At 49.2% G+C, this 70,290-nt stretch overlaps 4 protein-coding genes, 1 long non-coding RNA gene and 1 other non-coding gene across 6 annotated transcripts; 3 read left to right on the top strand and 3 right to left on the bottom strand.

The window, feature by feature from the left end:
• The first annotated feature begins 21,723 nt into the window (after positions 1 to 21,723).
• Positions 21,724 to 21,862, top strand: LOC120965702 (small nucleolar RNA Z247). The gene has a single exon (XR_005758729.1). It is a non-coding gene; the product is annotated as a small nucleolar RNA Z247 (small nucleolar RNA).
• A 30,489-nt stretch (positions 21,863 to 52,351) lies between these two features.
• On the bottom strand, positions 52,352 to 55,295 carry LOC141022126 (uncharacterized). The gene is made up of 7 exons (XM_073498106.1): positions 54,951 to 55,295; positions 54,721 to 54,864; positions 54,394 to 54,642; positions 54,248 to 54,312; positions 53,725 to 54,175; positions 53,213 to 53,489; positions 52,352 to 53,129 (listed from the first exon to the last, which is right to left on the bottom strand). The coding sequence occupies exons 2-7, from the start codon at positions 54,748 to 54,750 to the stop codon at positions 52,948 to 52,950; spliced, it is 1,254 nt and encodes a 417-aa protein (XP_073354207.1). The 5' UTR covers positions 54,751 to 54,864; positions 54,951 to 55,295; the 3' UTR covers positions 52,352 to 52,947.
• Positions 55,296 to 59,619: 4,324 nt separating this feature from the next.
• LOC109774818 (probable flavin-containing monooxygenase 1) lies at positions 59,620 to 62,820 on the top strand. Its single transcript, XM_020333594.4, has 5 exons — positions 59,620 to 60,220; positions 60,667 to 60,898; positions 60,983 to 61,158; positions 61,276 to 61,634; positions 62,151 to 62,820. The coding sequence occupies exons 1-5, from the start codon at positions 59,774 to 59,776 to the stop codon at positions 62,494 to 62,496; spliced, it is 1,560 nt and encodes a 519-aa protein (XP_020189183.1). The 5' UTR covers positions 59,620 to 59,773; the 3' UTR covers positions 62,497 to 62,820.
• Positions 62,821 to 64,062: 1,242 nt separating this feature from the next.
• On the top strand, positions 64,063 to 67,458 carry LOC109774817 (probable flavin-containing monooxygenase 1). The gene is made up of 5 exons (XM_020333592.4): positions 64,063 to 65,037; positions 65,465 to 65,696; positions 65,777 to 65,952; positions 66,065 to 66,423; positions 66,876 to 67,458. The coding sequence occupies exons 1-5, from the start codon at positions 64,588 to 64,590 to the stop codon at positions 67,219 to 67,221; spliced, it is 1,563 nt and encodes a 520-aa protein (XP_020189181.1). The 5' UTR covers positions 64,063 to 64,587; the 3' UTR covers positions 67,222 to 67,458.
• On the bottom strand, positions 65,982 to 68,650 carry LOC141022127 (uncharacterized). Its single transcript, XR_012183035.1, has 3 exons — positions 68,500 to 68,650; positions 68,205 to 68,390; positions 65,982 to 66,274 (listed from the first exon to the last, which is right to left on the bottom strand). It is a non-coding gene; the product is annotated as an uncharacterized lncRNA (long non-coding RNA).
• Positions 68,651 to 68,658: 8 nt separating this feature from the next.
• LOC109774819 (histone H4) lies at positions 68,659 to 69,173 on the bottom strand. Its single transcript, XM_020333595.4, has one exon. The coding sequence runs from the start codon at positions 69,093 to 69,095 to the stop codon at positions 68,784 to 68,786; it is 312 nt and encodes a 103-aa protein (XP_020189184.1). The 5' UTR covers positions 69,096 to 69,173; the 3' UTR covers positions 68,659 to 68,783.
• Between the last annotated feature and the right edge of the window lie 1,117 nt (positions 69,174 to 70,290).

The following is a 70,290-nucleotide window of genomic DNA, read 5'->3' as shown; positions in this document are numbered from 1 at the left end:
CCTTCGGCTTATAATTAAACCGGACGTTTCCTTTTATCATAGGCTGCCGACTTTCACCATGCCTCCCAAAGCTCCTAAAGCATCCATCACTTGCAATTGGATGAGGTCCAATGTCACCGATGAGACCTTAGCAGATTTTGTAAAGTCGGGTTACCTGCCCAAGAAGGACGTCATGTCCTACCGTGCCCCTGACCCGTCAGAGGAGAGACCACAGCCAAAGGACGGGGAGGTAGTGATTTTTGCGGATCACATGAGCCGGGGCTTCACACCGCCCGGCTCAAAGTTCTTCAGGGATGTACTGAATTTCTTTGACCTGCGGCCACAAGATATAGGACCCAACTCGGTGTCCAACATATGCAATTTCCAAGTGTTCTACGAGGTTTATCTTGGAGAAGAGCCCAGCCTGCTGCTCTTCAGAGAGCTCTTCTACCTGAACCGCCAGAACGAGTGCGCCAACGGGCCAAGTTTGGAACTTGGCGGAATCTCCATTCAGCGACGGAGAGACTGCCTCTTCCCTTACGCCGAGCCGCCGAGTCACCCAAAGGACTAGAACCATACGTGGTTCTATTGCCAAGACATGTCGCCGACTGACGAGAGCCCGCTGCCCGGCTTTCGCCCTTCACGTCTGGAACCAACTCACCCTCTGTCTGACAAGTTAACTCAGGCGGAGCGCCAACCTCTGCTCCCCACCATCAACAAGATCAAGGCTCTCCTGGGCAATGGTCTCAACGGAATTGATCTGGTCCGGGTCTGGATCTCGTGGCGGGTGATCCCCCTGAGCCGCCGCCCCGGCTTAATGTGTGAATACACAGGCCGGAAAGATGACCCCCTGCGACACAGCCGCAACGATCTTCCTGAAGACGTTGCTGAAGACATGACCAAGGCTCTTTTAAATGAGAGCTTGGCAGACTGCGGGAGGACCGGGTTAGCCCCCTTCTGCAAGACCAACCCAGCCCCAGCAGTAAGCCGCTGATCTGAACATCTTATTCTCTTCTATAGATAACTTTCATCTGATCCTTAAGAAATCGTCATTGTATTTTCAGGCTGATGATAAATTCTGGAAGGTCAAGTATGACCATGAGGCGGCCAAGAAGGCCAGGAAGGCGAACAAAGCCGCCAAGAGAGCCGCTCCCCGTAAGAAGGGAAGTAGGCCTACTGCTTCTGAGCTGCTGCAACTAAGCGACAGCTCCGAGTCAGAGGTAACCCCTGAACCTGTAAGCTCTTGTTGTATTTGTTGTTCCTTTCTGTCCACCTTATCAATACTGTTCATCAACAGGATGACACCAGAGCAAGTAACCCGGTGGTTGAAGAGGTAATGATACTTTCCTCCGACTCGGAGCCCTTGCCAAGGCTGAAAGTCCGAAGGGTAACCCGGAAAGTAAGATTTTCTCATCCTTTAGCTTATCAAGATCCTCAATTTCTTTTGAAGCAACAGACTCATGAGAGCCGGCGGCACACCCGGACCAACAAGGATGCTGACCTCTCCTCCGGCTTACCCGACGCATCGAGGAAACGCCGAACCGAGGTTATCTCCAACTTGTACCCTTTTCATCCTTTGGCGGGTGTTATACGTCAACCGCTCAATTCTTCTGATTCAACTATCAGGAAACCTCACCCTCCTCTGGTGACTCGATGCAATCAAGCCTGCCGGCCTTCAAGACCGTACCCGGGTAATGATGATCATCTCTTGTTGTGCTTATCTTTGCTCATACCTTTGTACTAACTTTTTTGTCTTTTCAGTGCCCAGGCAAAGCTCACCAAGAGGGCAAAAAAGAACAAGCCGGTCGAAGAGCCGGATTTGCCTGAACCGGAGGTAGCAGCTCAAGAACCGCCAGCTGCCTCTGCTCCCGAAGCCACCGCTTCAGCTGACAAGGCAACCGCAGAAGCTTCTGCTAACCCGGAGACCTCCGGCCCGGCTCAGCCGGTCAATGACCCGGACGTGGTAATCACCCGGACGGAGTTTGTTGAGCCGGGGAGACCTACTGCGCTGGCCAAGTGCTCCGCCAAGGAGGAGTTGCTACAGCACCGCCGGGTTAATCTGGACCTCACCGACTACGCCAATCTGAACATCGGAGAGATCGTCTCCGGCTATGTCAACCAAGTGCACAAGAGCCGGGATGTAGAGATCGGCATGGTGAACCAGATTCAGCAGAAGTCTGAGGTACTACTCCTCTTTCTCCTTGCTTACTGCATAGTTATCTTGTTATTCTTACCATACTCTAGCCCCCAAGTCTACGACTTATGATAGAATATGTTGTAGACTTAAGTTCCGGCTTACTCACTTGAACCGGCAATTTGTAAATAGAAACGTTCGATATGCATTAGCCCCCAAGTGCCAAGTGTCTTTGCTTGGAAAGTGCTTGGGACTTTAAAATTGCATAATAACTATTCATCCTATAACCCGGAAATTATGCAGGCTGCTTGCAAGAATTTTGAAGCTGACATCTCCGATCTGAAGACCCGCCTGAGGACGCAAGAAACTGAGACCCGGAACGCCAATGCCAAATTTGTGTCTAGTATTGCTGCGCAAGAAAAGCTGAAGACGGACTTTGACGCTGAACGGAAAGCCTGGGCCGAAGAGAAGGCTGCTCTGGTGAACCGGGCCGAACAGGCGGAAAAGGCTCTGTCAGAGAAGACCGCCGAACTCTCCGGCTTAAAGCGCCAAGTGTCCCAGATGGTTGCCGCAATCTTCGGTAAGTCATTCCACCGGCTTCCGTCCAGTTTATAATTTTTATGTCTCATAACCCATCATTACCGGCGGCTTATCTTACTCTGTTACACAGGTCCCAGAAGCGCCAACCTCAACCAAAGTGTGGTGACCAAGTTGAAGGCCGTGTACACCCTGGTGGAGCAACTGTACACCGGGTCACAGCGCGCCTTGGCTGTGGTGGCCCTATCCAATGAGGTGCCGACTCACCTGGTGGAAGTCCTTCGCCGGCTTGCCGTTCTTCCTCAACGTGTTCAAGAGCTGCGACGGGCCTCTGCAAGAGCCGGAGCCATAGCTGCTCTGAGCCGGGCCAAGGCGTTTCTTCCAGAACTAGACCCGGCGGACATTGCCCTTGGCTATCCCAGCTTGAAGGAAGACGGCACCGCCTTCGACCAAAAGGACTTCGCAGCCCGCGTGAAGATCATACACCCAGTGGCCACTCTGATCGGAAATGATACGGATCTGACCAAGTACCAGCCGGGTTACGATGCCGAGAATCAGAGGATCCCCACTCCGCGTTACGAAGCCATCAGCTTAGTCCCGCCGACTCGTAAGCACACCTTTGCCCCGGAAATTGACCCGGCCGGGTTAATTGACGAGGAAGCTCAATTTGAAGCTCTGAGCGGCATTGACTGGAAGTCGTCAACTTTCCAGGTCTTGGGAACAGCCGGAGGAGCGGAGAGGGATGAGCCGGAAACCTCAACCTAGCAAGCGTCGTAACTCTGTAGGCGGTTTATGTGAAACAATGCTTCACCCTTTTGGACTCAGTGAGTCTTGTAATAGAATAGGATCAACACTTTAACTGTGTCGTGCCATCGTGCACGTGTTGAATGCTGAATTCTATGAAAGTTGCTTCCTTATATGTCTCCGGGTCATAGTTGATCAGTCATGTTCCTTAAGCTTAAATAGTTGTCTTTAACTATCCCGCATAGAAAGACAAATCACAAGTCTCGAGGCGGCTTACCGCACGGAGAATCATAGTCTTATGCATATAACCCGGAATATGAATCACAAGAGACTGGTCCTCAATTATGTCCTTGATATAACCGTAACAACACACTTACCGGCCTGCAAGCACTCTTCCGGCTTAGATAACCCGGGCAATAAGGTTGGTACCTCAACTCCGGTTTACCAGTCTTAATAACGCCGATTGTATTCGACTAGCACTGTAAATCAAAGTTAAGCCAGCAGAGTGAGACCCTCCATGCATACTTGAAATAATCAGAAGAACTCGCTATAAATCAGAAAAACTTAGGGGCTTCCGGTTCGAATACGACCAGAGACCCGTCCCAAAGGGGTTATGCTAAGATTCGAATGCGATCATATAGCCCCCAGTGGGTGTGGCGATGCCAATCAAGAGGGTACCTATGTTTGAACAGGAAGCCCCCAAGTGACTACGGCTAGATTCGAATACGATCATAAGCCGGATCCTCCTTCAAGTTATCATGTGATCTTGCAATGAAAACAACACGTGCACATTTGGAGGAGAAAAAAGGACAGAGGTCCTGCTTTATTGCTTATCATAATATATACATGGCTTAGAGAAATATGTACATTATGAGAGCCGGTGGCTCAAGTGTAGTAAGGCCGAAGCTGAGCTATATTCCACGGCCGATGGGTCTCTTCCTCCGACTTACGTGAATCTTTGTGCTCCCGAATGTCAATGAGGTAATATGACCCGTTGTGCAAATTCTTGCTGACCACAAAGGGCCCTTCCCAAGGCGGGGATAGCTTGTGCGCATCTGTTTGATCTTGGATGAGCCGGAGCACCAGATCGCCTTCCTGGAAGACCCGGGATTTAACCCGGCGACTATGATAACGGCGCAGGTCTTGTTGGTAAATCGCTGAGCGAGCTGCTGCCACATCACGCTGTTCGTCTAACAAGTCAAGAGCGTCTTGGCGCGCCTGTTCATTATCCGCCTCAACATAAGCCGCCACTCGAGGCGAGTCATGACGGATGTCACTGGGGAGGACTGCTTCTGCCCCACAAACCATGAAGAAAGGCGTGAAACCTGTAGACCTGTTAGGAGTAGTGTTGATGCTCCATAACACGGAGGGCAACTCCTCCACCCAACAACCCGGCGTCCGTTGCAAAGGGACCAAAAGCCGGGGCTTGATACCCTTCAAGATCTCCTGATTAGCCCTCTCAGCTTGACCATTGGATTGAGGATGAGCCACTGATGAAACATCAAGTCGGATATGCTCTCGTTGACAAAACTCCTCCATGGCGCCTTTGGATAGATTGGTACCATTGTCAGTTATAATGCTGTGCGGAAAGCCAAAGCGAAAAATCACCTTTTTCATAAATTGAACCGCCGTGGCTGCATCACACTTGCTAACTGGTTCGGCTTCAACCCACTTTGTAAATTTGTCAACTGCCACCAAGAGGTGGGTCTTCTTATCCTTGGACCTTTTAAAAGGCCCAACCATATCAAGCCCCCAGACCGCAAAGGGCCAAGTAATTGGGATCATCCTCAGCTCCTGAGCCGGCACATGAGCCCGTCGCGAGAACCTTTGGCAACCATCACATTTACTGACCAAGTCCTCCGCATCAGCATGAGCCGTCAGCCAATAAAAACCATGACGAAAAGCCTTGGCCACAAGAGACTTTGAGCCGGCGTGATGGCCACAATCCCCTTCATGAATCTCACGCAAGATCTCTTGACCTTCCTTAGGGGAGACACAACGCTGGAACGCTCCCGTAACACTGCGGCGATGCAACTCACCATTGATAACAATCATTGACTTAGACCGCCGGGTTATTTGTCTGGCCAAAGTTTCATCCTCAGGCAAATCTCCCCGGGTCATGTAAGCCAGATAGGGCACTGTCCAGTCCGGTATGATGTGGAGAGCCGCCACCAGTCGTGCCTCCGGGTCAGGGACAGCCAAGTCTTCCTCTGTAGGCAACTTAACAGAAGGGTTATGCAGGATGTCCAGGAAAATATTAGGCGGCACCGGTTTTCGCTGAGAGCCCAGCCGGCTTAAAGCATCAGCCGCCTCGTTCTTCCTGCGATCGATGTGCTCTACTTGGTAACCCTGAAAGTGCCCAGCAATGGCATCAACTTCGCGGCGATAAGCCGCCATGAGAGGGTCCTTGGAGTCCCACTTTCCTGATACTTGTTGAGCCACCAAGTCTGAGTCGCCAAAGCACCTTACCCGGCTCAAGCTCATCTCCTTAGCCATCCGAAGACCGTGGAGCAAGGCCTCATACTCAGCTGCGTTGTTGGTACAAGGAAACATCAATTGTAGCACATAATGGAACTTATCACCCTTAGGGGAAGCCAATACGACTCCAGCCCCCGAGCCCTCCAACTGCCTGGACCCATCAAAGTGAATAGTCCAATATGTATTATCCGGCTTTTGTTCGGGCACTTGTAGCTCTGTCCAATCATTGATGAAATCCACCAAAGCCTGAGATTTAACAGCAGTGCGTGGCACATACTTCAGACCATGAGGTCCGAGCTCTATAGCCCACTTAGCCACTCTCCCTGTGGCCTCCCTGTTCTGAATGATATCCCCAAGGGGGGCAGAACTGACCACAGTGATGGGGTGACCCTGGAAATAATGCTTAAGCTTCCGGCTTGCCATGAACACACCGTAAACAAGCTTCTGCCAATGCGGATACCGCTGCTTGGACTCAATGAGTACTTCGCTGACATAATAAACCGGCCGCTGAACCGGATGCTCCTTACCCTCTTCCTTGCGCTCCACCACCACGGCCACACTGACGGCTCGTGTGTTAGCAGCCACATACAGCAATAAAGGCTCCTTGTCAACCGGAGCAGCAAGGACTGGGGGCTCGGCTAGCTGTCTCTTCAAATCCTCAAAAGCCGTGTTGGCTGCATCATTCCAGACAAAGTCATCAGTTTTCTTCATCAACTGATATAATGGCATAGCCTTCTCCCCCAAACGGCTTATAAAACGGCTTAAAGCAGCAATGCGACCCGCCAGGCGCTGGACGTCATTTATACACGCCGGCTTAGCCAGGGAGGTGATGGCCTTGATCTTCTCCGGGTTAGCTTCAATGCCTCTGTCAGAAACCAAGAAACCCAAGAGTTTGCCTGCAGGAACACCAAAAACACACTTGGCCGGGTTAAGCATCATCTTGTAGACCCGGAGATTATCAAAGGTTTCCCTCAGATCATCTATCAGGGTTTCCTCCTTCCTGGATTTAACCACAATATCATCCACATAAGCATGAACATTGCGCCCAATCTGGTTATGAAGACAGTTCTGCACGCAACGCTGATAAGTCGCCTGTGCACTCTTGAGTCCAAAGGGCATGGACACATAGCAGAAGGCTCCAAAGGGAGTGATGAACGCCGTCTTCTCCTGGTCCTTAACTGCTATTTCAATCTGATGATATCCGGAATAAGCATCCAAGAAACTTAAGCGCTCACAACCTGCCGTAGCATCAATAATTTGATCAATACGGGGAAGGGCAAAAGGATCAGCCGGACACGCCTTGTTTAAGTCCGTGTAGTCCACACACATCCGCCAAGTGCCGTTCTTCTTGAGCACGAGCATCGGGTTAGCTAACCACTCTGGGTGAAAAACTTCAACAATAAATCCGGCCTCCAAGAGCCGGGCCACCTCTTCACCAATAGCTTTTCGTCTTTCTTCATTAAACCGCCGAAGGAATTGCCTGACCGGCTTAAACTTCGGATCAACATTGAGAGTGTGCTCAGCGAGTTCTCTAGGTACACCTGGCATGTCAGAAGGTTTCCATGCAAAAATGTCCCTATTCTCACGGATGAACTCGATGAGCGCGCTTTCCTATTTTGGATCCAGATTGGCACTGATGCTAAACTGCTGAGATGAGTCACCTGGAACGAAATCAACAAGTTTAGTCTCATCAGCCGACTTAAATTTCGTTGCCGGCTCATGCTCCGTAGTTGGCTTTTTCAGAGAGGTCATATCTGTTGGGTCAACATTGTCTTTGTAAAATTTTAACTCCTCTGTTGCACAAACAGATTCTGCATAAGCCGCATCGCCTTCCTCACACTCCAAGGCCACCTTCCGGCTGCCATGAACCGTAATGGTCCCATTGAGACCCGGCATCTTGAGCTGTAAATACACGTAACACGGCCGTGCCATGAACTTGGCGTAAGCCGGCCGCCCAAATATGGCATGATACGGGCTTCTTATCTTGACCACCTCAAAGGTCAATTTTTCCACCCTGTAGTTGTGCTCGTCTCCAAAGGCCACTTCCAACTCGATCTTGCCGACTGGATAAGCCGACTTACCAGGTACTACACCATGGAAAATAGTGTTTGACTGGCTGAGGTTCTTATCAACCAACCCCATACGACGGAAAGTCTCATAATAGAGGATGTTGATGCTGCTGCCTCGATCCATGAGCACCTTAGTGAACTTATATCCTCTCACTTGAGGAGCCACCACCAAAGCCAAATGACCCGGGTTATCTACCCGGGGAGGGTGATCCTCCCTACTCCACACTATGGTCTGCTCAGACCATCGTAAATAGCGTGGGACCGCCGGCTCAACAGCATTCACAGCCCTCTTATGAAGCTTCTGATCTCGCTTGCACAGACTGGTGGTAAACACATGATACTGTCCGCCGCTAAGCTGCTTTGGATTGGTCTGATAACCCCCTGCTGCTGTTGATGACCCTGGCCAGACTGTTGATTAAAGCCCCCTTGACTGTTCTGAGGATTGGAATTTGAACCACCGCCCGGGCCATGAAAGCCGCCGGCGCCTGAACCGCCGCCCGGGCCACTGTTGCCGTTAAAAGCGTTGGAATTCTTAAAGGCCTTCATGATTGCACAATCCTTCCACAGATGGGTAGCTGGCTTCTCTCTAGAGCCATGCCTCGGACAGGGCTCATTCACCAGCTGTTCCAGCGTCGGGCCTGACCCGCCGGCTCGGGGAGGGGGCCTCCCCTTGCGTCTCTGGCTATTGCCCTGTGAGCTGGCGTTGGCCACGAACTCTAGGCTGCCGTCGGCCTTACGCTTGCCACCTCCTTGGTTCCCCGGGTTATGCTGAGGACCCTTGCCATTGCCGTTCTTCTTTCCCTTCCCTGTCCTTTCGTCGTCCGAAGCGGGGTCCTTGGTACCATCAGAATCGGCGTACTTGATGAGAGCCGCCATCAGCGTACCCATATCATTGCAGTCGCGCTTAAGCCGCCCGAGTTTCATCTTCAGGGGCAGAAAACGACAATTTTGCTCCAACATCAAGACTGCAGAGCCGGCATCCATCTTATCCGATGAATGTATGATCTCTTTAACCCGGTGAACCCAATGTGTCATAGATTCACCCTCCTGCTGTTTACAGTTAGTCAAATCCACTATTGACATAGACTGCCTACAGGTGTCTTTGAAGTTTTGTATGAACCGGGCCTTCAGCTCAGCCCAAGATCCAATGGAATTTGGCATTAGCCCTTTCAACCAAGTGCAGGCAGTCCCATCTAACATCATGGTGAAGTACTTGGCCATTGCCGCTTCACTGACTTCCAGCAGTTCCATGGCCATCTCGTAACTCTCGATCCAGGCTGCGGGTTGTAAATCAGCCGTGTAATTAGGCACCTTCCTAGGGCCTTTGAAGTCCTTGGGTAGACGCTCATTGCAGAGAGCTGGCACTAAACAAGGGACACGTCCAGCCCTGGTAGGGATACCCACGTCGACGGAAGTCGTCGGATAAGCCGGGGGAGTCTGGTAAGCCATCAACTGAGGCACCTGCTCCGCCTCTTGCCGCGCTCTGTCTTGGTATGCTGCGTGAAAGGCTCCGTTATGAGCCGGGCCATGGCCAGAGGGCGGGTCATGGCGTCGAACATTACTTGAGCCGGTCGCTGAGACCATGTGTCTGCTATAACTCGGGCTCCGGCCTGGACGAGGGGTCGAGTGGATCCTGTCCCGGTTGTAAGAGTACGCCTCTTGCTGTGCCAGCGCTGTCTGAAGGAGTTCCCTGACCCGGCGGGTTTCAATAGACGTTGGCGAGTCGCCGTCAATTGGGAGGGCCGCCAGCCGTGCTGCTGCGGCGACCATGTTCTCCAGCGGGTTAGCATAATGACCCGGTGGTATTGGCACGTACTGAGGCGAGGCAGGATTCACCCGGGGAGGCCCCATCACTTGTGGTTGAACAGGGGTCCCCGACCCGGGCACTATGATCCCTGGCGGGTTACTAGACCCTGCACCTGGCGTGTTGAAGAGGTTTCGAGGATCGTAAACCGGAGGGAGTCGAGATTGGGCTTTTTGATGCCTCCTTCTCATGACCTCATTGGACGCGTTTTGATCCATCGTGAGCCGGAAGGACTGCGCCTGAATCAACTGGGTTTGGGCGTCGAGAGCCGCCCTCTCCGCAGCCATCCTGATCCCTTCCGCTGCCAGATCCTCTTTGGCTTTCACTAGATCTAACTTTAACTGCGCCACCTCCGCGTCATGCTGAGCTTGATCCATCGGGTCAACCGCGGCGGTCAACAAGGCCGTCATCTTGTCCGTGAGATCCATCAGCACCTGAGCCGGCGAGGGCACCGGGTTTCCTGCCCCAGCAGCAGGGTTCTGAACAGGCTGCGCACCGGCCATGAAGATTCCGACCCGGCTCGGCGGCTCAAACGGGTCCGGAATACTGTCACCATCGGAACAACCCATTAGCCTGCCATCTTGAAGCTGATACAACGAGTTCGACTCATCTGTGGATGATTCGCCGTCAGAGCCGGCGGCTGTCTCATCACCAGATCCAGATCCACCAGAGAGCCCTCCATGGACACATCCCACGAAAGCATGCTTCAAAGTAGGCAGGGCCCGGGCGGGTCGTGCGCGCTGAGCCGTCTCGATGAGATCGGCGCAGAGATCCGGCTCAGGGCCCGGCTCACCAATCTTGCCAATGAAAACATGGATTCCGCCGAAGGGGACCCGGTACCCGTACTCAATTGAGCCGGCGTCGGGGCCCCAGTTTGCATCGTCGATGTAGAGCTTGCCGCGACGACTCTTGGTCATCCGGCCCACAGCGTATCCCTTGAGCCCTTCGAAGCTGCCCTTCAAGAACTCAAATCCACCGTGCGCTGGCCCCACGGTGGGCGCCAACTGTCGTGGAATTGTCACGGCAGATGTCCTCAAGCTAGGACTTAGTCGTGGAGCCATCGCCGCAGGGAAGCTTGAAGGGGTTAACGGGACAAGGAACACGAGGGTTTATACTGGTTCGGCCCCTTACGATGAAGGTAAAGGCCTACGTCCAGTTGATGTGGTATTGATTAGGGTTTCGATGACCAGGGAGCTTAACTGCTATGCCTGGCTCTCGATGAGATCTTTCTTCCCCCTAAACCGCTGTCGAGTCGTCCCTTTATATAGGGAGGCTGACGCCCAGCAGCTCTTAGAGTCCCGGCCGGCTCATAAGAGTGTCCGGCTCGGACTCTCAACTATTCTTGCCTTACACTACAAGTTCTACCATAATGATGATTGTAACTACGGGCCTTAAGCCATATCCGGGTCTTAAGCCCATCTTTGGCCCACCGTCTTCAAGCTTGGCGCCGGGCTTCTGGCGATGACCATTATGAGTAACCCGGCCCCTCCTGGCGGGTGACTCTAAGGTCTATATCCTCAACAATCCTTTTTCTTTGTTCTCAGCATTTAACTTGCCAGCCTGTTTGAAAACCCAACAGTCTCTATTGGTATGATTGGCTTGTTTGTCTGGGGTGCCATGTATCTGGCACGGACGATCGAGTATGCGGTCCAGGCTGGATGGTCCCTCATTGTTCCTTTTGTAGGGCTTCATCCGCTGGCCGGACTTGGAGCCGCTGAATCCGGCGTTAACCGTGGTGTCATCGGTATTACCGCCATTGCTTCGGTGTTTGTGTCTATTGCGCCGGAGCTTGCCGGTGCTGTTCTTGGACTCGGAGGGGCCTGCCTCGCTGGCTGTGTTTTTGCTACGAGCCAGCCAGCTGTCCTCACCCGCGCAAAAGAGGGTCATGAGTGATGTGAGGGCTGCAATGGATTTCGGCCTTTCTTGGTCGAGGTGGCGGGCGAGCCATTCGTCACAGATGCTGTGCTTGAAGGCTGCTAGGGCTTTGGCGTCCGGACAGTCAACGATCTGGTTCTTTTTGGTTAGGAACCTAGTCCAGAATTTTCTGGCTGATTCTCCGGGTTGTTGGACTATATGACTTAAGTCATCGGCGTCTGGTGGCCGGACATAAGTACCTTGGAAGTTGTCAAGAAAAGCTTCTTCCAAGTCCTCCCAGCTGCCGATGGAATTTTCAGACAGGCTATTTAGCCGGTGTCTAGCTAGCCCTTTTAATTTTAGTGGGAGGTATTTGATGGCGTGGAGATCGTCTCCTCGGGCCATATGGATGTGGAGAATAAAATCTTCGATCCACACTGCGGGATTGGTTGTTCCGTCGTATGATTCAATATTGACGGGCTTGAACCCCTCGGGGAATTCGTGATCTAGTACTTCATCTGTGAAATAGAGAGGGTGTGCGGCGCCTCTATATCGGGCCGCGTCACGGCGCACCTCCGATGAAGTCCGTCTGTGGTTATCGGCCCGGGCGTGACTAGGTTTGTCACGTCTGAATAGGTAGCCGTCATCCCGAGTCGGGAAGCGTCCTCGCGATCCGTAGATTGATATAGTGTGTCCTGCTCTACTGTCCAGATCCTGCCAAAGTTCGTATGTATGGTCCCGAGCTGTTTTGTCTCTGTTTTTACGAGGCGGTGGGGCGGGCTGTTGTTCGGCCTGAGTTGCCGTTTTATCCCGACCGCGTGGTGGTCGGTCCGCCGCACTATCCCGACCACGTGGTGGTCGTTCCGCATCGCGTGAGGGAGGTATGGGCTTCGGGTAACTCTTGGTTGGGCGCTTGAGGCCGTATTCTTCGGCTGCCAGGACGTCGGTCCATCTGTCAATGAGTAGGTCTTGATCTGCTTGAAGCTGCTGCTGCTTTTTCTTCAGGCTTTTTGCCGTAGCTATTAGCTGGCGCTTGAAGCGCTCCTGCTCGAGGGGTGCCTCAGGCACGATGAAATCCTTGCTGCCGAGGCTCTCTTCATCCTCGGAGAGTGGATGATAACTATAATCATCCGGGTCACTGGGCATGGCCTGTTTATCAGGGTTAACGTGCCCGTTGCCTTGCTCTTCCTGTTCGGATGCAGCTCCGACAGGGTCTTCGTTGTTTTCGGCGTCATCCGGAGTGCTATTTTCTCCGGTGCCAGTGTTGCCATCTTTTGAGCGGCGTGGCTTAGAGCGGCGTTTAGGGCGCCGGCGCTTGGACTGTGTCTCAGAAGGTTTATTCGCGACTGGATCTTCTTTGTCCTCGTCGCTAGCTTTTTTAGGTGTGTCGACCATGTACACATCATACGAAGAGGTGGCCGTCCAGCGTGCAGTGAATGGCGGGTCTTGGCCTTGCTCCTTGTCGGCATCGTCGTCCATACCGTCGATGCCTTCGGAGCCATAATCAAGCACGTCGATTAAGTCATCGACAGTGGCTATGAAGTGGGTGGCGGGTGTGAAGTAAAATTCCCCATCATCAGCCTCTAGCTCGAACCGAACATAGTTCGGCTGTGAGTCCTTCTCCAAGGATAAATTCTTTAAAGATCTTAGGACATCACCCAAAGGCGAGTGCTGGAAGATGTGTGCGGCGCTGAATTCAGAAATTGATAACCGATCCAACTCGGTGTCTGCAGGCGTGCATGGTTCGGAGTTTATAGCCGGAGACAAGTCTGGAGTTCCGTTGACGCAAATATTGCAGGGTGTCGAGTCCGTGTGCGGCTCCAACACCGCGGACTCTGTGGCCTCGGATGGCACGATCTGCTCCGGTTCTAAGGCCGTTGCAGCGACAGGAACCATCTCCTGGATGTGATCCGATGACAGATTTAGGTCATGTTCATTGGGGCGAGGGGGAGCGATCGCCGCGATCTCAAATCCGTCGAAGATCAAGTCTCCATGGACGTCCGCGATGTAATTTAAGCTTCCGAATCTGACCTGATGGCCAAGGGCGTAGCTATCGATATGCTCCAGATGGCCAAGCGAATTGGCCCGCAGTATGAAGCCGCCGAACATAAAGATCTATCCGGGGAGGAAGGTTTCTCCTTGGACAACGTCACTATAGACGATTGAAGGGGCCATCGAACCTTTCGTCGACGGCACAGTGGAACTCTCAATGAAAGCACCAATGTCGGTGTCAAAACTGGCGGATCTCAGGTAGGGGATCCCAAACTGTGCGTCTAGGATCGATGGTAACAGGAGACGGGGGACACGATGTTTACCCAGGTTCGGACCCTCTCTATGAAGGTAATACCCTACTTCCTTCTTGATTGATCTTGATGAATATGAGTATTACAAGAGTTGATCTACCACGAGATCGTAATGGCTAAACCCTAGGAGTCGAGCCTGTATGACTATGCTAATGAATATATATCATCCGGACTACGCCCTCCAGTTTATATAGACACCGGAGGGATCTAGGGTTACATAGAGTCGGTTACATAAGAAGGAATCTTCACAGTTGATCGCCAAGCTTGCCTTCCACGCCAAGGAGAGTCCAATCCGGACACGGGTACAGTCTTCGGCCTTCATGTCTTCACGGCCCATCAGTCCGGCCCATGGATAACAGGCCGGACGCCCGAGGACCCCTTAGTCCAGGACTCCCTCAGCCATCTTTAAGCTTGATGAGAAAATTGAGCACCTCCAAGCCCAGATCTATGACCTGCAAAACCAAAACTGTGAGTATGAATACAGATTTAAGAGGATGAGTTTGGCTGCAGATCTGAGGATCCCGGAGACTCGTTCATCTTTCTATGATGGTGAGCCTATGCCTTGGAAGATGGATGACAAACCTACTTCATCAACAACTCCATCATCACCACCTCCGTAGAAAGAGACATAAATACATGGGTATGTGCACTCCCCTTGGCAACTGCCAAGCTCGGCGGAGGTACCCCCGGTATCGTATCACCATCACACCTTTACTTTTATCGTTTTTCTTAGTTTGATCCTTTTGGTTATATCTTGATCAACTAGAATAAAGTTTTTAGTATGATCTAGCTTTGAGTTTTGTTTTGATCTCTATCTATGTAATCGAGTCCGTGAGTTATATATAATAAAGAGTAGTTTTGAGTTGTGGGCTTTGCTTTCTTGCTATGATCTTGAGGGAATTAAATAAAAGAAAGGAATAAAAAGAAATAAAAAGATCATATAATGATCTTATGGAGAGTAATGACTTCACATATAAAGAGTATGACGAATAAAAGTTATTGAGAGTTGACAAACATAGTTTTGGTCATTGTTACAATTAATAGGAAGTAATAAAGAAAGAGAGGTTTCACATATAAATATACTATTGTAACACCCCGGATGTAATTTTCCATATTTGTAACTCCAACTCTTGCCATTTTCGGCTATGTGTTATGATATTCCCTCCGTGGTTGGGTTTCGTTTTTGTTTTGCATTTTGTTCATGTCATGCATTTCATATCATGTCATCATGTGCATCTCATTTGCATACGTGTTCGTCTCATGCATCCGAGCATTTTCCCCGTTGTCCGTTTTGCCATCCGACACTCCCACGTGCACCGGTGCACTCCTCTTGTTTCTTTTCGTGAGCGGGTATTGAACGTTCTTGGAATGGACCGAGTCTTGTCAAGTGGCCTTGGTATACCACCGGTAGACTACCTGTCAAGTTTCGTGCCATTTGGAGGTCGTTTGGTGCTCCAACGGTTAACCGGGTAACCGCAAAGTCCTTTTGTGTGTTGCAGCAAACCCCCCCTCTAAACAGCCCAAAACCCCTCAAAGTCTCTTCCATGCTCTAGGTCGTTCGATCACGATCGTGTGGGCGAAAACCGTGACTCATTTGGACTCTCCTAGCTCCCTATGCCTATAAAAACACCCTCCCCGTCCAAATCCCGGATCAAACCCTAGCAAAAATCACCCCGCCGCCACCGGACGTGTCCACTCCGGGCGGACGCTTCGCCGCCGCCGCGCCCGACCAACGGGACGCCGACACGTGGCGCCCCGCGCCCACATCGCCGCCGGCCCGCCGGGGCCCGTGCGGGGCCCTCCCGGCCCGCTCCTCCCGCGCCTCGCCCGCGCCTCCCGCGGTTTCCCTCGCCGCCCCGCGCCGCCCGCGGCTCCCCCGCTGCCCGTCGGCCGTCGCCGACCGCCGCCGCCTCCGCCGCTCCTCCCGCGCGTCGCCGCAGCCGCCGACCGCCGTCCCCGTCGCCTGTCGCCGCCGTCTCCCTCTTCCTCCTCTCCACGCCGGCGTCCTCCTCCGGCCGGTGCCCTCCTCTTCCCCTTCGTCTCCGGCAGCTCCGGCGACGAGTCGTCGCCCGCCTCGACGTCCGCGCCCGATCCGATCTGGGAGGTTGACTTTCTCCCCTCTCCCGAAATATTCCAAGTCTGGAGATATTTACAATATGTGCTCCTATTCACTGCATCATAACTCTCTGCATATAGCTCTGTTTCGTGCGTATAATATGTCTAAATGTTCCCCTCGAGATGCTCTTCATTTTGTTCCATTATGCCATGTTCATTTGAGAACATCTTGATGCCCAAATCTCTAGTGCAAGAGTGCTATATGCTGTTAACTGCTTTTACTTATCAGAACTTGGTGATTTGGTATTTTTTTTGCATTTGATGTGTGCATCTTATGGGCATAAGCTCTACATGTGTTTTGATATATGCCATGCCATCTTTACATAGGTGTATTCCATGTATTTTTGTGATCTCTGTGGTGACTAGCACAAGCATGCAAACTAGGCTTCGGGATGTTTCTGATTTCAGGGACTTAGTAATTTTATCAAGTCTGTGACTGCTGTTATTTTGTTGCCATGTATCCATGTGTCTACAGAGAGATCCATGCTCCTTTTGGTTATGTTCAGTAAGGATGTTTTGTAGATATAGTTGTGACCTACCCATCCATGCCCCTGTTTGCAATTATGGAGTGCCATAGCATGACTCAATCTTGCTCTGCTTTTGCTATAAAATGTTCCTGGCAGATTGTTTACATGATATTCAAATTTGCCAAGGTTGTTGTAGTTGTTTCATACATGATATGAACTTTCTCTTGCCATGGATAGCTTCATAAACATACCATCTTGCTGTAGGTATGCTTGTTTTGTCATGCATTGCTTTTTGTTGAGTGAATCAAGCTCACAAAGATGCCTTCATAATACTGTTTCTGCCATGATCTGTTTTCTGCCAAGTCTGAAACCTGTTAACGAAACTTGCTATGTTTACATTGGTGCCATTATATCTTCTGGTCCTTTTTGGCTCAGGGTCAGTAAGGGACTTTTGTTCTATGCATTTAGTAGATTCATTCCATGCCTTGTTTTGCTATATTAAGTTCCTGTAGCAGGTGTTTTGCTTGCTCTGAACATTGCTACCTGATGCTGTTTCAGTCATGTCCAGTAATTTCTCTGTGTCTGTGAACCTGATATCTTTTGGACTTTTGTCATGCTTGTTCGAACCTGTTATTGTGTGATCTAGCCGTAGCTCAGTGTTCAACTTTTGTCAAGCATCTCCTGTAGATTACTGCCATATGTTTTGTTGCTATGTTGGAGTGCTGTAGCATAGCTACTTGATGTATTCTAAGTGCTATCATGCTGTTAATCGCAGAATCGTGTCATTCTTGTTTTGCTTGCCATTTGCAAACCGTGCATCCGTTTCCGGTGATATTTATATCGATTTCGACCGAAATCATCTCATCTTTCCAGTGGCATGCTTTGTTTGCCAAGTTACTGCCTTGTTCATCATTTTTTCTTTCGGAGCACGCATACGCATCGCATATCATATCTTGCATATCATACATGTTTTGCATCATGTTGCTTGTGCATTTCCCGTGATTGATTGTGGTTCCATTGCTTTGTGTTTTTGTTGTGGGTAGAGCCGGGAGACGAGTTCGTGAACGAGGAACCTGTTGAGTACGCTTACGAGGATCAAGCTTTCGACAACTCTGAGAACCTTGCAGGCAAGATGACCATACCCTCGAAATCACTTCTATCTTTGCTTTGCTAGTTGTTCGTTCTATTGCCATGCTGTGCTACCTACCACTTGCTATATCATGCCTCCCATATTGCCATGTCAAGCCTCTAACCATCCTTTCCTAGCAAACCGTTGTTTGGCTAAGTTACCGCTTTTGCTCAGCCCTTCTTATAGCGTTGCTAGTTGCAGGTGAAGTTGAAGTTGGTTTCATGTTGGAACATGGATATTTTGGAATATCACAATATCTCTTATTTAATTAATGCATCTATATATTTGGTAAAGGGTGGAAGGCTCAGCCTTATGCCTGGTGTTTTGTTCCACTCTTGTCGCCCTAGTTTCCGTCATACCGGTATTATGTTCCTTGAGTTTGCGTTCCTTACGCGGTTGGGTGATTTATGGGACCCCCTTGACAATTCGCCTTGAATAAAACTCCTCCAGCAAGGCCCAACCTTGGTTTTACCATTTGCCACCTAAGCCTTTTTTCCTTGGGTTTTCGCGAGCCCGAGGGTCATCTTTATTTAAACCCCCGGACCAGTGCTCCTTTGAGTGCTGGCCCAAACTGGGCGATGTCCGGCGCCCCCTGGGCAACCAGGGTCTATGCCAACCCGACGTCTTGCCCATCCGGTGTGCCCTGAGAACGAGATATGTGCAGCTCCTATCGGGATTTGTCGGCACATTCGGGTGGCTTTGCTGGTCTTGTTTTACCATTGTCGAAATGTCTTGTAAACCGGGATTCCGAGACTGATCGGGTCTTCCCGGGAGAAGGTTTATCCTTCGTTGACCGTGAGAGCTTATAATGGGCTAAGTTGGGACACCCCTGCAGGGTATTATCTTTCGAAAGCCGTGCCCGCGGTTATGAGGCAGATGGGAATTTGTTAATGTCCGGTTCTAGAGAACTTGACACTTGACTTAATTAAAATACATCAACCGTGTGTGTAGCTGTGATGGTCTCTTCTCGGCGGAGTCCGGGAAGTGAACACGGTTTGAGTTATGCATGAACGTAAGTAGTTTCAGGATCACTTCTTGATCAGTTCTAGCTTCGCGACCATTGCGTTGCTTCTCTTCCCGCTCTCTTTTGCGTATGTTAGCCACCATATGCTTAGTACTTGCTGCAGCTCCACCTCATTACACCATCCTTTCCTATAAGCTTAAATAGTCTTGATCTCACGGGTGTGAGATTGCTGAGTCCTCGTGACTCATAGATTCTACCAAAACAGTTGCAGGTGCCGACGATGCCAGTGCAGATGACGCAACCGAGCTCAAGTGGGAGTTCGATGAGGAACGTGGTCGTTACTATGTTTCTTTTCATGATGATCAGTAGTGGAGCCCAGTTGGGATGATCGGGGATCTAGCATTTGGGGTTATCTTATTTTCATTTGGTTTTGACCGTAGTCGGTCTATGTGTGGATTTTGGATGATGTATGAATTATATTTATGTATTGTGTGAAGTGGCGATTGTAAGCCAACTCTCGTTATCCCATTTTTATTCATTACATGGGATTGTGTGAAGATGACCCTTCTTGCGACAAAACCACAATGCGGTTATGCCTCTAAGTCGTGCCTCGACACGTGGGAGATATAGCCGCATCGTGGGCGTTACAACTATCTTGGACATCTTTTGTAATTGTGAGCACTCATTAAAATACAACATGCTAAAAAGTTGATGTTGGACAAGGAAGGCAACATAATGGGTTATGTTTTCTTATATCCGAATAGAAGTTATATTGTCATGGATCATCCAACATGTTGAGCTTGCCTTTCCCTCTCATGCTAGCCAAATTCTTTGCACCAAGTAGAGATACTACTTGTGCTTCCAAGCATCCCTTAAACCAGTTTTTCCATGAGAGTCCACCATACCTACCTATGGATTGAGTAAGATCCTTCAAGTAAGTTGTCATCGGTGCAAGCAATAAAAATTTCTCTCTAAATATGTATGATCTATTAATGTGAAGAAAATAAGCTTTATACGAACTTATGATATGGAAGAAATAAAAGCGACCGCTTGCATAATAAAGTTCTTTATCACAAGCGGCAATATAAAGTGACGTTCTTTTGCATTAAGATTTTGTGCATCCAACCATAAAAGGGCATGACAACCTCTGCTTCCCTCTGCGAAGGGCCTATCTTTTATTTTTATCTTCTACCCTTATACAAGAGTCATGGTGATCATCACCTTTCCTTTTTACACTTTTTCCTTTGGCAAGCACTATGTGTTGGAGAGATCCGGATATATATATATCCACTCGGATGTAGGTTTTCATAAAGTATTATTGTTGACATTACCCTTGAGGTAAAAGGTTGGGAGGCGAAACTATAAGCCCCTATCTTTCTTTGTGTCCGATTGAACCTTTGAACCCATAAGTATCGCGTGAGTGTTAGCAATTGTGAAAGATTAAATGATGGTTGAGTATGTGGACTTGCTGAAAAGCTCTTATATTAACTCTTTCCGATGTTATGATAAATTGCAATTGTTTCAATGACTGAGATCATAGTTTGCTAGTTTTCAATAGAGTTTCTGATTCATACTATACCTTGTGAAAGAATTGTTACTTTAGCATAAGAAATTATATGACAATATATGTTGCTGTTCTAAAGATGATCATGATGCCCTCATGTCCGCATTTTGTTTTATCGACACCTCTATCTCTAAACACGTGGACATATTTTTCGATATCGGCTTTCGCTTGAGGACAAGCGAGGTCTAAGCTTGGGGGAGTTGATACGTCCATTTTGGATCATGCTTTTATATTGATATTTATTGCATTGTGGGTTGTTATTACACATTATATCACAATATTTATGCCTATTCTCTCTTATTTTATAAGGTTTACATGAAGAGGGAGAATGCCGGCAGCTGGAATTCTGGACTAGAAAAGGAGCAAATATTATAGACCTATTCTACACAACTCCAAAAGTCCTGAAACTTCACGGAGAATAGTTTTGGAATATATAAAAATATTGGGCGAAGAAAGCACCAGAGGGGGGCCACCTGCCGTCCACAAGGGTGGAGGGCGCGCCCTACCCCCCTGATTTGCCCTCCGGTCTTGTGGGCCCCTTGGCAGGCCCCTGACGCCCATCTTCTGCTATATGGTGTGTTTTGACCTGGAAAAAATTAGAAGGAAGCTTTCGGGACGAAGCACCGCCGTCTCGAGGCGGAACCTGGGCAGAACCAATCTAGGGCTCCGGCGGAGTAGTTCTGCCGTGAAACATCCCTCCGGGAGGGGGGAAATCATCGCCATTGTCATCACCAACGATCCTCTCATCGAGAGGGGGTCAATCTCCATCAACATCTTCACCAGAACCATCTCCTCTCAAACCCTAGTTCATCTCTTGTATCTGATCTCTGTCTCAAAACCTCAGATTGGTACCTGTGGGTTGCTAGTAGTGTTGATTACTCCTTGTAGTTGATGCTAGTTGGTTTATTCGGTGGAAGATCATATGTTCAGATCCTTAATGATAATTAATACTCCTCTGATTATGAACATGAATATGCTTTGTGAGTAGTTATGTTTGTTCCTGAGGACATGGGAGAAGCCTACTTATAAGTAATCATGTGAATTTGGCATTCGTTCGATATTTTAATGAGATGTATGTTGTCTTTCCTCTAGTGGTGTTATGTGAACGTCGACTACATGACACTTCACCATGATTTGGGCCTAGGGGAAGGCATTGGGAAGTAATAAGTAGATGATGGGTTGCTAGAGTGACAAAATCTTAAACCCTAGTCCAAGCACCGGTCCACCCACATATCAAATTATCAAAGTAACGAACGCGAATCATATGAGCATGATGAAAACTAGCTTGACAGTAATTCCCATCTGTCCTCGGGAGTGCTTTGTTTTATATAAGAGTTCGTCCAGGCTTGTCCTTTGCTACAAAAAGGATTGGCCCACCTTGCTGCACCTTGTTTACTTTTGTTACCAATAATTTCAGTGCTTGTAGAGAATACCTTGCTGAAAACCACTTGTCATTTCCTTCTGATCCTCGTTGGGTTCGACACTCTTACTTATCGAAAGGACTACGATAGATCCCCTATACTTGTGGGTCATCATTGGTAAGGTCAGAACTCTTTGCGATGAACTTGTTGCTTCAGGCAAGAAGGTAGATGAAGAAGATGTCGTGTCCCACATCCTTGCTGGACTCGATGAGGAGTTCGACCCCGTGGTGTAAGCCATGTGCTCTCGGGTTGAGCCAGTCAAGGTCCCGGAGCTGTACTCGCAGCTCCTGAGCTTCGAAACCCGCATGAACTTTTGTGGTGGGTCTTCGCATTCGTCTGCCAATGCAGTCGGAGTGGGCGCTTCAACAACAAGAACGGCGGCGGCGGTGGCAGTGGTGACCGCGGCCGTGGCAAGCAAGGCGGTGGCGGTGATCGTGGCCGCGGCAACTCCTCCAGGCCACCCAACCGTGGAGGCAGCAGCAGTGGCGGTGGGAACTACAATAGCAATCCCACCACCAAGCTGATGTGCCAGATCTGCGGCAAGGTTGGCCATCCAGCGTGGAAGTGGTGAAAGCGCTACGATTCTTCCTATCAAGGAGGAGAAGAGCGCTTGGCAAACAGGACTGCACTACAGTATGGAGTGGACACCAACTGGTATATGGATAGTGGTGCCACTGACCATATCACCGGTGATCTAGGGAAGCTCACCGTGCGGGAGAGGTACACCGGCAACGAGCAAATTCACATGGCCAACGGATCAGGTATGGCTATTAATCACATTGGTCATGCAAATATTTCAACCCCACATCGTGAGCTATATCTAAAAAATGTCCTTCATGTCCCGGAGGCCACAAAAAATCTAATCTCAGCAAGCAAACTTGCTCTTGATAATGATACCTTTGTTGAAATTCACCCTCACTCTTTTCTTGTAAAGGATCTAGAAACGAGGAGGGTTCTTCTTCGAGGCAGGGGTAGGAGAGGTCTCTATCCTGTCAAGCACGTCGGGATAAACGTCAAGAAGCAAGTGCTAAGTGTCACCAAACCATCTTCGGATTGGTGGCATCGACGTTTGGGTCATCCATCTTCCATTCTTGTTCGGAAGATCGTTAGTGAAAATAAACCCCCGTGTGCTAGTAGTAATGATAATAAATTTGTATGTGACACCTGTCAAAAAGGCAAAAGTCATCAACTACCTTACCCTCAATTTATGAGTGAATCAAAAATTTCCTGGAACTTATTTTCTTTGATGTTTGGGGTCCTGCCATTGAAACTGTAGGAAGAAAAAAATACTATGTTAGTTTCATTGACGACTTCAGCAAATTTACATGGATCTATCTTATAAAACACAAGTCTGAAGTTTTTCAAAAATCTCATGACTTTCAAAAACTTGTCGAAAGACAGTTTGATCGAAAGATCCTTGCCCTTCAAACCGATTGGGGAGGGGAATACGTTAAGTTGAACTCCTTCTTCACAAAAATTGGCATCTCTCACCACGTTTCTTGTCCTCACGCTCATCAACAGAACGGCTCGGACGAACGAAAATACCGTCACATAGTTGAAGTTGGTCTATCTTTACTTGCTCAAGCTTCCATGCCCTTAAAGTTTTGGGATGAAGCCTTCATAGACGCCGCCTATCTCATCAATAGGATGCCAAGCAAGGTCATAAATTTTTAGACACCTCTCACGTTTGGTGAAGCCCCAAACTATTCATCTCTTCGTATTTTTGGATGCGCCTGCTGGCCTAATCTACGTCCGTACAACACACATAAGCTTCAATTTCCCTCTAAGCAGTGCGCATTCCTTGGGTACAGTAACCTTCATAAAGGTTACAAGTGCCTAGATATCTCTACCAGACGAGTATATATATATCTCGTGACGTGGTATTTGATGAAAACAGTTTTCCCTTCTCCGACTTGCATCCTAATGCAGGTGCTCGGCTACGTGCTGAAATCCTTTTGCTTCCACCGGAGCTCCTAAATCCTACTGATCAAGGGGGCGAAAAGATTGTTGATCATGTGATTACTGCTGCTACTGATTCTGATCTTCATGATGCAGAAAAAAATAAAAAAACGCAGCAGAAAATGCAGTTGTGCAACATGATTTCATGCAGCATATAATGCCAAGGGCGTCTGGTGCAAGACACGAGGGAGATTCGCCTGCATACGCCGATCCCGAGCGATCCGGCCACGCAGGATATGGCGCATCAATCATGGGCATGGGCCCCTAGGCGGATCCGCCAACTCCACCCACCGCAGGGTCCACGGGTGGCCCGTCTGCGTCCGCCACGCGGGCTGTGTCCGCCGAGCGGTCGGGCGGGACCGGACCTGGCGCGTCCCCCAGCGCCAACTAGCGCTCATCGACTGGGTCACCCACGCCTGGCCCGTTACGCAATGATGGCACCGGCACGAGGTCCCCAGGGCGTGTGTCGCCCGTGCGCCGGCCGGATCTGTCGCTGTCTCGGGTGCGGGATCCCACGCCGGATCGCACTACAGCCGAGGAGGATCCTCAGGCCGATCGGCCGGCTGCAGTACGAGGAGAAGGATCCTCTGCTACGCTAGGATCGTCTGTGATCACTAATTCTGAGCATCCACGTACACGGTCATAGCGAGGGACCTTTAAACACTTGATCCCAAAAGATGGCACGGTCAGGTATGACAAGAACTTTAAATTTGCAAACTTTGTTGCTACAACAGAACCAAGAGATCTAGGAGAAGCTCTGGGTGATAAAAATTGGAAACATGCTATGGAAAGTAGAATATGATGCACTTATGAAAAATCAAACCTGGCATTTAGTTCTGTCTAGACAAGGAAGAAATATTATAGACTGCAAGTAGGTGTATAAAATTAAGAGAAACTCAGATGGTACTGTAGACAGATACAAGGCTAGATTAGTTGCCAAAGGCTTTAAACAACGATATGGCATTGATTATGAGGACACGTTTAGTCGAGCTGTTAAAGCAGCTACTATCATACTTGTGTTGTCTATTGTTGTCTCTAGGGGATGGAGCCTTCGCCAGCTGGATGTACAGAATGCGTTCTTACATGGCGTTCTCGAGGAAGAGGTCTATATGCGACAGCCACCAGGTTTTGTGGACTGCACTAAATCACAATATGTGTGTAAGCTAGATAAAGCTCTGTATGGACTGAAACAGGCACCCATGGCTTGGTACTCAAAACTGAGCACAAAGCTGAAACAACTTGGCTTTCAACCATCAAAGGGAGACACTTCCTTGTTCTTCTTCAACAAAGGGAAGGTGACCATTTTCATGCTCATTTATGTAGATGATATAATTGTTGCTAGCTCCTCACAAGAAGCTACATCAGCCCTACTTAAAAATTTGAAGAGTGAATTTGCTCTTAAGGACTTGGGAGAACTACATTATTTTTTAGGCATTGAAGTAAAAAGGGCACCTAATGGCATTTTACTTACTCAAGTGAAGTATGCCACCGATATACTAAAACGTGTATGCATGAAGGATCGTAAACCGTGTAGGACACCTCTGTCTACTACTGAAAAACTGTCATTGCATGAAGGAGAACTGCTAAGTCCACAAGAAGGGACTAAATATAGAAGTGTAGTTGGAGCACCTCAGTATTTGACTGACAAGACCAGACATATCCTTCTCTGTTAACAAGGTCTGTCAATTCTTGCATTCTCCTACCTCTCTGCACTGGACATCTGTAAAGAGAATATTGAGGTACATTCAAGGAAGTGTTGGGACAAGACTGAAAATATGTAAGTCACCTTCAACCATAGTGAGTGCCTTCTCTGATGCAGATTGGGCAGGTTGTCCTGATGATAGGAGGTCTACTGGTGGGTTTGTTGTTTTCTTTGGCTCAAATCTTATTTCCTGGAATGCCAAGAAACAAGCAACCGTGTCTCGTTCCAGCACCGAAGCAAAATACAAATCGTTGGAAAATGCAACGGCTGAGGTAATGTGGGTAGAAACTCTACTAGATGAGCTAGGGATTTCAAGACCACGGGTCTCCTGTTTGTGGTGTGATAATATGGGTGCAACATATCTCTCTACCAACCCTGTGTTTCATGTAAGAACCAAGCACATAGAAATTGATTTCATTATATTTGTGAGAGAGTTGCAAGGAAACTATTGGACATCAGATTTATACCAACAGGTGACCAAGTTGCTGATGGTTTTACAAAGCCTCTGCAGGTGCGACAGCTTCAAGCCTTCAAGAGCAATCTCAACCTTGATATGTTTAGATTGAGGGAGAGTGTTAAGCGATAGGCTTAGTTTGTGTACGTGACACATTGTCACGATTGTAAACTTGTGTGCGTGTGCATATACTTGTATCACAAGGCCGGTGGTTAGAGGATGGCCTTATCTCTTGTATAGCTTGGAGGAGGAGCCAAGACCATAACCACCGGCCGCATCTATAATTTGTGTTCTATATAAACATGCATACGTCCCTGCTAAGAGCATACGCTTTCAATCTTCTTTTCTTTCACTAAGATATAGAAAAGCATTTTCTAACGGAAGAAAAAGATAGTCACATCTAGCAAGCGGAAAGTGAAATAAACTTGATGAAACATAAAACATCATCAATCAATTCATGCACTAGAAATAACCAAGGATGGCTAGCACACATCGGCGGGCGGCAGGTCGGCGACACGGGCGGTGGCACGCTTGTTGCGGAAGGGCGAGTCCTCCCGTAGAAGCAGGTAGATGATGCCGGTGGCGATGAGCAGACAGGGCACTCCCAGGATCCCCCAGAAGATCTTGTCGAACCTGGTGGCGCGGGCAAACACGCGCGTGTAGGAGATCACGGCGGAGAAGGTGAAGAAGCCGAGGTAGAGCACCGCCATATAGAGGAAGATCCAGCCCACGCACAAGCCGGCCGCCTCCTCTTCTTCCGCCGTCATCACGCGGTAGTTGCTTCTAGACGATGTCATCTCTTCCTAGTTAGCACCTATCGAACGGCGCCTCTTGCCTGCCAGGTGATTAAATCATATCCAGCTGCGTACGGGAGATGAAGCCCTAGCTGCAGCCGGATGGACGGACGTAATACGTACAGTAATACGTGTTTTTTTTTTCTGGGGGAAGCAACGAATCCCCGAATCGTAACGCGCAAAGGCCGGGCCGTATTAACGGGCCAGGCACCAGTGCTTACAAAGACATTTGTTTTTTGTGCGGGGCTTACAAAGAAATTTGACTCTTGGGCTAACAGATACGCCATGTACCACGCCATACGTACCTAGCCCCGATATTTAAATGGAAGAAACATTTTGTCACCCCTCAAAAAAAAGGAAGAAACATTTTGTCTTCTCTTTCTTCTGTTTTTTCTTCCATTTAATATTGGTCCATTTTTTCACTTTTCATATATTTTTTGTTACTGTATTATTTCTGTGGGGAAGATATTATATTGTTTAATTTCGTGACTGTTTTAACATATTTACTTTAGTTTTGTGTATCTAATTAAAAAAATGAAAGTAATATATATTTATAATTAAAAATTACTCCTATTTTGATAAATAAAATGTTCATTACATTTTAAAAACTATTCATGTATTTTTAAGACGACATGTATCTCATGAAAACCACGTCTTTGAAATCTGAAATCTTTGCTTGTGAGACGTCGGATCGAATGGACGCATACTAGTCACGGATGGGATGGCACAGGAGATAACTTTAAACAATTCCTATTTCTTGAGGAATTCTCACAATTATATATATATATATATATATATATATATATATATATATGTGTGTGTGTGTGTGTGTGTGTGTGTGTGTGTGTGTGTGTGTGGTTGTGTGAATCACTCAATGCAAAGACCGATGGGCGCGGGCCGCGGGCCTTTGGATGGTGGCGATGCGCGTGCGCGGGGCGCGTCGGCATGGTGGCGGGCGTCTGGCGACGACGACGCGGACATGTGGCCTGGCACGATGGGCTGCATGGTGGTGGAGCCCGTCACGGCCAAGGCGGCCCGATCTGGTCCGATCCGGGGCCGTTTCGGGCGGCGGTGGCGACGGATGGCCTGGTGGCCGCCGGCGGCTCCTTTTGCTGCTCTTGGAGGTCTCCCTTCTGCCTCCATGGGTGGGAGAGGTGGCTGATGCGTGGCTGCTGGGCGGGTGGAGGCGCGTTCGTCCTGTAGCGCGGGGTTCAGGGTGGGCGGCGCGGGGAGGTCTGGCGCATGGCAGTGGCCTCCCGGGGGTGCGGCGGCTACACGGTGGCTCGGCGGCTCTGCCCGCGGCGATGGCCGACTTTACTCCGGCGTCGCCTCGTCTGCGGTCGGACCGTTTTGACCTTCGCTCCATCTCCTCGTCGTCCGAGCAATACTTCAGTCCAAGGGATGGCCCTCTCCCAGATGCGGTCCATCGCTCGTCTCGCGCCCGGGGCTGCAGGACCGAGCTCGTCTCGCGCCCGGCGGCAGGACCGAGATCGTCTCGCGCCCGGTGGCAGGGTCGAGCTCGTCTCGCGCTCGGGGCTACAGGACGGGGCGATGGAGGCCAGTTTTGGCTGGCCTATTGGGTCTCAGTGCTCGGGGTCGTCCAGGGGTGCGAAAGGCGGGGCCTTTCCGCTCGTCTCTTCAGTTGGGGTAGCGGCGGGTCTCATGCCAGGTGGTGCCTAGGTCTTGGATGCCGGGGCAGCGACCCTGGTGGTGGTAGCGCGGTGCTTTTGGGAAGAGCCCACGGCTCGGTGCTGCTGTCGGTGTCAAAACCGGCGGATCTCGGGTAGGGGGTCCCGAACTGTGCGTCTAGGATCGATGGTAACAGGAGACGGGGGACACGATGTTTACCCAGGTTCGGGCCCTCTCTATGGAGGTAATACCCTACTTTCTGCTTGATTGATCTTGATGAATATGAGTGTTACAAGAGTTGATCTACCACGAGATCGTAATGGCTAAACCCTAGAAGTCTAGCCTATGTGAATATGGTAATGAATCTGTCCCTATCCGGACTATACTCTCCGGTTTATATAGACACGGAGAGATCTAGGGTTACATGGAGTCGGTTACATAAGAGGGAATCTTCATAGTCGGTCGCCTAGCTTGCCTTCCACGCCATGTGGCATCCACTCCGGACACGGGTTCAATCTTCGGTCTTCATGTCTTCACAGCCCATCAGTCCGGCCCACGGATAACAGACCGGACGCCCGAGGACCCCTTAGTCCAGAACTCCCACAGTAGCCCCCAAACCAGGCTTCAATGACGAGGTGTTCGGCGTTCAGATTGTCTTCGGCATTGCAAGGCGGGTTCCCTTCTCCAAGTAATGTATTCCGCTGTTGACTCAATATTGTTCCCCTCGGCTTCTGTGCGCTAATAACTTCGTCTTCCACGTGTCGAGCGAATGCGGAAAGTCAGGGTATTTTTGCAAATAACACCCCGTCCATGCAAGGGAGCGCACCTATTAAAGATACTGGATCTCAGATCCATGCGACACCACACCGAGAAGATCCCCGGAGACTGCTAGGAGAAACCATTCCAACATGGCTAGCATTCCCGGCTCCTCCCGTTCCAGCCCAAAGAAAAGCGAGTGGGAGAAGTGCTCTGTGTCTCACAGTCAGTTAGCAAAGTTGCAAACGCAGGGATTTCTTCCTCCCGCGGATATGGTCCCTGTTCGAGCAGGGTTGGCTTCCTTCAATGGGGTGACTTAGGCGGAGGACTCCCCCAATCCGTCCGGGGGGAGCGAGTGTGGTTCGTCCCCTATCTGATAAGAGGCATCGGATTTCCATTCCACCCGTTCCTCCGAGGGCTTCTAGAATATTATGGCCTTCAGCTGCATAACTTCACTCCCGCCTCTATCCTGCACATCGCAGGTTATGTTGCTTTATGCGAGCTATTTATGTGTGTTGAAGCCCATTTTGAATTGTGGAGAAAATTGTTCTGTCTTGTCCCGCGTAACCATGAGGGGTCAATATTTGAAGTGGGCGGAGCCGAAGTGTGGCGCATCGCCGATACCAGATACCCGTCCGGCACACCAAGGAAGGCATCTAAAGAATGGCCTTCTGAGTGGTTCTACATCGAGGACGTTGCGCTTCCCGACCCAGTTCGAAAGGGTCTCCCTGAATTTGCAAGCATTCCGCTACAGAAATGCCACAGTTGGCGCCCCCGGAGCCTTGAGGAAGATGAAAGTGCGGAGGTTCGTCAACTCCTGGGCGAGATAAAGACGCTCGCCCAGTCCGGATTAACAATGGTTGAGGTAATGGCGACCTCCATAGCGCGAGGGGTTCAGCCGCTTCAATATAGAGGGCTCCCAATGTGGCACTACAACGGGAGGACGACGCCTCCCGCTGCGGAAAGGTGCGGGCACCCCCGCCGCTCTGGCCAAAATACAGGCCGAGCTGTTCAAAGGGGAGGAAGAGGAATTTCTTCGCATCAATCGCAGAGATGGATATTCTATGTATAATCCTCGCAGTTGGGTAAGCCCCAATCCTTCTGCTTTACTCATTCCGCTTCCCGGATTACCTTTGATAAAATCCGCTTATGACAGCATTGGCGAAAAATCACCGAGGGGTTTCACAGCCCCGCCCCACAGCCGGAGAACCACAACCGGGAGCTGGATCCTGGGTTCGAAGAAGATCCGGATATATTCGTGGTACTTGCGGAAGGGGTGTTTTACCAGGCGAGCTACGATGGCACGGAAGTGGCCATTATCGCCGATTACCCTGGTCTTCTCCCTGCTTCCCACGTAAGTCATCAAGAAAAAATCTCACTTGAAAGAGCTTCCTCGCACTGCCTTACCCATCGCACTGTCTTGTGCTCCACAGGGGAGGCGTTCGGCACGTCACGCTACTTCGGGGGAGGCTCCAAAGAGAGCGGCTCTGGCGCCGAGCAAGGCTTCTAAAAGGAAGGTCGGTGAAGGCACGACCGGTTCCTCATCAAAGAGGTAAGGATTTGAAGGCATACTTTAGTAGTCACATCCAGCTGTAACCTGTACGTTTGCTTGATATCAGGAAAAAGGTTCACCGGACTAAGTCCGGGGATCCGGCCAGCCGTACTCCCAGCGCCCGGGATTTAGACCCTGTTGGAGAGGTGGGGGCCGACGTAGGAACAGTGTCGGACTGTCCTTCGGCCGAGGGTTCGGAAAATATGTCCGTTACCAACTCGGAAGTGGAGAGTGCCATGAATCATCGGCGCTGCAGGGCTGTTTTACGAGACCCTGAGTTCTCGGAAGAGGCATTCAATGCCTTCAGTTCGGCTGACGCGTATATCCGAGCTGCTCGAAACGGGCTTAGTAGAGCCACCAGGCAGCATTTAACAAACGTGCGGGTAAGTTTTCTTTGTCCGAATAGGATAGCCATGTGCTAGTAGCCCCCGGGATTGAAAGCAGTTGGTACAACTGATTTAAGGACCATTGTATCACCAGGTTCTTACAGAGAAGAACAACCTGCTAACCCAAGAGCTGGAACAGTGTCGGGCGCAGCTAAATGCTGCTACCGCCGAACTGGAAAATTTGAAGAAGCTGTCCACTGGTAACGTTTCCCCTCCATCGAGGAACAGTAAATGTATACCGAATGTGCTAATACTGCCACTGTTCGCGTAATAGGGTCGTCGGATCAGCTTGAGGAGAAGTTGAAGATCGCCCAAGAGGGAGAAAGAGAGGCAAAGAGGCAACACGACGTAGGCGAGCGTGTGCTGACCCGCGTCACGGATGAGAAAAACAAGCTACAGGATTCCAACATTAAGTTGGGTGAAAAGTTGAAAGATGTGCGGGCCCAGCTAGCCGACTCCGTAAAGGAGAACAAAAACCTGCGGGCGGTATCTTCAGTATGTGTCCGAACTATTTGTGGATTAGCTCAGAAAATAGATGGGACTGATATGGTCATGTTTGCAGGTGTACTGACGGGCTGTCCTGAAGAGGAGGTGTTCGGATCATCGAGTGATCTGCTGCAGAGGCTGTCACAGGTGCACGAGCATGCTCGGCTAGCCATGCGGAGCGTGGCTAAGGCCTTATGGCCGTCCGACTCCCCTCCAGGAAGTATGGAGGAGCTTGTAGAGCTGTTCAAGGGAGCACGGCGACGTATCCGACTATGGAAGATATCGGCCTGCCGAGAAGGTGCGCGGGAAACTTGGGCCATGGTGAAAACACGGTATACCAAGCTGGACCCGAATCACATGGCCAGGGTTGGACCGCTAGGGTCAAATGGGGAGGAAATTCCCGTTAGTTTAGTATATGACCAAGTAGAGGTGGCCGCCAAATATTCCCAACAGGATTTTAAATTAGACCGCCTGTTGGATGGTATAGAGAGGGAAGTGTTTGAGTCCAAGTGACTATGTATTTTCCTTTCCCTTTGTAATTCTAGCTGAATTGTATAGCATTTGTCATGGCCGACCTTTCCGCTTCAACCTCCGGACTCAAGGGTGCGGAGTGTTTCCGGATACCCTCACGGCCGAATAGGCCGGGGCATGCCTGGAAAACTAGGCGTAGGGGTCATAGTTGCTTGAACAGACAAGTTGTATTCTGCTAGTTATGTTATATTACATTTGAGTCGTAAGAAACATCTTCCAGAGAGAATAGTTCTGTTAAGGGTTCCTTTCCCTGGGTGTGCATGCATTAGTAGACATGTCCGAATTGTGATGTGAAAATCACAGTGTGTATAGCTTCTGGGGGTTCACAATAGAGTGAGTGCAAAAGAGATTTTTCATCCACCGACCGAATATTCCCTTAAGAACACTAGCTTTTGGCTTCACCCAGACTGAGGTACACATCCGGATGACCCGGCATTAACAATCGCAGAGGTGCTCCCTTTACCATCTAGTCGAACAATCAGGAACGTAGGGTAAGCACAGGAGCCAGGCAACCCAGCTTGGCCAAAACTTAAGTCATATCGATGCATATAATGGCGAAGAAAAGACATGCGGGAAAACGCGCATGTGTGATGAGCTTGATGCTCGGAAAATAATATTAACAAGCTTTTGTTAAAGAAGCCCCAAGGTATAATGGGCGTACATATGTAAAGATGTGTACGTCAGCAGTGTTCGATCAAGCCGAATGAGTGCTTTAAAGCGAAAAAAATTGTGTAAAAGGGAGAATGAGTAATGGAAACTATAGGGGAGAAGGAGACTAACAAAGAGTTCGGCGCTAGGCATAAACCTTCGGAGTCTGGCCGCGTTCCAGGGGTTCGGCTCTAGGTGATTGTCTGATGCGTCACGAAGACGGTACGCTCCTCCGGTGAGAACTTCGTCGATTATGAAGGGACCCTCCCATTTGGGCTTGAGTTTGTCCTTTTTCTTCTCCGGTAAGCGTAGAACGAGTTCGCCAACATTGTAAGTCTTGGCCCGTACTTCTCTGCTTTGATGTCTTCGAGCCTGCTGTTGATAAAATGTTGAACAGGCTTTGGCGACGTCGCGCTCCTCCTCCAAGGCGTCTAGGCTGTCCTGCCGATCCAACTTGGCCTCTTTCTCTTCATACATACGCACTCGAGGTGAGTCATGTATAAAATCGCAGGGCAATACAGCCTCTGCACCGTACACCATGAAGAAAGGTGTGTATCCGGTAGTACGGTTGGGCGTGGTCCGCAGCCCCCAGAGTACGGAGTCGAGCTCCTCGACCCAGTGTTTGTCTGCTTCTTTCAAAGATCGCACTATCCTGGGTTTGATTCCGCTCATAATAAGACCATTGGCTCGCTCGACTTGACCGTTTGTTTGCGGGTGGTAGACAGAGGCGTAATCGAGCTTAATGCCCAGATTAGCACACCAGGTTTTCACCTCATCAGCTGTGAAATTCGAACCATTATCGGTGATGATGTTGTGTGGTACACCGTAGCGGTGTACCACATCAGATATAAATGCAATCACCGGTCCGGACTCGGCCGTTTTAACTGGGCTAGCCTATATCCACTTGGTGAATTTGTCCACCATGACCAACAGATATTTTTTTCTTATGGCTTCCCCCTTTAAGGGGTCCGACCATGTCCAAGCCCCAGACCGCAAAGGGCCATGTAATGGGGATTGTTTGTAGAGCGGTTGGGGGCATATGGCTTTGGTTGGCGAAGAGTTGGCATCCGACACAGCGTTGGACGAGGTCCTGTGCGTCTGCCCGGGCCGTAGGCCAGTAAAATCCTGTACGGAAGGCCTTGCTGACAAGTGCCCGGGCTGCGGCGTGGTGCCCACCGAGACCGGCGTGAATTTCTGCCAAGAGTTGCCGCCCCTCCTCCTCAGAGATACACCTTTGAAGGACTCTGATAGTGCTTTTCTTGTAGAGCTCTCCTTCGTGAACTTTATAGGCTTTCGAACGCCGGACTATGCGGCGAGCCTCGTTCTGATCTTCTGGGAGCTCCTTCCTATTAAAGTAGGCCAAGAATGGTTCGGTCCACGGGGCAATTACTGCCATGATGAGTTGGGTCGATGGTGTTACTTCTGTGGTTGAGCCTCCGATGATATCGGCGTGTTCGTTATCTGTGTTTGTGTTCGGAACGGGACTGTCGTTGCTATCTCCCCCTTGCCATACCACGGATGGCTTAAAGAGCCTTTCGAGGAAGATGTTAGGTGGGACGGGGTCGCGCTTAGCACCGATGCGAGCAAGGACGTCCGCCGCCTGGTTACTTTCGCGGGCGATGTGATGAAATTCGAGTCCCTCGAACCGAGCCGACATCTTCAAAACGGCATTGCGATAAGCTGCCATCTTTGGATCTTTGGCATCAAAGTCTCCATTAATTTGGGATATTGCGAGGTTTGAGTCCCCGCGCACCTCCAGGCGTTGTATGCCCATTGATACGGCCATCCGGAGGCCATGTAGCAAGGCCTCGTATTCGGCTGCGTTGTTGGAGTGTGTATAATATTTGGAGTACGTACTAGACGATATCTCCTGTGGGGGACGTTAATACGATGCCCGCCCCTAGCCCTGCCAACATCTTGGAGCCGTCAAAATGCATCACCCGGTTGGAATACGCGCCGTACTCTTTAGGGAGTTCGGCTTCTGTCCATTCGGCGACGAAGTCGGGCAGTACCTGGGATTTGATGGCTCTACGTGGTTTGTACGTGATGTCGAATGGCAGGAGCTCAATGGCCCATTTGGCAATCCGGCCCGTTGCATCCCGGTTGTTAATTATATCAGAGGGGCACTTCGGAGGCCACCGTGATAGAGCACTCCTGAAAGTAGTGTCGCAATTTTCGAGATGCCATGAAGACTGCATATGCTATTTTTTGATAATGAGGGTACCGGGATTTGCATGGTGTGAGGACGGTGGATACGTAGTATACCGGCTTCTGGAGCGGAAATTTGTGTCCGTCCTGTTCTCGTGCCGTAGCGCCTTTTCTCCCAACCTGGAGATAAAGCGGCTTAAAGCTGCCACGCACCCAGCGAGTTTTTGGACCTGCTTGAGTTCGGTTGGCGTAGCCAGTTGTGACAGAGCTCGGATTTTGGCTGGATTTGCTTCAATTCCTCTATTGGAAACGATGAAGACCAATAGTTTACCGGCGGGGACGCCGAAGACGCACTTTTCCAGGTTAAGCTTGATGTCGTATGTGCGGAGGTTGTCGAATGTGAGACGCAAGTCGTCTATTAGTGTTTCGACGTGTCTAGTTTTGATGACGACGTCGTCCACGTAGGCCTCCACTGTTTTTCCGATCTGTTTCTCGAGGCATGTTTGGATCATGCGCTGGTAGGTGGGGCCGGCGTTCTTGAGCCCGAAAGGCATGGTGTTGAAGCAAAACGGCCCGTATGGTGTAATGAATGCTGTTGCGGCTTGATCGGACTCCTTCATTTTGATTTGATTGTATCCGGAATATGCATCAAGGAAGCACAGCGAGTCGTGACCTGCGGTAGCGTCAATGATTTGATCAATGCGGGGAAGAGGGAAGGGATCCTTAGGGCAAGCCTTGTTAAGGTCTTTGAAATCGACGCATAGGCGCCAGGATTTATCCTTCTTTGGTACCATTACCAAGTTTGCCAGCCAGTCTGGATGTTTAATGTCTTTGATGAATCCGGCCTCGATGAGTTTGGCTAGCTCCTCCCCCATAGCTTGTCGTTTGGGTTCGGAAAAGCGCCGCAGAGTTTGCTTGACCGGCTTATATCCCTTTAGTATGTTGAGGCTATGTTCGGCCAACTCGCGCGGGATTCCTGGCATATCGGAAGGATGCCAGGCGAATATATCCCAGTTTTCGCGCAGGAAGTCTCGTAGTGCGGCGTCGACTGCAGGGGTTGCGCTCCGATAGAAGTTGTCTTCTTCGGGTCTGTTGGATGGACCTGAAATTTGACTATTTCTTCTGCTGGCTTGAAGGAAGTGGATTTGGGTCGTTTGTCCAGGATCACATCGTCCTTATCCACGATGGAGCGTAGTGCGGTTAGTTCTTCGGCCGCAAGGGCCTCATACAATGCCTCGAGGGCCAAGGATGCGGTTTTATTCTCGGCGCGGAGGGCTATGTCCGGATCGCTGACGAGGGTGATTATTCCATTAGGCCCGGGCATTTTTAGCTTCATATACCCGTAATGAGGTATGGCTTGAAAGCGCATGAAGGCCTCTCGCCCTAACAGGGCGTGGTACCCACTGTTGAAAGGGGTCACCTGGAAAGTTATTTCTTCGGACCGATAATTCTCCGGCGTGCCGAACACCACATCAAGTGTAATTTTTCCTGCACACCGAGCTTCCCGGCTGGGAATGATACCTCGAAAGGTTGTGTTGCTTTTCTCGATGCGGCTCCTGTCTATTTCCATCTTGTGGAGCGTGTCCTAGTAAATGAGGTTTAGTCCGCTGCCGCCGTCCATGAGGACTTTTGTAAGTCGAAAGCCGTCCACGATGGGACTGAGGACTAGGGCAGCTGGCACTCGGACTGTTCTGTATTTAGGTTTGTCGCTGGCGTTGAAGCTTATGGCCGTGTCGTTCCAGGGGTCAATTGCAGCGACCTGGCAAACTTCGGCGAGATCGCGCAGGGCCCTTTTACGCTTGTTGTTTGAAGCGAATGTCTCGAAGACTGCCAATACTCTATTGTCGTCGTTTGCTGGAGGGTGTTGTTCTGGGGTGTCCTTGATAAGGATGTCCTCGCCGCTCTTGGCTACCTGCCGAAGTATCCAACATGCTCTAAGGCTGTGGGTTGCCACGGTATCCGACGTCGTGTGTATTTTGCATGGGCCATTGAGCCATCCCTCCAGAACGGTGCCGTGCAACATAATAGGTTTATGTTTTTTGACTGTTCAGTTGGGCGTGCCACGGGGGCGCGTCCTTTTTGCCTGTAGGGGGAGCCGGGATGGTTCCCAGCAAGCTGCCTGAGTTTTCCAGGCGCTTTCCATCACGCTGTACTTTTGTACGATAGTTGCTAGGTCAGCGAACTTTGGTATGCGGCGGCGATTGATGGCGTTAAGGATACCTCCGTCCGCGCAGTTGTTGGAGAATGCTGCTATCGCGTCTTCGTCGCGGCAGTCTTTTACCTTGTTTTTAACAAGGAGGAATCTGGCCCAGAAGTGGTGGACCGTTTCCTGAGACTGTTGTTTGATGCTCCTGAGAGCATCTATGTCTGGGTGGGTGGGTGGAATTGAATCCGAACCCTGACCCGATTTTGGATCCGGAGTTTGGATGTCTACCGGGCCGGACAGTTCGGGCTCCGGGATATCGACTGATTTTTTAGGCTCGTCATCCGACTCTATGTTTGGAGGAAGAGACATGCTTTTCTGCCGGAAAATATCCAGCTCTTCGAGATCGGCGATCCGAACATAGTTCGTCTTCAATATAGTGGAAGAGTTGCTCCGCTCCTCGACTACCACTATCTAATGGGTGACCGGTGGAGTTTTAATTTCTCTCTGGTCGGGTTTAAGCCCGACCTAATCGTGGTCTGTAGCGACCCCCAAGGCGGCCATGCGATCCAGGAGTTCGTTCAACGACGATAACTCCATTGGATCCATGCGGGCGGAGTATTCGGGATCAACACGGAGGCGATTTTCGATGACTTGAGAGGTCATCGTCGGCTTAAGGGCCGAGCCGGCGGTCATGACGAAGCCGCCGAGCCGGAGGGTCTGGCCTGGGGCCAGGGCTCCTCCGGAGATGATATTATCCCTGACAACAAGGCGAGCCATCAACCCTCTTGGCGACGACACAGTGGAACTCTCAATGAAAGCACCAATGTCGGTGTCCAAACCGGCGGATCTCGGGTAGGGGGTCCCGAACTGTGCGTCTAGGATCGATGGTAACAGGAGACGGGGGACACGATGTTTACCCAGGTTCGGGCCCTCTCTATGGAGGTAATACCCTACTTCCTGCTTGATTGATCTTAATGAATATGAGTGTTACAAGAGTTGATCTACCACGAGAACGTAATGGCTAAACCCTAGAAGTCTAGCCTATGTGAATATGGTAATGAATCTGTCCCTATCCGGACTATACTCTCCGGTTTATATAGACACCGGAGAGATCTAGGGTTACATGGAGTCGGTTACATAAGAGGGAATCTTCATAGTCGGTCGCCTAGCTTGCCTTCCACGCCATGTGGCATCCACTCCGAACACGGGTTCAATTTTCGGTCTTCATGTCTTCACAGCCCATCAGTCCGGCCCATGGATAACAGACCGGACGCCCGAGGACCCCTTAGTCCAGGACTCCCTCAGCTGCCCAGTGGCCATGGCCGTGTGGGCGGCGTGGCAGCCGGGGTGTGGCGTTCAGTGGCGATGAGTGTTGGCCGGGGTGAAAACATGTTCTACCTTCGGACAGACCGGTGGCGGCGAAGCTCGTTCCCTTCTTAAAGGTGTTGTCGCGGCTCTCATCGCCCGTTGTGTTGCTCCAGGGGAAACTCCGATCCTCCGATCGGGCGGTGGTGGCGCTCCGGTGTCATCTCCTTCCTGAAGGCGCCGGCTTGTAGTCCACGGATCGTCGTATGCGGCTTCATCTTGTCGTAGATAGGGGTGGTGGTGTTGTGCTCAGTGCATGTGTATTTTGCTTGGGTGTGTGCGTTTGTTGTGGTGGCGTGCGTTTGTATCGAGCTATTGGTGATCATTGCTTTATATATAAAACAGGATGGAAGCCTTTTTGGGTAACCAAATATCGAAAAAAGTCCCCATTTTGTATTTATCTATGACTCGACAGATCATCTAAATACCCTCTCTTTTTTGGTCACACTGTCCTCCTTTTGCGACCAACCTACACGCTTTCGTGTAGGGCACTTATAGGCGCCGGCGCACCGGCCTAACCGTTCGGTCGGTCGAGCCCCAGCCGCCCGATACCATGATTAAAAGCCGTCAGATCTGACCCTCCCCCCCCCTTGCTTCGTCCTCCTCCTGGTTGTTCCCCTCCAATCAAAATTGCACGGCCCACAGCGACGTCCGACGCCCCGCCATCCCCCCGCGACCAAGGTTGAAGCACCCCCCGCGACGCCCCCGTCGCCGGTCGGCGCCCTCGCCGGCCGTCCTCGTCGCCGGTCGCCGCCCTCGTCCCCGGCTCCACCCATGCAACAGCTGCGCTCTCCTCTCGCTCGAGCCCCCGCTACCACCACTCGCTGGCGGCGCTCAAAGCCTCGCCGGCGCCGCCGCTCGTAGCCTCGCTGCCACCATGTACATCAGTGGTAGCAAAATCCATCGCTACTCACAACAAAAAAGGCCTCCGGTTGTAGCAAAAAATATCACCCCAGGACGCCGCTCGTGCTCTGTAGGTCGCCGCCGGTGCTGGAGACGGTTACCACGCGACTGTGGCGATGCATGCTGGAACCAAACCCCAGGGGTGCTACAACCATGGTGATAAAAAAGCTGGAACCGACTGACAGGAAAGTTGCAACCGGCTAGAGCAGTAGTGGAAGCCGTGATGTCGTCACCGTCGATGTTACAACTATGTGCACAAAAAGCTGGAACCGGCAACGTAATTTGTTTCAACGGCGAGAGACTGCCAGACGCCGATTGCTGGAACCGTCAGCAAAAAAATGTTGTGACCATGTTGCGATGAAGCTGCAACTGGCGAAAACAATGGCGATGATGGTGCTTCAACCAAGAACGCAGAAAAAATTGCTACAGAGAGACGCCATGGCCATCGTCGAGGAAGAAAAGCAGTTCCAACAATTTCATGTAAACGGGTTGAAGCTTTTTAAATGTGTGGTTGAAGCTTTCATGTAAACGGCTGCAACTTTTTTCATTTGGGAAAAAAATCGCTGGTTGTAGCAAAATTGACCGCCGGTGGTAGCTTTTCCGCTGCCGGTTGCAGCAAACATTACAGGGCCGCCGTCGCCGCCACAAACTTCGCCGTCTCCATTGCAGCAAATCCCGTCGCCTATGGTAACTTTTTTTTTGAACCACAATGGTAACTTTTTCGTGTGCCGGTTGTAGCGAAAACTGTGCATTGTCGTCGCCGCTGCAAACCTCACTGCTGCTGCTTGCAGTATATTTAATCGCCAGCTGTAGCACGCGCCAATGGCGTAGTAGCACGGCCAAGGAGCTGGGGGACCTAGGAGTGCGCCATGAGGACGAGGAGGTAGGTGGCCCATGGCCATGGCGTGAAGGGGGGATGTGAGGAAGAAGAATATAGGCTGCCAGTTAGAGGATGTGCAGGCGAAGGCGCGGGAGCTCAAAGCAAAAAGAATACGAGAAAAGGGGATAAGAGCGAGCGGCGTGGGAGAGAAGAAGGGATAACGTAGGAGGACTAGTTCGTCTCGGGTCCACCGCGCCACGTGGTTGCTCGCGAGTGGATCGCGCGTGCGCGCGTGGACTGAACCGGCGGAAGCTTCGGCCGGTCTGCCGGCCCCGAACGTTTCCCTTCCGTGTATGCTTGTAATAAAGGTGTTGACAAGGTAATGAGTTGCTTCTTAGATTCCCAGATCTGTTATAAAAATAGGGTCCTTTGACAAATGTTGTACTAAAAACTTATATTTTATTCATCGCAAAAAATAAATCACATATTATATTGATTAGCACCAAACAATTATAAAAGGGAGTGATAACCATTATAATATGATTATGAATATTGTAGGGCATCTATAGTTGATTTGCACAGAAGCTGCAATAAATGTTGCTATGACTTTTGCCTTTGGTGCTGGGAGCTTTGTCGTGGACTTAGTCCTGGCATTGTTGTTGCAAGTAGCATCGTCCTTGCGCGACCTGGGATATAAGGAAGGAAGATTTGCAACAGAGAAGTGGCACCATTTCAAGTCAAAAAAGTCTTCTGACATCATTGCATCTTGACAGGGCCCTCATAACATGTTTGCTTCCGTTGCAACGCACGGGCATGTTTTCCAATTATGTCTCATGATTGAATATTGCCTTCAAATATAATGTGATGATTATACCACGTGATTAAAATTCTAGATTAACGTGTAATTGCATCAATCACTACTATTAGTGTTAAAATCGAGGGGGGCAGCAACGCGTGCCTTTGACAATCTAGTACGTACAGGTTTCCCACCAGCTAAGGACAAAAGATGTTACAACTAGCAAGCAGAAAGAGAACTACACTGGATCAAATAAAACAAAGTAATACTCCGAACATTAATTCACGCACTAGAAACAACCAAAGATGGCTAGCACACATCGGCGGGCGGCAGGTCGGCGACTCGAGCGGTGGCATGCTTGTTGCGGAAGGGCCCGTCCTCCCGTAGAAGCAGGCAGATGATGCCAAGGGCGATGGGCAGAAAAGGCGCTCCCAGGACCCCAAAGAAGATCTTGTCGAACCTGGTGGCGCGGGCAAACACGTGTGTGTAGGAGATCACAGCGGAGAAGGCGAAGATGCCGAGGAAGGACACCGCGATATAGACCCAGATCCAGCCCACGCACCGGTCGGCCGCCTCCTCTTCCTCCGCCGTCATCACGCGGTAGTTGCCTCTCGACGATGTCATCTCTTCCTAGTTAGGATTGATCGAATCGAACGGGGGGCCTCTTGTGGTCGTAAATAAAGAAGCTTCGTGCCGCCAGGTGATTAAATCGAGCTGCGTGCGTACGGGAGATGAAGCCCTAGCGGCAGCCGGACGGAGGACGTAATACGTACAGTAATACGTATTTTGTTTTCTGGGGGACAGGCGGGGGCGTATTAACGGGCCAGGCACCAGTGCTTACAAGGATTTTGACTCTTGGGCTAGAGACGCCAGGTACCAGGCCATACGTACCTGGGCCAAAAATATTTGTTAACAATATTATCTTTTTATAGCAAATGATTCCAAATCCCTAAAAAAAGCAAATGATTCTAAAAAATCAAACAATTAATATTATCGAGCAAATCTTATAGGTGCCCACTATAAGCTTATTCCAAATGTTCCTTTTTCTTTTTGCTTGCCTAGATAAATATGCACTTGGCAAATGTCATGCGCGGGGTCGCGAGCAAACTTGCACTAAACTCACGCAGTTGGGTCGACCCAGTGCGGGATGGAGCGCATTTTTTCTTATTTTCTTTTGTTTTTTCTTCCATTCAATATTGTTCCATTTTTTATTTTTCAGATATTTATTTTATTTAATTTTGTACTGTATTTAACATATTTACTTTAGTTTCATGTATTTAACTAAAAAGTGAAAGTAAAATATAAAAAAAATGTGCTCATATTTTGATAAAAAAATGTTCGTTGAATTTTAATAAAAACTATAAAACCAACTTCCATGATATCTGAAATCTTTGCTTGTGAGATGTTGGATTGAGAATGGACGCATACTAGTCGCGAATATGCGTGCGTGCGTGCGTGCGTGTGTCGCTCAATGCAGAGGCCCGGGGTTATCCTAATTTTCGGAAAAACAAAAAGCATGTCAAAGCCTATCACCTTGAATGAGCAATCCTGCTTCTTGTATCCTTTCTCTCCGAAGATTACCGGGAGGGTGATCCTTCTCAAAGGATTGTGGGTTGTTTGTGGGAGGAGCCCGTAAAACAACTCCGTCGAGGTGGATCTTTTGCGGTATTTGCCTTTGCTCCAAAGTCTGCATTAGGATTATTAAACTGAGGAGCTCCCTCCGTCTACGAAAATTCGATGTACCCTGTCCCTTGATATCATCGGTGCCGCTACTAGTGGATATTGTCCTGGATGAAGATGGTTCTCCGGGTAGTCCGTCCCATGGAATTGGATGGTCATCTTGCCGGAGTAGGTTCTCGGGCGTGGTGAGCCCGGTACCACTGCGACCATATTCCGAGCGACCATTTTTTCTTCCCTCCTGGAATTGTAGGATTGAGCCTCCTCAAAAGGTGGTTTGCACCGGAGCTACACAAGCCATACTCTTTTCTTAGCATTAGAGGTAGATCCGTCCTCGTGGATGTTCCTGCATGCCGAGAATTTTTTCCTATAGGTTTTGAGCTTCCGCGCCTGCTCCTCAGGGGCCTCGTGAATCTCATCTGAGGAGAGGGTATTGGAGATTTCCTCACCAGGTAAACCCCCGAGATTTTGGTCGATATTCCCGGCTAGTCATCGTGTCTTTGAACGATGGAGGGGTGCCCAGCTCTTCCAAATGGCATTGGCCGAAGCGCATAACGGCCATCCCTCAATAGAAGCTTTTGTAGAAGAGCAGTGTCGAGAGGAGCCGCGCGACCATCTCCAATTGTCAGCTTGATCCGGGAGAGTTGTACTGGGCAAACTAACTTCCACAAGTTGAGCAGCTGGATGAACTTATTTACAGTGACAGAGGCTTGAGGTCCTTTAATCAGTGACCATTGCAAGGATTCCAACATCAGATCTATGATTCCAACATCGCGTAAGCGACAAGTAATAGCAATTGAGATTTAGTAAAATCATTTTCTAACATAAGATATGAAGATAGATGCAAGGATACCGCCGGTAACCGCGTATTGTCTTGAAAAACAGTATGCCGAGCAAAAAAGATCAGTCAAATATTACTGATGGCTAGCACACATAAATCAATTCGTGCACTAGAAACAACCAACTTAACCAAAGACGGCTAGGACACATCGGCGAGCGGCAGGTCAACGACTCGGGCGGTGGCATGCTTGTTGCGGAAGGGGAAGTCCCCCCGTAGAAGCACGCAGATGATGCCAACGGCGACGGACAGGGAAACCGCTCCCATGACCCCAAAGAAGATCTTGTCAAACTTCTTGGCGCGGGGGAACACGTGCGTGTAGGAGATCACGGCGGTGATGGCGAAGAGGCCAAGGTGGAGCACCGCTACATAGAGGAAGATCCAGCGCGCGCACAGGACGTCCGCCTCCTCTTCCTCCGCCGTACTTGCTTCTCGACGACGATGCCATCTTGGATCGAACGGTACCTCTCTTGTGGCCGTGGATTAATATAGGCTCCGTGCCAGGTGACTGAATCGGACTTTTTTCTCCTTTGCGTCGGTGATTGAATCGGACTCGGAGAGCTGCATACATACGAGTCAATGGCAAGAAACCACCACATTTACGGCTAGGTTTGCAGAAAACCACCAACTCGTTAATCCGTTGCAGAAAACACCGGAAAATTTGTTAAGTCATTGCAAAAAGCATTGATCGGATGATTTGGCCCGTTTAATCACTTTCTTACAAGTGGGGCCAGATTGTAAGGAATTGACTTAGAAAAAAATAACACATACACCCCTAGATCTAAAAAACAAAAGCAATCAGACCCTCCCCCGTGGAACACCGACGCCTTGTCCACTACGCGTCGCCGCCGAGCTGCTGCTATCCGCCGCCGCTATGCTCCGGGCCGGGAGGATGAGGGAGGAGGAGGAGCCCAGCTGGTTCGGGCGCTTCGACGAGGACCTGCCGTCGCCGGACGAGCTCATTCCGCTCTCGCACTGGCTCATCACCCGCGATCTCCCCGCCGCCTTCAACATCCCCACGCACGGGGCCGGCCGCTCAGCGATCTTGGCAAAGGAAAGAGGGAGCGAGGCGTCGCCGGGGAACACGTCAATGAAGGACGGCGGTTTCCCTTCGCCGCTGGGGAACACGTCGATGAACGGCGGCGGCGGAGGCGGGGGTAGCGCGAGGACGTCGAGGTCATCGGACTGCAGGCGGGAGGAGTTGAGGAACCTGGATGACGTCGCCGGGCTTACCAACCTCTTCTCTGAAGTCCCAGCAGCAGCGGTGGTGCTCTTCTTCTTCTTCTTACTGCCATGGCCGTGCTGCTGCTTGGAGTAGCCGGAGTGTTGAGGATATAGACCTTAGAATCACCCGCCAGGAGGGGCCGGGTTACTCGTACGGTCATTGCCAGAAGCCCGGAGCCAAGTTTCAAGACGATGGGCCAGAGATGGGCTGAGACCCGGATATGGCTTAAGGCCCGTAGTTACAATCATTATTATAGTAGACTTGTAGTGTAAGGCAAGTATAGTTTAGAGTCCGAGCCGGACGCTTTTATGAGCGGGCCGGGACTCTAAGGGCTGCTGGGCGTCAGCCTCCCTGTATAAAGGGACGACCCGGCAGCGGTTTAGTGGCGATATACAATATCATCGAGAGCCGGGCATAGCTGTTTAGCTCCCAGGCGATCGTAACCCTAATCAATATCACCTCAAACTGGACGTAGGCTTTTACCTTCACCGTAAGGGGCCGAACCAGTATAAACCCTCGTGTTCCTTGTCCCGCATAACCCCTTCAAGCTTCCTAGTTGCGATGGCTCCACGATTAAGTCCTAGCTCGAGGACATCTGCCGTGACAATTCCACGACAGTTGGCGCCCACCGTGGGGCCAGCGCACGGTGGATTTGAGTTCTTGAAGGGCAGCTTCGAAGGGATCAAGGGATACGCTGCAGGCCGGATGACCAAGAGTCGTCGCGGCAAGCTCTACATCGACGATGCAAACTGGGGCCCCGACGCCGGCTCAATTGAGTACGGGTACCGGGTCCCCTTCGGCGGAATTCACGTTTTCATTGGCAAGATTGGTGAACCGAGCCCTGAGCCGGATCTCTGCGCCGGTCTCATCGAAACGGCTCAGCGCGCACGACCCGCCCGGGCCCGGCCTGCCTTAAGGCGCGCTTTTGTGGGATGCATCCATGGAGGGCCCTCTGATCCATCTGGGTCTGGTGATGAGGCGGCCGCCGGCTCTGATGGCGAGTCGGCCACCGATGAGTCAAACTCGTTGTACCAACTTCAAGACGGCAGGCTCATGGGTTGTTCCGATGGCGACAGTATTCCGGACCTTTTTGAGCCGCCAAGTCAGGTTGGAGTTTTTATGGCTGGTGCGCAGCCTGTTCAGAACCTCGCTGCTGGATCGGGAAACCCGGTGCCTTCTCCGGCTCAGGTGCTGATGGATCTCACGGACAAGATGACGGCCCTGTTAACCGCCATGGTTGACCCGGCGGATCAAGCTCAGCATGATGCGGAGGTGGCACAGTTAAAATTGGATCTAATAAAAGCTAAAGAGGATCTTGCAGCGGAAGGGATCAGGCTGGCTGCGGAGCGGGCGGCTCTCGATGCCCGGACTCAGCTGATTCAGGCGCAGTCCTTCCAACTCACGATGGACCAGAACGCGGCCAATGAGGTCATGAGAAGGAGGCATCAGAAGGCCCGGTCTCGACTCCCACCGGTTTACGATCCACGCAACCTCTTCAACACACCAGGTGCAGGGTCTAGTAACCCGCCAGGGGTCAGAGCGCCCGGGTCTGGACCCCTTATTCAGCCACGAGCGATGGGGCCTCCCCAGGTGCCCCCTGTCCCGCCTCAGTATGTGCCAATACCCCCGGGTCATTATGATAACCCGCTGGAGAACATGGTAGCTGCTGCAGCACGGCTGGCGGCTCTCCCCGTTGACGGCGATTCTCCGGCGGCCATCGAAACCCGCCGGGTCAGGGAACTCCTACAGACGGCACTGGCAGAGCAAGAAGCGTACTCCTACAGCCGGGATAGGATCCACTCGACCCCCCGTCCGGGTCAGAGCCCGAGTTACAGCCGGCACATGGTCTCAGCAACCGGCTCAAGCAATGTCCGACGCCATGACCCGCCCCCTGGCCATGGCCCAGCTCATAATGGAGCCTTTTACGCGGCAGACCAAGCGCGGCAAGAGGCGGAGCAAGTGCCTCAATTGACGGCTTACCAGACCCCCCCCCCCCCGGCTTATCCGATGACTCCCGTTGATGTGGGTATCCCTACCAGGACCGGGGGTGTCCCCTGTTTGGTGCCAGCTATCCGTAATGAACGTCTACCTAAGGACTTCAAGGTCCCTAGGAAGGTGCCTAACTATACATCTGACTTACAGCCTGCAGCCTGGATTGAGAGTTATGAGATGGCTATGGAATTGCTGGAGGTCAGTGAGGCGGCCATGGCCAAGTATTTCACCATGATGTTAGATGGAACTGCCCGCACGTGGTTGAAAGGGCTACCACCGAATTCCATCGGGTCTTGGGCTGAGCTGAAAGCCCGGTTCATCCAAAACTTCAAAGATACCTATAGGCAGTCTATGTCAATTGTGGATTTGACTAACTGTAAGCAGCAAGAGGGTGAATCCACGACCCATTGGGTTCGCCGGGTCAAGGAGATCATACATTCATCAGATAAGATGGATGCCGGCTCTGCAGTCTTAATGTTGGAACAGAACTGTCGCTTTGTGCCCCTTAAGATGAAACTCGGGCGGCTTAAGCGCGACTGCACCGATATGGGTACACTAATGGCGGCTCTTGTCAAGTACGCCGATTCCGATGGTACCAAGGATCCCCCTTCAGACGATGAAAGGACAGGGAAGGGAAAGAAGAACGGCAATGGCAAGGGTCCTCAGTTTAACCCGGGGAACCAAGGAGGAGGCAAGCGTAAGGCCGATGGCAGCCTAGAGTTTGTAGCCAACGCCAATTCCCAAGGTAATAACCAGCGACGCAAGGGGAGGCCCCCTCCCCGAGGCGGCGGGTCAGGTCCAACGCTGGAGCAGCTGTTGAATGAACCTTGTCCAAGGCATGGCTCTAGAGAGAAGCCAGCGACTCATCTGTGGAAGGATTGCGCGATCATGAGGGCCTTTAAGAGCTACAATGGCCCGGCCGGCGGCTCAGGCGCCGGCGGCTTTCATGGCCCGGGCGCGGATCAAATTTCGGTCCTCAGAACGGTCAAGGGGGCTTTAATCAACAGTCTGGTCAGGGTCATCAACAGCAGCAGGGGGTTATCAGACCAACCCAAAGCAGCTTAGCGGTGGACAGTATCATGTGTTTACCACTAGTTTGTGCAAACGAGATCAGAAGCTTCACAAGAGGGCTGTGAATGATGTTGAGCCGGCGGTTCCACGCTACTTGCGGTGGTCTGAGCAGCCTATAGTATGGAGTAGGGAGGATCACCCTCCCCAGGTGGATAACCCGGGCTACTTGGCCTTAGTGGTGGCTCCTCAGGTGTGAGGTTATAAGTTCACAAAAGTACTCATGGATGGAGGCAGCAGCATCAACATCCTCTATTATGAGACTTTTCGCCGTATGGGGTTGGTTGATAAGAACCTCAGCCAGTCAAACACTATCTTCCATGGTGTGGTACCTGGTAAGTCGGCTTATCCAGTCGGCAAGATCGAATTGGAAGTGGCTTTTGGTGATGAGAACAACTACAGGGTGGAGAAGTTGACCTTTGAGGTGGTCAAGATAAGAAGTCCATACCATGCTATATTTGGACGGCCGGCTTACGCCAAGTTCATGGCACGGCCGTGTTATGTGTACTTACAGCTCAAGATGCCGGGTCACAATGGGACCATTACGGTTCACGGCAGCCGAAAGGTGGCTCTGGAGTGTGAGGAAGGTGATGCAGCTTATGCAGAGTCTGTTTGTGCTACAGAGGAGTTGAAGTTTTACAAAGACAATGTTGACCCAACAGACATGACCTCTCTGAAGAAGCCGACTACGGAGACTGAGCCGGCGATGAAATTTAAGTCGGCTGATGAAACTAAGCTTGTTGATTTTGTTCCAGGAGATTCATCTCAGCAGTTTAGCATCAGTGCCAATCTGGATCCAAAATAGGAAAGCGCGCTCATCGAGTTCATCCGTGAGAATAGGGACATCTTCGCATGGAAACCTTCTGACATGCCAGGTGTACCTAGAGAGCTCGCTGAGCATACTCTCAATGTTGATCCGAAATTTAAGCCGGTCAGACAATTCCTTCGACGGTTTAATGAAGAGAGGTGGAAAGCCATTGGTGAAGAAGTGGCCCGGCTCTTGGCGGCCGGGTTTATTGTTGAAGTTTTTCACCCAGAATGGTTGGCTAACCCGGTGCTCGTACTCAAGAAGAACGGCACCTGGCGGATGTGTGTGGACTACACGGACTTGAACAAGGCGTGTCCGGCTGATCCTTTTGCCCTCCCCCGTATTGATCAAATCATTGATGCTACGGCAGGTTGTGCACGCTTAAGTTTCTTGGATGCTTATTCCGGGTATCATCAGATTAAGATGGCAGTTAAGGACCAGGAGAAGACGGCGTTCATCACCCCCTTTGGAGCCTTCTGCTATGTGTCTATGCCCTTTGGACTCAAGTGTGCACAGGCGACTTACCAGCGCTGTGTACAGAACTGTCTTCATAAACAGATCGGGCGCAATGTTCACGCTTACGTGGATGATATTGTGGTTAAATCCATCAAGGAGGAAACCCTGATAGATGATTTAAGGGAAACCTTTGATAATCTCCGGGTCTATAAGATAGGCAAACTATTGGGCTTCTTGGTTTCTGACAGAGGCATCGAGGCTAACCCGGAGAAGATCAAGGCCATCACCTCCCTAGCTAAGCCGGCGTGTATAAATGACGTTCAGCGCTTGGCGGGTCGCATCGCTGCTTTAAGCCGGTTTATAAGCCGTTTGGGTGAGAAGGCTACGCCCTTATATCAGTTGATGAAGAAAACTGATAACTTTGTCTGGAATGATGCAGCTAATACCGCTTTTGAGGATTTGAAAAGGCAGCTGGCAGAGCCCCCAGTCCTTGCTGCTCCGGTTGATAAGGAACCCTTGCTACTGTATGTGGCGGCAAACGCACGAGCCGTCAGCGTGGCTATTGTGGTGGAGCGCAAGGAGGCGGGTAAGGAGCATCCGGTTCAGCGGCCGGTTTATTATGTCAGCGAAGTGCTCATGGAATCCAAGCAGCGGTACCCGCATTGGCAGAAGCTTGTGTATGGTGTGTTCATGGCGAGCCGGAAGCTTAAGCATTATTTTCAGGGTCATCCCATCACTGTGGTCAGTTCTGCCCCTCTTGGTGATATTATTCAAAACAGAGAGGCCACAGGGAGAATTGCTAAGTGGGCTATAGAACTTGGACCTCATGGCCTCAAATATGTGCCACGCACTGCTGTTAAATCTCAGGCTTTGGTGGATTTCATCAATGATTGGACAGAGTCACAAGTGCCTGAGCAAAAGCCGGATAACACTTATTGGACTATTCACTTTGATGGGTCCAGGCAGCTGGAGGGCTCGGGGGCCGGCGTTGTATTGGCTTCCCCTAAAGGTGACAAGTTCCATTATGTGCTACAGTTGATGTTTCCTTGCACTAACAATGCGGCTGAATACGAGGCTTTGCTCCACGGTCTTCGGGTGGCTAAGGAGATGAGCTTAAGCCGGGTAAGGTGCTTTGGTGACTCAGACTTGGTGGCTCAACAAGTATCAGGCACGTGGGATTCTAAGGATCCTCTCATGGCGGCTTATCGCCGCGAGGTTGATGCCATTGCTGGGCACTTTCAGAGATACCAAGTGGAGCACATTGATCGCAGGAAGAACGAGGCGGCTGATGCTCTAAGCCGGCTAGGCTCTCAGCGAAAGCCGGTGCCGCCTAACACTTTCCTGGATGTCCTGTATAACCCTTCGGTTGAGTTGCCTACAGAGGAAGACTTGGCTATCCCTGACCCGGAGGCACGACTGGTGGCGGCTCTTCATGTCATACCCGACTGGACAATGCCATATCTGGTTTATATAACCCGGGGAGAGTTGCCTGAGGATGAAACTTTGGCCAGGCAAATAACCCGGCGGGCTAAGTCAATGATCGTCATCGATGGCGAGTTGCATCATCGCAGTGTTTCAGGGGCATTTCAACGTTGTATCTCCCCTGAGGAAGGCCAAGACATCTTGCGTGAGATCCATGAAGGGGATTGTGGCCATCATGCCGGCTCAAAATCCCTTGTGGCCAAGGCTTTCCGTCATGGTTTTTATTGGCTGACGGCTCATGCTGATGCAGAGGACTTGGTCAGTAAATGTGATGGTTGCCAAAGGTTCTCACGACGGGCTCATGTGCCGGCTCAGGAGTTGAGGATGATCCCAATCACTTGGCCCTTTGTGGTCTGGGGGCTTGATATGGTTGGGCCTTTTAAACGGTCCAAGGATAAGAAGACCCACCTCTTGGTGGCAGTTGACAAGTTCACAAAGTGGGTAGAGGCTGAGCCCGTTAGCAAGTGCGATGCAGCCACGGCGGTTCAATTTATGAAAAAGGTGATTTTTCGCTTTGGCTTTCCGCACAGCATTATAATCGACAATGGCACCAATCTTTCCAAAGGCGCCATGGAAGAGTTTTGTCAACGAGAGCATATCCGGCTTGATGTTTCTTCAGTGGCTCATCCTCAATCCAATGGTCAAGCTGAGAGAGCTAATCAGGAGATTCTGAAGGGCATTAAGCCCCGGCTTTTGTTCCCTTTGCAACGGACGCCGGGTTGTTGGGTGGAGGAGTTGCCCTCCGTCTTATGGAGCATCAATACTACTCCTAACAGATCTACAGGCTTTACGCCTTTCTTCATGGTTTATGGAGCAGAAGCAGTCCTCCCCAGCAACATTCGTCACGACTCACCTCGCGTGGCGGCTTATGTTGAGACGGATAATGAACAGGCGCGCCAGGATGCTCTTGACTTGTTGGATGAACAGCGTGATGTGGCAGCAGCCCGGTCAGCGATTTACCAACAAGACTTGCGCCGATATCATAGCCGCCGGGTCAAATCCCGGGTCTTCCAGGAAGGCGACCTTGTGCTCCGGCTCATCCAGGATCAAACAGATGCACACAAGTTATCCCCACCTTGGGAAGGGCCCTTTGTGGTCAGCAAGAACTTGCACAACGGGTCATATTACCTCATTGATATTCGGGAGCACAAAGATTCACGTAAATCTGAGAAAGAAACCCGTCGGCCGTGGAACATAGCTCAGCTTCGGCCTTACTACACTTGAGCTACCGGCTCTCGTGGTGTACATATTTGTCTCAGCCATGTATATATTATGATAAGCAATAAAGCAGGAGCTCTGTCCTTTTTCCTCCTCCAAATATGCACGTGTTGTTTTTTACATGATGATTTAAAGGAGGATCCGGCTTATGATTGTATTCGGATCTAGCCGTAAAGCAGTAAAGTCACTTGGGGGCTTCCTGTTCAAACATGGGTCGTATTCGAACCAAAGAGAACATAGCTGTCGATACCCATTTGATTGGCAAAGTGCCGAGCTCATTGGGAGGTTACCTTTCGTCATATTTGAATCATAGTTTAACCCCTCTGAGAACCGACGTGGATCGTATTCGAATCAGCGTCGTTAAACAATTTTAAGAATCACTTGGGGGCTTCCTGTTCAAACATGGGTCGTATTCGAACCAAAGAGAACATAGATGTCGGTACCCTCTTGATTGGCATCGCCACACCCACTGGGGGCTATATGATCGTATCCGAATCTTGGCTTAACCCCTTTGGGCCGGGTCTCTGGTCGTATTCGAACCGGAAGCCCCTAAGTTCTTCTGCTTTATCACAAGTTTACTCTGATTATGATAAGGTGTGCATGACCGGGTTTCATTTGCCGGCTTAACTTTGGTTTACAGTGTTAATTGAACATCATGGGTGTCATCAAGGCAAGTAAATCGGAGTTAAGGTACCAACCTTACTACCCGGGTTATTTAAACCGAAAGTATGCTTACAGGCCGTTAAATGTGTTATTTCGGCCATATTCAGAGTATAATTAAGGACCAGTCTTTTTTGATTCATATTCCGGGTTATTTATCTCAAACACCCGATTCTCAGGGCGGTAAGCCGCCTCGAGACTTGTGATTTGCCTTTCTATGCAGATACTTAAAGGCACCTTTTAAGGTTGAGAAAAACAAAGGGATGATTATGACCCGGAGAAGCATCAAAGAGACAATTTCAAAGGGCTTTCGCATTCAAAACGTGCACGATGGCACGGCAGAGATGAACTGTTGCACCTACTCTATTACAATAACTCTTCAAGTCTTAAAGGTGGAACATTATTTGACGAACCGCCGGCCAAATTATGATGCTTGATGAGTTGAAGTCCCCGGCTCATTCCTATCTTCTCCTCCGGCTGATCCCAAGACCTCGAAGGTTGAAGACTTCCAGTCGATGCCGCTGAGAGCTTCGAATTGGGCTTCTTCGTCAATTAACCCGGCCGGGTCAATCTCCGGGGCGAAGGTGTGCTGACGAGCCGGCGGGATCAGGTTGAGGGTTTCATAGCGAAGGGTTGGAATCCTCTGATTCTCCGCGTCATAACCCGGCTGATACTTGGTCAGATCGGTGTCGTTCCCGATGAGGGTGGCCACCGGGCGTACAGCCTTAACACACGCCGCGAAGTCCTTCTGGTCGAAAGCTGAGCCGTCTTCCTTCAGGCTTGGATAGCCCAGGGCGATGTCTGCCGGGTCTAGCTCCGGCAGGAATGCCTTGGCCCGGCTCAGCGCGGCGATTGCTCCGGCTCTCGCGGAGGCCCGTCGTAGCTCTTAGATCCGCTGAGGCAGAACGGCGAGCCGGCGCAGGACTTCGGCCAGATGAGTTGGCACCTCGTTGGATAAGGCCAGCACAGCTAAGGCACGCTGTGACCCGGTGTAGAGCTGTTCCACCAGGGTGTACACGGCCTTTAACTTGGTGACCACGCTCTGGTTGAGGTTGGCACTCCTGGGACCTGTTTAACAGAATCAGATAAGCCGGTGACAAGGATGAATCATGACATATACAAACTTGATGAAAGCCAGTGAGGCGACTTACCAAAGATAGCGGCCACCATTTGGGAAACTTGGCGCTTTAGGCCGGAGAGCTCGGCGGTCTTCTCAGCGAGGGCCTTCTCCGCCTGTTCCGCCCGGGTCACCAGTGCGGCCTTCTCTTCGACCCAGGCTTTTTTCTCAGCATCAAACTCGGTCTTCAATTTTTCTTGAGCGGCGATGCTGGATACAAACTTGGCGTTTGCCTTCCGGGTCTCCATCTCCTGCATCTTCAGCCGGCTCTTGAGATCCGCAAGGTCCGCCTCTAATTTCTTGCCAACAGCCTGCATATATTTCCGGGTTAATTAACAGTCATTATATAAGTCCCAAGCGTTTTCCAAGCAAAGACACTTGACACTTGGGGGCTAATGTATATTGAACGTATCTATCTATATACTGCCGGCTCAGTTGAGTAAACCGGAACCTAAGTCTACAACATATTCAAGCATAAGTCGTCGACTTGGGAGCTAGCATGGCAAAGGTAGCTATGCAGTAAGTAAGAAGACAGCAGAAGGATACCTCAAATTTTTGTTGGATCTGGTTGACCATGGCGACCTCGGCGTCCCGGCTTTTGTGTACTTGGCTGATGTAGCCAGAGACGAGCTCTCCAATGCTCAAGTCGGTGTAGCCGGAGAGGTCCAGGTTCACCCGGTGGGGCTGCAGCAGCTCCCCCTTCGCGGAGCATTTGGCCAACACGGTCGGTCTCCCCGGCTCAACGAACTCCGTCCGGGTGATTACCACGTCCGGGTCGTCTGCTGGTGGAGCTGAGCCGGAGGCCTCCGGATTAACCGAAGCTTCGGTCGTTGCCTTGGTAATCGGGGCAGAGGCCTCAGGTGCCGTGTCCATTGAAGTGGTGGCTTCGGGGGCGGAGGCAGCCGGCGGCTCTTCAGCCGTCACCTCCGGGTCAGGTAAGTCCGGCACTCCGGCTGACCTGGTCTTCTTCGCTCTTTTTGTGAGCTTTGCCTGGGCACTGAAAAGACAGAAGTGTTAGGCACACAAAAAGTAAGTACAGACAAAGATAATGTAAGAAGATTGTTGTTACCCGGGCGCAGTCTTGAAGGCCGGCAGATTTGACTGCATGGAGTCACCCGAAGAGGGGGAGGTCTCCTGATAATTGGAGTCAGAAGAGTTGAGTGGCTGACGGATAACACCCGCCAATGGATGAAAAGGGTACAAGTGAGAAAAAACCTCAATGCGACGCTTCCTTGTTGCGTCGGGTAACCCGGCGGAGAGATTGGAGTCCTTATTGGTCCGGGTATGACGCCGGTTTTCGTGAACCTGTCGCTTCAAAAGAAATTGAGGGTCTTGATGACCTAAAGGATGTGAAAAGCTTACTTTCCGGGTTACCCTTTGGACTTTCAGCTGTGGTAAGGGCTCCGAGTCGGAGGAAAGTGACGTTACCTCTTCAACCACCGGGTTACTGGCGCCGGTGTCATCCTGTCAATGAGCAAGTGTTGATAAGGCGGACAGCAACAAATAACAAGTACAGAAAGAATTTAAAGGCTTAGGGGTTACCTCTGACTCGGAGCTGTCGCTTAGTTGCATCAGCTCCGAAGCAGTAGGTCTGCTTCCTTTTTTACGAGGGGCGGCTTTCTTCGCCTTCCTGACCTTCTTGGCCGCCTCATGGTCATATTTGACCCGCCAGAACTTATCATCAGCCTGAGAAATACAGTAATGACTTCTTAAAACGGTTCAGATCAAGGTTATATGCAGAAGAAGTTGAAAGGTTAAAGTCGGCGGCTTACCGCTGGGGCTAGGTTGGTCTTGCAGAAGGGGGCTAACCCGGTCCTTTCACAGTCTGCCAGACTCTCGTTTAACAGAGCCTTCGGTCTCTTCCTCAGCAACGTCTTCTGGTACTCGTGCTTGGCCTTGGCGGCTTGGAGGTGGAGGAGCCGCGAGGGTCGCAGAGGCGCGGCGAGTGGCGGTCGATGGCCCGGCCGCTGCTGCTGCCGACGCCGTTGCTGGTTGTGGTTGAGGCGATGATGGAGCAGACCGGCGGCAGCACGTAGTGGATAGGGCGTCGGTGTTGGGAGGGTCTGATTGCTTTTGTGTTTTAGATCTAGGGGTGTATGTGTTATTTTTTTGCTAAATCAATTCCTTACAATCTGGCCCCACTTGTAAGAAAGTGATTAAACATGCCAAATCTTCCGATCAGTGCTTTTTGCAACGACTTAACAAATTTTCCGGTGTTTTTTGCAACGGATTAACGAGTTGGTGGTTTCTTGCAAACCTAGCCGCAAATGTGGTGGTTTTTTGCAATTGACTGCATACATACAGATACAGGAGATACAGCCCTGGCTGCAGCGTACAGGACGTACGTACGTGATACGTTTACCGCCTTGTGATTGGCTCTTGCGATTTTCGTATTTGTATCCGAGGAAGCAACGGATCATCGTCGAATCGTAGCGCCCACGGACGGGACCGTATGTATGAATCAGGCTGTACGTGGATGTGGGCGGAGCCCACAAAAATCGTGATCGTGGGCACCCACGCGGGATTAGCTCAAACTTACGTGGGACCATGCGACCTCCCGCTCTGCCGCGACCGAGCAGACGCTGACTCCCTGAGATTCATGCCCCCGCGCCGATGGAGAAGAGATTCGCCGGCGCCGCAGCCTCCCTTAACATCCCTAGCCGCCGCGCTGACCGAGGGTTGCTTCGTCGGCGCAACCGGAACCAGCGGTCGGGGGTGACCGGGTGAGGACATGACATCTGCAAAGAACCTCAAGATCCATGAGAACAAGGTGAAAATAATAATTTTCTTGCACTAGCAGTAAAAACATTGTAGTTAAGAGCTGACAAAGTGACAATAGTTGACAGTGAGAAAACAGGTCTGCATCAACACTTGAACAGATTGGTGCGTCGGCAACAGCTGATTTCCAGACATACGTCACTGACTTTGTGATCCTGTGCACTGGGAGATTCAGCGGCGTCCCCAACATTCCCACATTCCCGCCGAACAAAGGGCTGGAGAACTTTGACGGCACGGTGATCCACTCCGACATGGGCGCTGCAAAGTCCACCGAGCTTATCAGGGGCGAAAGCCTTTTTCGGTACTGTTGTCGGTTACCAGAAGTCCGCTGTTGACATTGCTGCAGAGTGCGCAAACACAAACGGTGAGATCTCTAGCTTTCCTGTAACTCTCCACTGCAGGGTGATCAAAAGAAAAAAGAGTTCAGAGAAAATGTCCTAATTTAATTGTTCACTGTTGTTGCACTCAGGAGCCAAGTACGCATGCACAATAATCTGTCGGACGAAGAGATGGATCATACCTGACTACTACGCCTGGGGCATTCCCATTGCATTCTTCTACCTCAACCACTTCTCGGAGCTCCTAGTTCACAAGCCAGGAGAGGGGCTGATCCTTAGCATTCTTGCTACCTTCTTATCACCCTTGGTAATGGCCACCAGCCAGAGTTTCTACTTATACCACACCACTCTTTTAAGTAACTACAGATCATCTATTTGTGCTCATGCATTTATTCAACCTGAATATATACACTGATCAGAGATGGCTCCTTTCGAAGTTTGTCGAGAGCTACTACAGATGGGCGGTGCCTATGGATAGGCACGGCATGGTGCCAGACCACAGTTTCCTCCAGGCCATCAGCTCATGCTTGGTTGCCATATTGCTAGACAAATTCTATGACATGGTTGATCAAGGAAGCATTGTTCTCAAGAAAGCAAAGAGCTTCAGTTTCTGCAAACAAGGTGTGATTGTCGAAGGAGAATCCACGCCGATATATAAAGAGCGATGTGGTCATATTCGTCACCGGATACAAAGCAGACCAAAAGCTCAAGGGGATGTTCACATCATCCTTGCTCAGAGACACTGTGACTGGCCCGCCATCCAGTAGTATTCCTCTCTACAGGTTTAATCTGTCTTTCTCTTAAACATGTTTGTTTGTCTGTCTGTACATATGCAGAAGCTCACAGTGAATTTTGTGAACTGGGCAGGCAATGCGTGCATCCTAGGACCACGCAATTGGCGATCATCGGCTACTCTGAGAGCATAGCAACATGCACTCCAAATGGTTGACACATTTCCATGATGGAGCATTTCAGTTGCCTAGCATAAAATCTATGGAGATGGATATAAAGGAATGGGATGAATACATGAAGAGGTACTCTCGTGAATACTTCCATGGATCTTGCGCTGGAGCTCTCCACATCTGGTACAATGACCAGTTGTGCCAGGACATGGGGTGTGAACCCGGGAGGAAGAAAGGGTTCTTGCAGATTGGCTGATCACTATTCTACAAACTGAAATGTTGTAGAATAAGCTCTTCAGTTGACTACATTTGTTGCCCTGTTCCTAAATATAGGTGCATAAAGTCAGCAGTGAACTTGAACTACTACCGCTCTTCGAGGAACCATTCTCCCTATCAGTTTCAGGAGCATGACAATATGATTTGTGTTAATTTTCTCATGAGCAATGAGCATATCAGCCAGACTTGTCAATTAATTTCCAAGACTATTCAAAATAAAAACTAAAAGAACATGCATCCCCAGTATGAACCCAGATCTTTAGCTATTCTAACTGCGACCAAAAAATTGTCCCTTTGGGCCAATGGGTGACCACCAGTCCACCACCACCTCATATGATAATCATATATAGAAAATAGTAATAGGTCCAAAGCAAAACTACAAATATTAGCGGTCCAGCTAGATGATGCCCATTTCTAAAATAGATAGAACTCACTTGTCATAGGAGTGCTATCAAAATGCCTTGTTTTGCAATGGATACATATTGAACCATTTCAAGTGGACAACAAAGGTAATTTTGGCAACTAACTAGCTTCTTTACTCAATATATTTTTGCAATGGATACATATTGAACCATTTCAAGTGGACAACAAAAGTAATTTTGGCAACTAACTAGCTTCTTTACTCAATATATTTTTGCAAAGGATACATATTTGAAAGTAATTTTGTTATGTGGCAGCATGCCATTGCGTCCAAATATTAGATGCTCGTGCTTATGCCTGTAAGTGACTTGCTTTAGGTTCACAGGCACAATCCTGATGCCACCTATTTGATAGGCTGTAAGGTATGCATCATCACCTCAACGTGCAACACGGTATGGTTTTCCAAAGCTAACTCTGCATGGCACGTTGGTGTCGATTTAAATTTGAAATAGACCTATAGCTTAGCAAGCATTTTACAACTCATCCCAGTGGGTCACTGAAGACAAGAATAATAATTGGCAGAAAACAAAACAGGACATGTGGTCAGATGGTGACAGGAATAAACCAAGAAAACAACGAAAGATACCCAGAAGAAAGAAAGAGTTCTTTGCAGTGGCTAATGCCATATCTTCCATCAGATTACAACGATATCAATCTGAAGAAGTGGCCTCAGCAAAAAGGCGATGTGGGTGTTGTAATCTCAGACACAGAAGATTGTGTAATATCAGAAATTCAATCAGTTCATGACATCTGAGGTCTGTCATGCCGATTGTTGCTCTTGAATGGAAGAGGAAAATACCATTCAAGAAATGTACAACTTCCAAGAGTAATAGGCTCTTCAACTGAAACTAGATCTGGTGCTCTGTTCCTAAATATAAGTGCTACAGATAGCTGTGAACTCATACTTGTTACCATCCTCTGAGGACTCCTTCCAACGGGTAAACCATTATCAGCACCAGTTTCAGAAGATGACAATATGCTTCATGTTAATTTCCTCACGAACTCCCCATATGCTTCAAAATAATAATTGAGCAGACTTATTAACTGATTCCCAAGAGGCCAACACTAAACAGAATCAACAATTGGGAAACAACAACAGTTTGCACTATGAACCTAGATCTCTAAGTACTCTACTATGACATATAAATTGTCTCTTTCAAGGGATTCCTTCGAATACCACCGGATATGATAATCATATATAAAAAATGGGTCCAAATGATTACTAAGAATATTAGCTGTCCAGCTAGATGATGCTCGCCTCTGAAACCAAACCCACCTGCCATGGAAGTGTCATCAAAATCACAAACAATACGTCTTGAACCATCAAAAATGGGTGTGTTGGCAGTTTTATGTGGCAGCATGCCATTGAGTCAATAAATCAGGTGCTCATACTTATGGCTGTAACCTGTAAGTGACTCTTCAGGCTTACTGGAGCAATCCTGATGCCACCTGACTATAAGGTATGAAATATCATCTCAACGTGCAACATGAGGTTGTTTTCCAAAGTTAACTCTACATGCCAGTTGATGTCGATTCAAATTTGGAAGGGGTCTATAAATTAGCAAACATCTGAAAACTCATACATCAGCTACTTGCACACGTATCCCATACTCCCAGCGTGTCGCTGAAGACAAAAAGGATAACTGAAGAAAATAAAACAGGACATGTGGTCAGAGGGTGACAGGAATAAACCAAGAAGACAACGAAAGATACCAAGCAAGTGGTGGTTCGTTCGGCCTCATCCAGCCACCCAAAAGATCCTGAGATTTTAAAAAGATCTAACCCATCCAGAGAATCAAACCCAAGATTTATATAATAGACACCCTTTCATCTCCATCCTCAACTCCTTCCTAGCCAGAACTCTGAAGAAAAGCAGTAAAAATGGACAGGAAGAGGGTGGGCATTGTTGGTGCTGGTGTGAGCGGCCTAGCAGCCTGCAAGCACGCACTCGACAAGGGGTTCAGCCCGGTGGTATTCGAGGCCGATGACACCATCGGTGGAGTGTGGGCGCATACCTTGCAGTCAACAAGGCTTCAGGCGCCGACGACATCGTTCCGGTTCTCGGACTTGGCATGGCCGGCCAGCGTGACGGCGACGTACCCAGGCCACCATGAAGTCATGGAATACCTCAGGTCGTACGCATGCGAGTTTGACCTCCTCAAGTGTATCAAGTTCAGTAGCCAGGTGCTTGGAGTTGAATACTTTGGTGCAACCGAGGAAGAGATCATGGCGTGGGAGCATTGGTCTGGCAATGGGACAGCATTCGGAGCTGGGAAGGATGGAAGGTGGAGCATCACAGTGAAGAGCCTGAAAATTGGTAATGTTGAGGTACGTGCAATCCCTTGGGACCCTCATATACCTGTCTTGCTCTGCCTCTGAGTTCAGATATCTACATGCTTGCTAATGCCCACATAGAGCTCAGATTGCAGGTTGCGTCTAAATGGGGTATTCTGATTCTATTTTGATTTCAATATGATGTATAGAAATATAGAATGGCAGTAGATAGCTAGGCAGTTGGCACAGATGAGTCCTATGCATCGACTTTATGTAAGTGCATAATAAGAGAGAAGAATCACACAACCGAACGAGAAATACTCTCTTCAGAGTGGTATAAAAATATTGTTCATTCATAAAGTCCATAAATACATCTCCTGGCCAGAAAAATCTCAAATAAGATAAATCTGCTTGAATAATGTAATGCATTTTTACCTTATATACACAGAATCACTCTGTAGGCTATAGCACAACTATGTGTAAGCAATCTCCTGTCACAGGTTTTTCAAGTGGATTTTCTCATACTGTGCATCGGAAGGCATAGTGGGACGCCAAATATCCCGGAATTTCCAGCTAATAAAGGGCCCGAGTTGTTCAAGGGGAAAATATTGCACTCTATAGACTACTCTTATATGGATAATGTGGCTGAATTTGTTAAAGGGAAGAGTGTGACAATAATTGGGTCCGGAAAATCAGCATTCGACATCGCTGCGGAGGTTGCTAAGGTGAATGGTGAGTCCCAAGAGAACTAAGACCTCACTAACTAGCAATAATTGTTCAAAGGAATATGTGCCTGACACAACTATTCCAATGCAGGTGCTGATCAGCCATGCACCATGATATATAGAACGAGGCACTGGCTGGTTGATAAATCCAGCATATGGGGAATTAACCTTAGTTACTTCTATCTTAACCGCATTTCGCAACTACTTGTTCATAAACCTGGTGAAGGATTTCTGCACTATTTATTGGCTAGCGCACTCTCTCCCTTGGTAAATAATTACTTCCAACTTAAATAGAGTTTTGAAAGCAGTCAATGCTCAATTTATTTCATATAAGCAATTCGTGCATAGAAAGCTCATGAATCCACAAAACTCCTGTTATTTCAGAGATGGGCAATTACAAAAGTAATTGAAACCTACTTCAAGCAAAGGATTCCTCTAGAAAAGCATGGGATGGTACCTGACTACAGCTACTCCTTCGCCATGTCTTCTTGCTTGATTGCATTGCTGCCAGAAGGGTTTTATGACAGGGTTGATGAGGGCAGCATTATTCTTAAGAAATCCAAGAAGTTCAGCTTCTGCGGTAATGGGATTATCATGGAGGATGGAAATGAATGCATAAAGAGTGATATTGTAATTCTAGCAACAGGATTCAGAGGAGACCAGAAGCTTAGGGACATCTTCACGGCAAACTGGTGTAGAAATATAGTGGTTGGATCATCAGATACATCAGTTCCTTTATATAGGTACAGGTTGGACAACTTTTTTTTGGTTGGCATATTTGGAGGACAATATATACTGTGCTACAGAATACATTTTTTTTTCCTTCGGAACTGCACCACCACTTAACAAAAATAAGGGAAAGTGAACTAATAGTGCAGTGAGGACATAAGAAATCGCACACAGAGTTCCCCAAATGGAACCTACGCTAGTGGAAATTATATTCAATACAAGAATATATACATTCTGCAGTGTTGCAATATCTTAGCAAACTAATACTCCCTCCGTCCCAAAATAAGTGTCTTTGATTTAGGACGGAGGGAGTATATAACAACAGCATGCACTCACTTTAGAAGCTGTTAAGTACTTCTCTATCAATTGTGTAACACCATTATCAGCATAGTAGGCATCATATGTTTTGGTTTGAAAAGAATGGTAAGCTTGATAAAATCCAAAATGTTAAGGTAGGTCGAAGTAAATTTAAAATGTTTACTTATGTTGAGTATAGTGACCTCATTTATTAAAATGTTTGAAATTAACAGAGAATGCATCCATCCTCGGATTCCTCAGTTGGCAATAGTCGGATACTCCGAGAGCCTTACAAACATATATGCCTCGGAGAGGATGGCCAATTGGGTAATCCATTTCCTAGCTGGCGGCTTCCAGTTGCCAAGTGTAAGATGCATGGAAGAGAATGTAGCAGAGTGGGCAAAGTACAAGGATCTTTACAATGGAAAGTATTTCCGCAGATCTTGCATAAGCACCGTGAATATTTGGTTTAATGATTTGTTGTGCCAAGACATCGGATGCAACCCTAGAAGGAAGAAAGGATTCCTGGCTGAATGGTTCCAGCCATATGGACCTGCTGATTATGCAGGTATTTGCTGAAGGTAATAGCACCTTACTTTCAGCTATATGGACCTGCTGATTATGCAAGTATTTGCTGAAGACAATAGCACCTTTCTCACTAGTGTATTCAAGAGGAAAAGAAGATGAGACAAGAGTGCTACCTTCAGGGCTCTGTAGATGATTTTAGGAAGTGTTTGTCTTGGAAATTTTAGTTTTACCATAACTACAGAAAATTACTTCTACAATTTTCTGGATGCATTATTGCTCTTAAAATAGTTCGCTTGTTTTGGATTTTGAATCCTTTGGACTTTTGTGAAGTGTAATTTTGTTCCTATTACTGTATAATATGTACATTCACTAGTAGGATTCTTTTTCATACTGTCCCCATAAAAAAACTAATAAACCCGTGCAAAAAGCAAAGTATGAGAAGTCCGAGACACCGAAACAGAGTCCGAAGCAAGGGCATTGATTGGCTGGCTGGCACTGTCAAACTTCAAGAACACATAAACAGGTAAAGATATTACTGTTGACCATGCTATAACAAATATAACAGAAGATGTCCTAAAGCTACAAGAACAAATACACATGTCTTGGAAACAAAGTTCATGCGAAGTTGGCTTCAAACGTGCATATATTACTTTCTACCTATGTAGAGTAGCCTCAAGATAATTGGTAAAATTTACTACCTTTAGTACATGTGTGCGTCGTAGTCAGGTTTAGCATCGGAAACTTGCAATCAGCGCTCTGAATCAAGTAAGTCCATACAATAAATTGAATGGACTAGCATGACTTAAGTCTTACATTGATTGGTTCAAAACTACAAACAGCACAAGATCATGTTATAGTTCTCATCCAGAAAGATAAAACATAGTGAAGTCCGAAGCAACCATGCTTGTTTTGCATTTGACAGTGTTCACGAATTATATTTGAAAAACGTAACTGAATAAGTTGCAGCACCTGGGCACTTGGGGCAGAAACTGCCAATGCATCCGGAAGTAACAATGCAACCACCAGCAATACTTGCAGGCAGATTTCATGAACAGCCATAGCCAGTGACCTAGTGTGTCGTTCCGTGCGACCATTTCAGCTGCAAGGGTCATTGTTATCAGATGACTGTTCTACAAACTGAATTTCATAGAATGAACTCTTGAATTGAAACTTTGCTGCCATGTTCCTGAATATAGGTGCAGCAAGTCAGCATTGAACTCGAATTACTACCATTCTTCCAGGAATCTTTTCAATCGGTAAACCATTCTCCTGTATCAGTTTCAGGAAGATGACAATATGCTTTATGTTTAATTTCCTCATGAAAAATGAGCGCATCAACTAGACACGCTGTCAAATTAAAAACTGAAGGGGCTTGTCAATTGATTTTCAACACTATTCAGAATTAATGACTGAAAAACAATAAGTGTGCGCACTATGAACCCAGAAACCCAGAACTTCAGCTACTCTACTGTGACATATATGTCTCTTTCAAGGGATTCCCTCCTTCAACCAAGTGTAACCACCACCACCGAATATAATGATCTTCTTTTTTGTCAGGAATATAATAATCGTCTATAAAAAATGGCAATGGGTCCAAATGACTACCCAGAAAATATTAGCTGCCCAGCTAGATGATGCTCACCTCTGAAACCAAACCCGCATGTCACAGAAGTGTTGTCAAAGTGCATATTGAACCATCACAGCTGGGCAACTAAAAGCTTCCACCCTGGGTGAGCAGTTTTTTTGTGACTCATACTTACGGCTGTAAGTGACGTCCTTTAGGTTTATTACTGAGGTCATCCTGATGCCACCTGGCCATAAGGTAAGCAGCATCACCTCAACATGCAACACGAGATAGTTTGTCGATATAAATTAGCAATCATTTTAAAACTCACCCATCAGCTAGCCATCTGTACACGTATAGCTGAAAACAAAAAACAAAAAATAGCTTACAGAAGATAAAATAGCACATGGGGACAGAGGATGACAGAAGTAGACGAAGAAAACAATGGAAGATATCAGGCAAGTAGTGGTTCAGCAGTTTGGCCTCATCCAACACCCCTGGTTTACATAATAGACACCCTCTCACCTTCATCCTCAGGTTCTCCTTCCTTCCAAGAACTCTGAATAAGAGCAGCATAAATGGACAGGAAGAGGGTGGGCATTGTTGGTGCTGGTGTGAGCGGCCTAGCAGCCTGCAAGCACGCACTCGACAAGGGGTTCAGCCCGGTGGTATTCGAGGCCGATGACACCATCGGTGGAGTGTGGGCGCATACCTTGCAGTCAACAAGGCTTCAGGCGCCGACGACATCGTTCCGGTTCTCGGACTTGGCATGGCCGGCCAGCGTGACGGCGACGTACCCAGGCCACCATGAAGTCATGGAATACCTCAGGTCGTACGCGTGCGAGTTTGACCTCCTCAAGTGTATCAAGTTCAGTAGCCAGGTGCTTGGAGTTGAATACTTTGGTGCAACCGAGGAAGAGATTATGGAGTGGAAGCATTGGTCTGGTGACGACGGGAAGGCGTTCAGAGCTGGGAAAGATGGAGGGTGGAGCCTTAAAGTGAAGGACCTGAAAATTGGTGCAGTTGAGGTATTTGCAATCCCTTGGGATATCTATCTTGGTTCGAGTTTCGGAATACATGTTTGTACATGCACAAGCATAGAGCCCAGGTGCAGGTTGCATCTAAATGGGGTATTATGATTCAATTTTGTTTTCACTATGGTGTGCAGTGGTAGTAAATAACTATTTGGTATAGATGAGTCCTATTAATTGACTCCACACATGTGCATAGTAACTGCTAAGGAAGGACAATCACAGAACCATATGACAATTAAAATGCTTTTTGTCGAATGGTACAGATATTTTTCATTCATTGGAAATAAAGGAACAACATCCTGAGCTAGGAAAATCTGAACTAGGACAGTCTGCTTGAACAATATGATGCATTCGCACATGCCTGGAATCACTCTGTAGGCCATGCAGACTGTAACTATGTATAAGTAATATCATGTTGCAGGTTTTTCAGGTGGATTTTCTCATACTGTGCATCGGAAGGCATAGTGGAACCCCAAATATCCCAGAATTTCCAGTGAACAAAGGGCCTGAGTTCTTCAAGGGCAAAATATTGCACTCTATGGACTACTCTTACATGGATAATGCGGCTGAATTTGTTAAAGGGAAGAGTGTGACAATAATTGGGTCCGGAAAATCAGCATTTGACATTGCTGCAGAGGTTGCCAAAGTGAATGGTGAGTCCAAGAGAACTAAGACCGCACTAACTAGCAATAATCATTCAGAATATGTGTCTGACACTTCTGCCCCAATGCAGGTGCAGCTCAGCCGTGCACCATGATATATAGAACAAAACACTGGCGGGTTGACAAATTTAGTATGTGGGGAGTTAACCTTAACTACTTCTATCTTAACCGCATCTCACAACTATTCGTTCATAAACCCGGTGAAGGATTTCTCCACTATATGTTGGCTAGTGCACTCTCTCCCTTGGTAAACAGTTATTTTCTTCTTGACTAGAGTTTTGAAAGCAGTCAACGGTCAATTTATTTTCATATGTGTGCATAGAAAGCTCATGAATCCACAATACTCCTGTTGTTTTCAGAGATGGGCAATTACAAAAGTAATTGAAACCTACCTCAAGCAAAGGATTCCTTTACAAAAACATGGGATGGTACCTGACTACAGCTTCTCCTTTGCTATGTCTTCTTGCTTGATTGCAATGCTGCCAAAAGGGTTTTATGACAGGGTTGATGATGGCAGCATTATTCTTAAGAACTCAAAGAGGTTCAGCTTCTGCAGTGATGGGATCAACCTGGAGGATGGAGAAGAAAGCATAAAGAGTGATATTATAATTCTAGCAACAGGATTCAGAGGAGACCAGAAGCTTAGGGACATCTTCACAGCAAACTGGTGCAGAAATATAGTGGCAGGATCATCAGATACATCAGTTCCACTATACAGGTACAGGTTGGGCAATTTTTTGGGTTGGCATATTTGGGGACAATAAACAATACGCTAGGGAGAACATTTTTTTCCTAAAGAACTGCACTGCGCTAAACAATTGTAACACGGAAAGGTAAGGGAAAAGGTAAGCTGATAATGAGGTTAGGAAGTAAGATATCACATTGCGAGTTCCCAAAATGGAGTCTACAGTCAAAGCAAAAATCATTCAGTACAAAATTATATACATTATGCACAGTGCACTATTGCAAGATCTTAGCAAAGTAATATATATCAAAGGATGCGCCCACTTTTCAAGTTGTTATCTGCTTTTCTATCTCTTGCTTTGGCTCAATAAAAATAACAAGCTTAATAAAATCAAACTATTAATTTAGGTGGAAGTAACATTTGCATGTTTACTTTGTGTTATGCATACTAATCTCATTTATTAAATGGATTGAATTAATTAACAGAGAATGCATCCATCCTCGAATCCCTCAGTTGGCAATAGTCGGATATTCTGAGAGCCTTACCGACATATATGTCTCAGAGAGGGTGGCTAATTGGGTAATCCATTTCCTGGCTGGTGGCTTCCAAATGCCAAGTGTAAGACGCATGGAAGAGAGTGTAGCAGAGTGGACAAAGTACAAGAATCTTTACAATGGAAAGTATTTTCGACGATCTTGCATAAGCACAGTGAATATTTGGTTTAATGATTTGTTGTGCCAAGACATCGGATGCAACCCTAGAAGAAAGAAAGGATTCCTTGCTGAATGGTTCCAGCCATATGGACCTGCTGATTATGCAGGCCTTTGCTGAAGACAATAGCATATCTGTCACTAGTGTACTCATAGCAAAAGAATAAGAGACAAGAGCTGCTGCCTTAAGGGTTCTATAGATTATTTCAGCAAGTCTTTGTTTAGCAAGATTGTTGTTCGCTTTACTACAGGAAATAACTCTACAGTTTTCTGCAGTACATTTTAATTAGAGCATCTCCTAAGATGCTTTACGCTTCATTTTTTTCGAGAAAATGCAAAGGACCTTTGCGTTTCGTTCCATTATGAGCCAAAGATTACACAATTTACTTAGATAAGAAATACTCCCTCCGTTCCAAAATAAGTGTCGTGGTTTTAGTTCAAATATGGGAGTAACAGTTTTCAACCATGAGTGGAGTAACTGCTTAGTTTATCACACAGAAGGAAGAACACACAAATGTAGACTAGGAGCACCAAGAGATTTTCAAGGTAAACAACTGAGATTTACTCCAGTGAACAAATGTACACAGATGTAGACTAGGAGCTACCAATCGGTTCCAGCGAACAAGCAGTAGCCAATTCCTCATACACCTAATATGAAGCACAGACCAGAGCAAACAGCAGCAAGAGACTGCCTGCCTGCCGAACCATGAATCCTAGCTACTAATCTGAACTGTCGGTGGGGGCGCGCTGGGGCCTGGCATTTGGCCAGCCACTGTTTATTCCATTCAAGAAGTTGGATCAGGTAAGTCAAAGTCTAATTTCAGCCAAATGAATCAGCTGTCTCCCATGAGTCCCATCACAAATTCACAATTCAAATGTTCAGGGTCAGCTACTCTGGCCGCAGGAGTCCTAACTGCAATGGATTCCACAAAGCTGTTATCAACCCCCAGGAGGCACAGCCTCAAATGGGCAGCACATATCTGAGTTGAAACTTGATTTTATTGGAAGAGCACATCCTAGTGCGGTTAAGCCACGGAATCAGTAGGCGATCATGAGTAATTTAAGTAAAAAAAGAACAGTCAGCGAAGCAGATCGATACCATACCGTGAGATCGCAGGAGCAGCAAAGCAGGTTGGAGGCAGAGGTGGGCACGCACGCGATCCCGACTCCAGGGCCGCCCATGGCCATGGACGCATTCCAAAGCTCCAGCCGCCAGCAGCACGATGACAAATGTTTCTCACCCCCTGTCCGCCTCGTACGCTGCGGTCAGCCGCGAGCTCGGCCCCAAATCTGTTCCAGAAATAGAAGGCATGCGAATAAACGAGAACTGGTGCCTTGGATGCACATCAGGTGCTCGACAAAATTGCTGAACGGGAACAAATGCTTGGGGAGCTCGTACCTGCAACGCAGATGCGCCAATGTCGACGCCTGAAGTTATAACTCGACGGATTTGGAACTTGAATAAGATCGATGTGATTCGTACAGGGATTTGGGGTAGAATGGTAGACAGGTAACGCAATCGAACGATTTTATCACGAATCAGACACAGACTGCAAAATTTCAAGGATAAACTAGTTCAATTTCCATTCCATTCCATTCTACAGAAGATAGCAAACAACAGCGAGATGCTGCAATTACATCAACGACCACGAACCCCAGACACTCTAATCTGGTGGTGGTGGCCTAGCCTCCGAATCCGTAGAGGGTGCGTCCCTGGCGCTTGAGTGCGTAGACGACGTCCATGGCGGTGACGGTCTTGCGGCGGGCGTGCTCGGTGTAGGTGACGGCGTCGCGGATGACGTTCTCGAGGAAGATCTTGAGCACGCCGCGGGTCTCCTCGTAGATGAGCCCCGAGATGCGCTTCACGCCGCCACGACGCGCCAGACGACGGATCGCCGGCTTGGTGATGCCCTGGATGTTGTCCCGGAGGACCTTCCGGTGGCGCTTGGCGCCGCCCTTGCCCAGACCCTTGCCTCCCTTGCCGCGCCCCGACATCTTCGCTTCTCTTCTTTTCTCTCCGGTGAGGTAGACCTGTCTTGGTGAGGTGTAGAGCGATGTGGTGGATGGAGCAGGCTTTCTGGGGCGGGGCCAATTTATAGCCGCGGGGTTTGGGGCCAGGGAGCGGCCGCGATCCGTGTGATGCGGGGTGCGAGCCGTCGGATGGGGGATCGATGGAGGGGAGCGAGGAGGAGGGGTGCCGCGGATCGGTGACGTGGCGGCGGAGGTGTGTTTCTTTTCTGAGGAGGAGGCGGGGGTGCGCGGATGCGAGGAGGGAGTGCGCGTCGGTGGCTGGCTGGCAGGTCGCGTCGCTCGCTGCCGCGAAATTTCGGACGGATTTCTGGTTCGAAGGCGTAAACTCAGGCTGTTGCTAGGACAGTTTGGAAAGCGTATTTCTGGGTTTTCCACCATCAATTGATATATGAGTGTTTCTTTCTCGCATTGTATACAGTCATCTTCGACGCTATCCTCTAAAAAGACACGGTATTTGTCGTGTCCGTGGACAATGGTAACGAGAGTCCATCACTCAACGCTAGCCGTAAACATTCGCTCATAATACAAACACATTCGGACGGAATTCTTGCAAACACGACAAAATTCATTTGAGTTCGGACATAATTAACATAAAATGAACAATAACGCCCGTTCAACTAAAACCTAAAAAAATAACAAACTAACGCGATCTCGTTTCGGAAAACCAAAGCGCTTTCATTCTCGGAGGAAGCCACCTTGTTAGTATCGATTGATCGATCGAGGAAGCCACTTTTAGACAAGGGAATTCGCCTGATGAAACTGGCGCTTGGCGGCGCGAGCACTGGCCTAGCTACCCCTCAATCTCGGAGGCGGACTGGTCACCGCCGGAGTGCGGAGAGCCGGCGAGTGGCCAACAAGAGATATGCAAGCGGCGGGACCTTTACTCCGGCCGGCAAGCGCGAGGGCAAAAGTGGCGACTCCCCCCTCTAAATAATTTATCAACAAATTGTGCAGTTCAATGCTGATTGCGCCAGATTCAAATGCATGTTTAATTTTTAGAATTGAGTACATTATTTGTTTAACTAGAATAGATTCACTAGTGGAGTCGCAATAAAGCCCACAATAAAGGGATGAAAATGAATCTAAACATTGGAGATTGGACATTTATTGTATAAACATCGAAAGCCTTTAGGGAAGAATTTGGTATTGTAAGTGGTGT

Source organism: Aegilops tauschii, chromosome 5 (assembly GCF_002575655.3).
Source record: "Aegilops tauschii subsp. strangulata cultivar AL8/78 chromosome 5, Aet v6.0, whole genome shotgun sequence".
Lineage (NCBI taxonomy): Eukaryota > Viridiplantae > Streptophyta > Magnoliopsida > Poales > Poaceae > Aegilops > Aegilops tauschii.
This window is presented reverse-complemented; position numbering and strand designations above follow the sequence as displayed.

Coding starts and splice junctions, on each gene's coding strand:
- LOC141022126 (XM_073498106.1), bottom strand. CDS start 54,750: ATGCAACTAAGCGACAGCTCCGAGTCAGAG. Junction 54,313..54,393: donor CAAGGAAGCGTCGCATTGAG/GTTTTTTCTCAC, acceptor TCCAATTATCAG/GAGACCTCCCCCTCTTCGGG. Junction 53,130..53,212: donor AATGGTGGCCGCTATCTTTG/GTAAGTCGCCTC, acceptor TCTGTTAAACAG/GTCCCAGGAGTGCCAACCTC.
- LOC109774818 (XM_020333594.4), top strand. CDS start 59,774: ATGGACAGGAAGAGGGTGGGCATTGTTGGTGCTGGTGTGAGCGGCCTA. Junction 60,899..60,982: donor GGAGGTTGCTAAGGTGAATG/GTGAGTCCCAAG, acceptor ATTCCAATGCAG/GTGCTGATCAGCCATGCACC. Junction 61,159..61,275: donor CTAGCGCACTCTCTCCCTTG/GTAAATAATTAC, acceptor CTGTTATTTCAG/AGATGGGCAATTACAAAAGT.
- LOC109774817 (XM_020333592.4), top strand. CDS start 64,588: ATGGACAGGAAGAGGGTGGGCATTGTTGGTGCTGGTGTGAGCGGCCTA. Junction 65,953..66,064: donor CTAGTGCACTCTCTCCCTTG/GTAAACAGTTAT, acceptor TGTTGTTTTCAG/AGATGGGCAATTACAAAAGT. Junction 66,424..66,875: donor ACATCAGTTCCACTATACAG/GTACAGGTTGGG, acceptor ATTAATTAACAG/AGAATGCATCCATCCTCGAA.
- LOC109774819 (XM_020333595.4), bottom strand. CDS start 69,095: ATGTCGGGGCGCGGCAAGGGAGGCAAGGGTCTGGGCAAGGGCGGCGCC.